We start from the raw sequence: 72089 nt of genomic DNA, 5'->3' as shown, positions 1-72089 counted from the left end.
TAGACAGTCCTGATGTACAGGAACTTTCAGAGCCCTCCAACAAAAGCCCTTGCACTCCTATTTTGTTTTCATGATTCACAGGGATGCAGGATTTTCCTGGTCTCTGACTTTTGAGCTGCAGCCTTGGGACCTCATCATTCATCATACTGCTACAGGGAGGTGGGGAGCAGGGACTGCCCTGCTCCTGCCTGGTGCAGTGGGGTGGAACAGCTCAGCAGGAGCACAGCTTTGTGCAGGAGAGATCCCCATTTCCTGTTTGTCCCCTTTTCTAAAGAAACCTAATCCAACAGCAAATAAAAAAAAAACTATTGCTAAAACCTTTAGATGTAGGACGGACTTAAAACTGTAGTAAAACTTATCTTCCCTTTCCAAATGTGTTCACCTGGATGATAGAAAGTGCTAGCGTTGCAATAGAGAAAACTGCCTGTGTCTTTTCTCTGTAAGCAATCAGAGGGCTTCAGACCTCAGACTTTAAGAGTGTGAGCCTATCCCCTGCTACAAAAGCTATTTCTATTAATAAATATGTAAAATTAAGAGGGAGTTCGGCGTCCCATCCTTCCACCTCAGCATGCAATAACAGTTGTCAGGAAGACCCATGTGAGAAATAAGTCCTCACAGCTGCTATCCTGTTAACTTTAGCTACTTTGTTATTTTGGCTAAGTTGTCAAAACGTTCATTTCCTGATGTCTGAGAAACTGGCTGAACAGCATATACAGCACTGGGCTCTGCTGCTTGCTCCTGAGATAGAGGGAGGCTGGGTATGAGACGCTGGCCTTTGGCAAATGGCAATGCAAAGAAAGGACTGCTCTTAGTTCCTCAGCAGCAATTTTATCTTATCTGGCACATTGCTCTTTCCAAACCAAGACCAGCCTTTTCATCATTATAAACACCAGAGAGTGGGAAAATATTCCCTGAGGCAAGAAGCAGCAATTGAAGTAAAGCACTGTGGCGGAAACTGCAGCATGCAGCAAAATTACTCACTCCTTAAGACATATTCCTGCTCTCACTGCAAAAGTTGCTTTTTTCCAAATGACACACAGCCTAGGGTCAGCTCCTCGACTCCAGTGAGACCATATTAAAGGACCATATAAAGCTGTTGAGTCACAGCTTTAAATCATGCAAGGCTTGATGTCAACGTGCTGCAGATGGGTGCCCAAACTGCAGTCCCATAGTGCATGTCAGCCTCAAAACACTCTTTCCGTTTGTGAAAGCCATGGGAGATACATACATGCTTAAAACTGAGTGTGCAACCTCTTCAGGAATAGCAAGGGCAGGACCTTGCAAGACTGAACTAAAACAAATCATAAGCAACTGGACCTATGTGAGGTCAAATCACAAGTGTAGTTATGTCCAAGTGATGTCCAAATCAAATTATCTTATTTAGTAAAGAAAGTTGCATATTGAAAAATAGGGTTTTGTCAATGAACCTTTTAAAATTTTATGATCCCTCCCACCTCTTCTCCTGAGCTGTGACGGTGTTGCTTTTATTAATTACTAAAATCCTCATTGTTATTACTCTTACTGTGGATCTGGTTGTTGCTCACTGCTATATGTCTTGCAGTGCTGGTGTACCCCACATTTTCTCCAGCAAAGTGACCCAGCCCACCTGTAATTGGGAGATGGTGTCTGGGAGAGTGTGGTCAAAGTGCACCGCACAGCACAGGATGACAGCTTCAAAGTCAGCCCTGCAGCTGTTGTGCTTCTTTGAAAAAGGCCTCAGTCAGCTCTTACAAATTTGCTGATGTTTTTTCATTTCCATGAAATGGGCCAGAGCCCCAGAGCTGTTTCTTTCCCCATCTGCTCTTGCCTTCCCTGCACACCTCGCTGAGAGCCTGCTGGAAAGGTTTCCTCTCCATTTGAAAGCCTGCTGGCATTCTGAACAAGGTCACGGCGGGCAAGATGCTTACAAGCAGTCAAAACTTGACATAGTCTTGAAATGTGATTGTATCAGGGCAGGACTTTCCTTTTTAGTAGGTATGAGCTTTTTTTTAATCAACAGCTTCCAAAAGGGAGAAAGGAAAGCAAAACTTGTATGAAGTTAAGGTTGGTGAAAACTCCAGGGCAATCCTCCAGACTCTGTGCCCTCAGGAAGGAAGAGGAGAATACAAAGAGGGAATCGAGAAAGTGATTCAGTCTGCAAAGGAAAGTGACACTGCTGCTTATGCCAGTTCTGAAGATGATTTTTTGGAAAACAGGAAGCTTTGCAGAGAACATGATCTACTAGACTCAGTTGAGGCAGCAGCATTCTGGTGCAATTTCATGATTTACCAAATTAGATCTGACTGCTTACTGCCAGCAAGGAGTTGATCTATGCTTCCCAGCTTTTATCATAAGTTCTCTACTCTCTAATAGTTGCATGATTGTGGGTTGTGTTGGTCTGTTGATCTGAGCTGATGGAAAGCTGTTTCTTGGAATTGAGTCTGTTTTCTGCCAGATGAACTCAACTGACAAACTCACCGTAACTGTATGATTATGTCAATAAAGAGAACTGACAACTTATGCCTGGAGGTGTAGCATGGGATCCCTTCCAGTGCCCCTGGATCAGGCTGGAAAAAGTAAAATATTCAGCTTCATTTTCAGATGCCACATCTGAGGCACCAGCTGGCCAGCAAGATTCAGATTAGCCCTAAAACCAATACTCTGTTGAGGGTTGGAAGGATCTGTGTTTCCTCTGGGACTGTTGCCCTAATGCTGGCCCTAAGAAAGCCACAGGGATATCTGGGGAAGTGGCTGGGACCATCTTTCTCAGAAGTAGGCTCAGCTCAGCCCAGATGTGAAGCACAACGTCAGGGCCTGAACGTGTTTATGGGTAATGCAAGTTAATTTTTCTGTCTCTGGTTGAGATGAATACACAACAGTAAGTAAAAACACAATTCCCAAACCAAAGTTTTTCACTACTCTCAGTACATGTGTGTCATGATGGATGATTCAAGCTCAAGATTTTGAAAGCTGACCATACAGCAGCTTTGGCTATTGCTACAACTATCAAAAATTTGGTCAAAAATCTGATTAGCTACCAGAAAAGAGAACTTCCTACTCATGCAGTTTCATTTACCACGGCAGGGAGCACAGTGACACTCACCACATGAAACAAAGATGAGGTATCAAGCCATGGCATCAACAGCACAGCTTGGAGTGAATGCAGAGGTCTTGTGCCCCTGTTGGCAGGGACAGATTGCTGTGGGCTTTTTTTTAGCAAATGGTAGGTATAAGAAAGTGGAAGAGGAAGCTCCAAAGCTATTTCTGTGTTCAGTGATGCTCCATCATCACCTTTCTTTAGAGGTGTCTGGATGCAATTAACATGGGACTGGCCAAGAATTACATCACCAGCTAAGTCCTTGTTGTGGAAGACCTCAGAAGCAGAATACATACCTAGGCAGATATGATGGAATGAGATGTCCAGGTCCCTGTCTTCAGTCTTCTTTCCTAAAGGATATTGCCCTTACTGAAACATTGCAGCTTATAATCTTTTCACAAAATAGGAACTCATTCTGAGATTTTGCTGGATTGTAAACCCATGGATTCACAGAGACCAATGAGACATCCTACAGCAAAAGTAACAGCTTCTGAGAAATGGGTGACAGAAATCACCATGATTTTTCCAGTTCATAAATTAGACCTTTTTCAGAGAAAAAACACAGTTTCTGTTTTCTTAACCATTTACATTTCTTTTAAAAAAAGGAACTATGCATGAAATTTGGGATCTGCAGACTTATTTCCCCCAAGTAAAGTTACTGATTCTTGGTAAAAAGGAATTAGATATTTAGACACAAACAGCTTCCTCTACTGTTGTGTTGTTTGGGGTTTTTTTTCTCAGACAGCAAGTACTTGGGCAGTAAACAAAATGAAGGAAGCAATGCATTCAAGATGTGTGGAAAAACACCAAAGATGGCATGATTTCTGCCCAGACTGGGCACTGGGAATTTATCAGAACCATTGAACTGAAATGCCTTATGCCTTACTAATTACTTACTCTCTCTGATGACTAGAAATGGAATAGACTGGCAACTCTTAAAAACCAGCTGAGGGAAAACTATATAAGCCTTTTGGTATTTTTCTTCTTTTGCTCTTTTTCTAAACTCGGATTTGATAGTACAGAAAATTCACCATGTATTATGTTTACAATTTTCCTTTACTTAATCTTTAGTCTTAAAAGCACAGTGTGATTTAGATGAAAATGGAAAAATGTGTAGTAAACTTCATTGGGCTGGGATATAGAACAGCCCCTGCTTTAAAATGCATTATAGGAACTGGGATGGGCACACAAAGTAAGTGCTCTGCTTCCTGACAGTTAATTTTCCATCATTTTATTTTATCTAGGTCTGGGTGTGCTTGCCACTTTCACTGGAAATCCATATTTGTCTCTGAGTTATAAGAAAAGATTCAAGGAGTAAAAATCATATGGAAATATCCCCCATAATGAAGGGAGCCTTTTGCTACAAGATTCCTTTTATGTGTGAAATATTTATTAGTCCTTGCCTGTTCATTATTTGAAGGGATATCTGAAGTAGTGCATCCTTAGGGAATTATAAGGGGAGCAGAGAGAATGTTTACAATGAAAATGGTGCTTAATCTCCATGAATGACAGGAAAAGATTAGGCAAACAACAGATAAACCATCTTATCATTTAGAAGTATACCCGCTGAATGTGTTGTAAAATAAATACACTGCTGGTCTTTAAATCCTTTGTGCATCAAAGGACCAGGAGCACAAAAAGGACTCATTCACCTCAAACAGGATTTACATGGATTCTCCATCCAAAGATTTAAAAATACTTCCATTGGTCAACCACTCCAGTCTAGCATCTGAGCTGACCTGGATGTCCCTGTTGGGCCCACAAATTGTATCTGCTTGCTGTGCTGCCGCCATAGCCAGAGTGATGCTGGCTGCAGCAGCTCCCTCTCCTCCACTGTGATTCAGAAACTAGGCAAAATGGGCTCTGCTGCTATGCTGGCTTCACTGGGCTATAATGTGACTATAGGGCCTTTATTTTAGGAAAGCCCACCATGGTAGCCCATTTTTTATACAACACTGTAGTCAACTTGCATAGCCAAGAACGGGTGGCTTGGGTTTTATGCCCTTTCTTGTTAATGGTAACTCAAAACTGCAATTGCTAACACTGGATTAAGACTGCCAGGCTCTAACAAAACCTAAGAAAAACCTAAACATTTCTAAACTGTGACCTCTGGATTGATAATGGTCATTTTGAGAAGTATTTCACAGAGGGAAAAATTTCTGTGCCTTTATCAATTAGGTGAGAGCTCTTGAGATACTTCTCCCATTTACATGTTCAGAAGATTGTCGCTTTAGACACTGTGTTATCGTCCCACCATAACATCCTGTCTCACAGCAAGAGCATTTTTCTACCACTAAACATACAAAGCCCAGACACTTCCAGCTTTCATAAAAATTCATTCTGCAGAGCCTTTCCTGGCATTTGACATCAAATGGAAGTTCTTCCTTATCCAGTCCATTACAAGTCCTCCAGGGTATAAAGGCTGCAATTCCAAAGTGCTATGCAGCTGTTACTGAAGTTGATCCAAAGATAAGGGGCAGTTTCATTCACCTCTGGAAGAGAACAATGTACAAACCTTTCAGTGTGATGGATAAACTGTGGAGAGCCTGATTTGTTGTTGTGTCATCTCCCAAAGTAAATCTCTTCCAGGTTAAGGCTGTCTCCAAATATCACCTCCAAAAATTTATGCAAGTTTTTCCCTGTATTGGAACTTCATTATCTATGACTATATGTTGATGTTCACTTTGAAGAAAATGATGTCTCTGTTCCTACTGCATAAAAAGCCCTACCACACTCACAGTAGAGGATTATATCATTCTCTATTACAGTTTTAAAAGTAATTACTTCAGGTAGATAACTGGTAAAATCCAACCCTTAAGAATTAAATCTAACCTGTACATACTGAAAACAATATAGATTAACTTTATTGGTGGAAATAGCCTTACCATTTTTGCAAACCAATTGTAGCTGAATTCCAAAGATGTGTTCCTGCCCTGAGCACATAGCTTTTGCAGTTCTGGGTTTTTTATAAAACCAACAGGTTTCTATAGGCTCTGCAAACACCTCCTGATGAATGAAAGTCAGTGTTCTTCTCTGTGTAGGTTCTTTCTTGCATGAAATACTGACCATTGTTTTTAAGAAAATATATCTGATATCAGCCCATAGGTAGAATTATTTTTTACTCACTGGTGGAAGTTATGGTCCTGTATGAAGACTCATTACTCTGCAATCAGATCATATTTCAGATGAAGAACTACTTGGCATTTCTTCACACAGAGCAGAAGTCATTATCAACTTCAGAGAAATTAAGGGTTACTGAATTTGGGTTGCTGTCAAAAGGATTATTAAGTTGAATAATTAGACAAATTGGGGATTTTTTTTCTCTTTTGGCATTCTCAGGGCGAGTTAGTTTTAAGTGGCATTTTAGATACCTTACATTAACCAGTGAAGGATGTTCATGCAGAATTTTCCAGTCTGCATCAGTGCACAGGAGGTCAGAACTGGACTTCCATTGGAAACACTGTGGTTTCTTTTTGGAAGGCACTGGCCTTTCATTTTTCTATGATTGGCAATGAATAAATCCAAGGCACTTTGGCATTTGGCACCCAAAGTACATTTGAACATATTAACACATTAACACACTGGATTTTGTTGTAGTCTCATTAGCATGTTCTGGGGTTCCATGGCTTTCCAAAGTCACCACACAGCCAGAGAATGTGGTGCTGTTCCTTGGCCTGCCTTGTCTTGGAGAACAGAGCACTGGGGACTCCTGTGGGAGGACCTGTTTCCACTGCTTAGTCACTGTCCTTTGATGATGCAACCTGATAACTGCAAGTGGGCAGTAATTTCATTTGCTGTCACACCAGAATAGCAGCCATCTGGGGAGGTGGATCAATAAAGGTAAGAAAAGGTCCATGCTGAACTCTAACTGGACTGAGGAGACTGAATGCCCATGGGGCACTCATCATCCCTCCCAAAGACGCGAACAACCTGATGCTACATGGTCTTCGGTTCCTTGTTTACTACTCAGCTCTCCCTGCTGCGCCCTGCAATGGAAACTGGTTTGTTTTCATTCACCAGGGTCGTTTGAACCCAAATACCTTCCCATCACACAGCTATCCTACGGGCCGATGAAAATACCGACCCCTGGCCACGGGAAGGTACAGGATGTGGTTGTGCTAGCAGAGCCGGCGTGCAGGTGGCAAGCCCTCGCAGCAGAGGAGCCAAGGGTCAGGAAACATGTGGAGCTAAAGGGGCGGAAGAGAAAGTAGGGAGCCCGGACTGAGCTTTCCTGATGACACGCATTGTCCAAGAGGAAGGCTGGAGGCTACGGAAAGTGACTTTCGCTGACTGCACCAGGCGAGTGTGGCAAAGCTGCCTACTTATGTGTGTTCTCCTGGCCAGCTGGGGCCATGCTTTGTAGGCCAACTGGATTAAGGAAGGGAAGCAGTATTCAAAGTCATTTAACATCTTTTAATCAGGATCTGTATTTTTCTTTTTTTTTTCCTACTAACTAGAAACCATATACTTATATTTTCCCACTTGCTTCCTTTAATAATGGGAAAATGTTATTATATACCAGTAGGTGTGTTATTCTCCTAGCATGTTTGGACATCCATACCTTGGATTTGCCTGAAATTCAACCAAAATATTTTCACAGGTTCACACACACACAAAAATCTAGTCACTGAAATGATAACAAGAGGATAGCAAATTTGCAGTTAAACTGTGTGAATACGGTAAATAATATTATAAATGAGGCAGAGGGAAAGGAAGGCAGAGACAGAGGCTTATTCAACATAGTGACTGTTCATGCATCTGTGGACACTGGACAGATTTGTTCTTCACTTTCACCTGCTGCTATTTTTTTTGGGTTAAAAACATTGTGATTTTTAAGAATTTAGAAATGATAATTTTATGCTTAGATTCTCACCGTTTATAAATCAAATATTCCTGTATTTCTAAGTCCGAAATAAAATAAGTCTTCTTGGCAGATATCAGTGACCCTGATCTCAATATCTTCCTTCCTTGAACTGCTCAGTTACCTTTTTCTTGGCACATGACAGTCTGCAGATGTCAAAGAATAAGAAGGTGCGTCGTGTGTGCTGCTAACAGTTCAGTGTTGGCATAGTATTTCCTGCAATAAAGGTCTAATTTCAGGCTTATGGAGAATTCTTGCTGACTCACATCCTGTGGCATTTTATGTATAAAAGTCCAAAACAGATAATCTGAGGTCCATGTCACTTTCATAAAGTTTTCACCCTTTTCACCCAAATGGTTGCTTTCACCACTCATTTCTAATGTTGATACTTGTGGCTTCAGGAAAAAAGTCCTTCCTACCAATTTAAGGCTGGAGATTTGACATCCCTATCTACATCTGCACCTGTGTAGTTTGCACTATGTCGTTCTTGGACTCTCAATTCCCACCTCACCTCGTCTCCGCTGCCTAGCGTTTCACTGCTGGTCTCAGCTGAAAATGAGAGTTATAACCTCTGCAGAGAAAGCAATGCCCCAGAGGATGGCCTGGCAGCCTCCACCACGCAGTCTCCTGTGGATCAGTTTTCCCAGTCTGTGGTGTTCTGTATCCAGGGCTTCCCTGGAAAATGTGATGTTGACTGTGGAAAAGAACACAGCTGGGCTCTTTCCCTGACTGCTCCCTCAGCTCCAGGATGGTTCTCTAGGAAACCCTCCAGCCCCTCCCAAGGTTCTGTGCTTTCCTTATTGTTTCCTTGGCATTGCTAGCCTTAATCAGCTCCTTCTGAGTCTGGGCAGGAGGAAAAATGTGTCCTCATTGCTTGCTGTGAGTGTTACAAGGAAGGGTCACCTTGGTGACTCCCACAACTGAAAGGGTGGGAATGGAAATGTATTACAAGCACTGGATCAGCAATTCAGTGACATGAAATGATTTCAAAATGTTTATCAGCTATGTTTACTGTATAGTTAATAAATGTTATACTAATAGAATTCCAGAAATATTCCTGACCTCTCACAAAGTACAGATAAATATAAATGTGTATAAATATAAATGTATATATTATAGCCCCCGTATATATGATTATACAGTTTGTATTTTTAGAATAATCTTGAGTGCTAAAGTTGCTATTATATATGATCCTAAAATCCTCCTGAATAACATGCAGGCTCTGAGCCCTTTGTCTGCTATTAATTGGCTAGCTCTAACTTCAGCCAGGCTCGAGCTTCTAGTAAATACTCCTCTTCTCTTCTAGTAGAATTTGTACTTCAATAATGAAGCACTGTGTCCCAGTGGGCTCCCTTTGCTGCCTGTGGTTTCCAGAGGTCAGACTACATGTCCTAATATTTCCTTTTGTCCTAAATGATTATTCTATGAATTTTGTGCATGTCTTGTTTGGGCGTCCCCCTCCAGAAAACAATGTGGAATGTATTTTTTAACCTTTGGCTGGTGACAACCTTTGGTGAGACAAACCCAGTGAAGAATACAGTCAGTGCCTGGTCACTTCCTTTCCTTTCCTGTTGATGCTTTTCTTCTGGTCCCACATTGCCACACATCAGCCCCTAAATGTTCAGCCACTACAGCCACAGCAGAAAGCAATGAGGAGGTGGTACAATATTTGCTATGATTTTTCTTCTTGGATGAGAGATGTGAGAAAATAGATGATCAAAAATAGTGTAATCAATCAGTCAGCTTGTTCACAAAGGTAAAATTCATAGAAAACAGAGCTTTGGGTTAGGGTTTCTGGCTTTGGGGTCAAGAATTTGATTGTGAGAATTGAGGTAGTCTGCTTCTCCAGACTGTTGAAACATGATTTGTACCCCTATAAAGAGAGCACTTTGATCAGCAAAGAAGCTGTCATATTCTCCCTGTTCCTTTTCAAACCTGACTGATCTGGGTCCTGGAAGGGAAGCCTGAACAGAAGCTGAACTTGCCCTTAGTGGAACAGTTCTTTTCTTTGGAACAAATGATGGCCATTATCTCAGGAAAATGGGTATGAAGTAAAGCAAAGAAAAACACTAACATGAAACGACATGATCAAATTGTGATTAACTTTTACACTTTGTAAGAAAAGGCTTTTGAGTTATAGGTGTTAAAAATCAACTCACGTATTACAATTTTAAAGGGTTTAATCACATTTAAGTTATCTGCTGTGCAAGTAAATTTTGAACATAAAAACAAGGGTTCCTCACTGTTGAGATAAAAATAGTTCTTCAGAGGGACTGTGAGAGCCAGGTGTGCTAGTACTCGAAAAAGCCTTTAGAAGAATGGTAGTGATGGAGCTCCCTCCTGTATCTGTAGGAGCCCTTGCTGTGTCTTTTGTGGCTCTCAAAATTCTTTGAGTTCTAAAGTCCCTACATTATGTCCCATAATACAGTTACTATTGAATTATCCTGGCTGTGAAAGTATTTGGGAAGAAAAATAATTACCTGGCAGGAACCAATTTGGAAGTTTTCCCAAATGCAGTTTAAGTGTACTAGCAAGCATTAGCTGGGAAAGAGATGTCACATGCTCTGTGCCATTGGGAAAGTCGTTTGATGTAATTTTGAATCATCACTATAAAACTCTGCTTGAACTTTGGCAACTGTTGATGCATTTCAGAAGTCCTCACCAATTTTTGCCCTCAGATGTCTCCCAGGAATTCTTAGCTGGAAGTAGAGTGATGTGAATAATGGTTTGGAGGTTAGGTGGTTTTGGATTTCTTTCAGTTGTGCTGCTGAACACACAAAAAATGACAGGGTTAGGGTTAGGGTTAGGGTTCAAGATAGCTTCCAAGAGAAAGGTGTAGAAAAGGTATCAGCTCAAACTGATCACATTAGTTCTTCTAGCTGAAAAGGAATGCTGAAATGTTGTTGCAGGCTGGATGAAATATTACACTTGACCCAATAAAGAAGTACTTAATTTTGGGCTGTTTATTAAAGAATGGGAAACCACAAATTGTATTCCTATTAAGTATGAATACATGTGACTTGAATAAACCTGAGAAGACACTCTAATACCCACTTCTATCATAAATTATAATAAAATTTCATCCCTTACAAAGATCTGACAGACCTGATCTGAAATACCTCAATTGATGTCAGTCCCACACCCTCCAGACAACATTATTCAGTGCTTAACTGCCCTGAAGATCAGAAAATGTACCCCATTATCTGAGATGGATCTCCTGTCCAGAAAATTAGACTGATTATTTCCTCTTTTACCTTTGGTGACTATAAGGATAATTGATCAGGGACCTCCAGCCTGTCCCCACTGGAAGGTTGTTATCACGCCTGTCTGTCTGGTCTCCTCCTCTTCAAGACTGAACAGTCTCAGATCTGTCAGCCTTTCCTTGTAGGCTGAGTTTTCATAATTCCTGACATCCTTTTGCTCTCCTTTGAGTTTCCTCCCGTTTCAACTCTTAATGCTGTCCTACGAAGTCCTGGTAGTTTTTTCCAGTTGTTGTTACCAGTAAATTTTAGGCTTGTTCCCTAGGGAAATAGGATTTGCTAATCACATTTGATGTCTGTCTTTTTACTTTTTCTATCTACTTGACTCATGATTTTTTAACTCTTCTGCCAGTTTCAAGCAAATGTGACAGTGGTTAAATGTATCTAAGATATTAGGTCCTTATTTATTTCATTTAAGAAGTGGCAAGGTGTAGGAGAGATCTGATTAGAGTGATCACCAGTGAAAGGTTGCTACATGACAAAATCCTTGGCAGACACTGAGGCACCTCCATAGCAGAAAAGTGCTACAAACAACACAAAACCCTTCAGATTTTTTCTTAGGCAGTATGGGACACACAAACACCCTGGGAGCTGGGGTGCATTGCTTCTACCCCCAACACAATGATGACTTTTAAGAATATGTTGGATTGGCTGGCTCCCTGTCAGATACATTCATAATTTTTCTTTATTTCATATAAAAACCAGAAACATATATCTGTGGCAGATTGTTTCCCAAAGTTTGACCCCTACTCCTATGGAAATTCAGCCGTGGGAGGCCTGGCTTCGTGTCACTAGAAAGCCTCAGACCCCATGCCATAACAGGTGGCCATTTTAGGTTTCCAGATGGTGCTGCTCCACATCAAACAAACTCCTTCCATATTTGCAGGCACATGGTCGAGAATCCAGGTCTTTGCTCCAGGACCTTCTCTGTGAGTAGTGTGATACTTGCTCCCTTGTTTTCCTTCAGTGAATATTAAGAGAATCCATAGTGAATATTAAGAGAATCCATGTAAAAACACAGCCATTTGGACAAAATACCTAAGGATGCTGCCTTCCATTCCTGCAGTATGGAGGTGAGGATATTCTTGTGAATGCAAATCCCTTCACAGGAGGGGATGCAGTGAAAATGTGCTGCACCAGGCAACTAATAGAAAAAAATATTTTGTCCTTCTCCATCAGTTCTTTCAACCTAGGCTTTGAGACTTTTATCAGAGACTTTCAACTTTGAGCCCCAAAAAGGAGAAAAAGTCAATGGGAAAAAAACCCCCAACAACAAGGAAAAAAAATATTGCATGCCACTTCTGCTTAAGAATCTGTAGCTTATCCCTGTCACCAGTTGCCCATCCATTAGCCAAACTGACCAGGGGCCCCAGACACCCTCTGCTTCCTGCTCAGAAAGTGATGCTTCAGAGTTGCTTCCTGCTGCAAGCAACAGGGAATCCATAGACTTCAGCCACATAAACAAAGGCATTTGTCCCTTCTCCACAAAGCCCTTGCCCCGCAAAGAGTTTGGTGGGAAAAAACAGCTAGATAGGGTAAAAAAAGGAATAGCTCCTTGAATGAAGGGTGTGTAGGACCCTGTTGTCCTGGCAGGAGTAATTATGCAGAGTTTTAGGACACAATAGGGACAAGTAAATAAACAATGATATAAAATGAGTTTTTCAAAGGTGTGTCCCTAAAATTCCGCATGCCTGGAACCATAATTACATGCCTAGAAGTGGAGAGACATATACAAGGTACTTTAGACTAGTCTGGGGCTTGACAGCAATGAACCTGCTCCTCCAGTTTTGTTACCATCAGCATCTAGCCAAGCTAGAATAGAGCTGCTTTGGGGATGTCCATGCACACTGAACTCACACCTCCTGTTTATAAATGGACAAATCCAAATACAATGCACATATCCCTAGATTCCAGCAAAGGTATCAATGTTTTTGGCGTACTCTGAAAATAGAAGCATTCGCACCTCTACCTTTAGGCAACTCTGTCTAAAAGTTAGTGGGTTTATGCCATCTCATTCCTATTTCCACATCTGTTCTCACCTGAGACAATTATTATCTCATTTCCAGCTGGATGGTTCGATTTTGTCCTTTGCAATGTCCCTTGCAAACCAACAGGTTTTGTGGGGTCTACACACAAAGTATATGTTGTGGTAAACATAGTTCTGATCTTGCACACCATTTACATGAATGCCATCTCCTTTTCTTGAAGTGGCATCTTGTATGTACTTTGTGTCTGCCTCATCAAAGTTTATCAGTGTGCTGGGGATGTGTGCCTGCTGAAGGCCACACTAGGGCCGAGGCTGCTGCAGTGGTGCAGTCTGCAATGTAGACAGAGCTGAAGGGAGCATCCAGTCCTGCGTTAGATGCTGAGGTGCTTGCAGCCGCCTCTGCGGCACAGAGGTGTGACTGGGAGGCGGTACAGCTGCTGGCTGCCGCGTTCCAGATGTATTCTGCATGGGATGCTGACCCCTGGTAAACTTGTTGAGCTACAGGAGCAGGAAAGCACATAATCGGTGTTGCCAGGGCTAGCCCTTATCTCCCCCCAGGTTGTTACTTGAATAATTAAGCAAACAAAGGGCCGCTTGGCTGCTGCTGCTCTGGCCTCTAGTCGGACTCCTCGGCAGGGCTGCCCGGGAAGCCTGACAGAGCCAGAGAGTCTGGGGGAGTCGTGACAGGTCGGGGAGGAGACGGGAGGGGGCTTGTCCGGTTCCTCTGCTGCTTCTTTGTGTCCTGTTTTTAATGAGCTATGGCGATCAGAGGAGCAGATGCACAAGAGCTCGCCGGCCCCGCTTGGCCAAGGCAAGGCTTGGTGCCCCCTCGCATTGCTCAGACCATTCATTCCCAGGGACCGTTCGTGGACACGGAGCTTCCCCTGCGTGCAGGCTGCAGCAGAAAGAGGCTGATGAGCCCAGAGACTGGGAGCACACTGATTTCAGAATGGAAGCTGCTCTCCCAGGGGCTCTGGGAGATACTGTGTGAACGGGGAGTCAACCTGATGAAGCACAGAGTGATGCACAGGGTTTGATTGCATTCTGTCTGTCAGCCACCAGTTCTTCCACAGCTCAGTCTCATGCTGAGCTGAGATCTGCTCAGTGTGGCAGGACGGCTGAAGTTTCATGGAGTTCCTTCTAGCTGCATGCTTCTTTGCTGTTATTGTCTGGCCAAGCCAGAGGCACTTTTTTGAAGCAAGACAAATTTAAAACATCTTGATGGGTTTTCCTGTTATTTGAGGCAGGTGAGAATGCTGAGACAGAGTGCCTTGAGAAGCCATTGCAGGCTGGATTTAGATCCCAGGAAATTTTTCACATTAACACTGTCTCTGGAGAGGGAGGAAATCCCATCCTGTACTCAATGAACTACATTAATATGTTTGGCTTTTCTCACTAGATCCCTGTGGTTCAGCTCTGACAGTCTCTGGTGCAGTCTGGACTATGCTAGATACTCTACAAGTCTAAAGGATGACACAAAGGCTGTGCAGAGATCACAGCCTAAAAGGCTGGATGAGAAAGCTGCCATCCCTTAAACCACTGGGGTTTTGTACCCAGCCATCTGTGTCCCATAGTTATCACAGCAACAATATATTTACACGACTCTGTCACTTGGATTTCTTGGATTTCAGGTGATTGTCTTTCTTCTGTGCTTTGGTTGATTTTTCTCTCAGAGGTTCCCAATGGCATCTTCCAGTGAAAATACACTTGCAAAAGCCCCATTGAAGCTCAAAATAAAAAAATCAGTTTAGCAAAGTACATATGACATCATACATCATGTATTGGTAAAGTCACCTCACATCTTTTCCAATTCTCAACTTCTACCATTTTCAATGATACTTGGCTTTAGTTTTTATTTGATGTTCCTAGAGGATTAGTCTCACCAGAGAAAAGTCCTGCATCTGTTGAATGACTCTTTGGAAGAAAGTTACTTTTGTGCTTAAATGTTTACAGGGTTAGAGCCCCATTCAAAGAAGTCACCTTCTTGTTCTCATTGGTACCACAAATCTCCCAGGTACTACAAGGATGGCAATTCATGCATTGAAGCAGCAGTTCCAGCAGAATTATTCTAGTTACTAAGATTATACTGACAGCCAGGCAAAGTGCTGAAGGATTGTGTCCCATTTAGGAAGTACAGTGTAAAAACTGAGATTTCACTGGGATCACTCAGGGAGATAAAAACAATTTGTGCTTTTGAAATGTGGAGTTCCCTGTGGATGAGCTACAGTCACAATGTGCAAGCTCCTTGCTGCCAGTTGCTCAGTGCGATGTGTGCACTCAGCAGGTTTGTGTGTTTGAAGGGTCAGCCCCTCTTTACTTCCCTTCTTCAGGATGCTGCAGGGCAGAAGGAGGCAGGGGAACATGGTAAATGCCAAAGGGCCTGTAGAGGGCTAACATTCATCTATCTTGGCTTAGATGTGCTTAGGGCAAACAGTAGGTATTTGTTTCCATAAAGCTCAGGCACCACAATAATTTTCATAAATGAAAGCAGCCCCCCCTTTCAAACCACTCGCTTAATAGCAATGACTGTGCATGAAAACAGAGCCCAAGTGGTATTGCAGTAAGCTGTAGTTGCACATATTTTCTACAGCTGCATTTTGGAAGCTCTCATAGGAATGCAGAAAGCATTAAAGTGAGCTGCCAGCGACTTTAGTGTTTTCTATGGATCCTGTAACAATTTCATGTAAACAGTTTTTAACTTACCCCTATAATTTAATTTTCTTTGTTGACTGCCTAAACTGCTTTTGAGGCAAACACTTCTTGCAGGTCATCCAACCCTTATAAATTTTTTTTTCTCTTTGTAGTCAAAACCAACAAAACCAGCATCACCACAAATAAAGTTACTAAAACTGGCTTTTTTAGCAGTAGGTACCTCTGGTTTTCACTAAGTATCTGTCACTAGCACACTAGCACTTACATGCAGCCTAGTTTCAGCAAGGTCAGTAGTTGAACTCACTGCCGGAGTTCCCCAAATCACTCAGCAATACCAATGACCTCACCTGCAGTATGATGCAGATGGGGGCATTAATGAAGGCTGCCAATATTCTGGTTTAAGAGCTTATAAGAATAGCAAGTGCAGTTTTTATTTGCATGGTGCTGACTTGCTGCCACTTGAATCACATGAGTCTTATTTGACTTTTCATGGATTTTATTTGATCTCTAGGAAAACTTTGGCTTCTCCCATTCCCTGTATCTTTCTGTGAGCATCAGGGATGTAATTTTAAAGGAAATTACACTCTTTCTCCAATACAGTAAAATAGCTGGAATTACATTGCATGCAAAATAAAATCGCTGCTTCATTAACTTAGTCATGGGAGTGGACAAGCTCCCATGCAGATTTGCAGGGAAAGAGGAAAAGGTGGCATGTAGAGGTACACATAAGTATATGCGTGCATGTATTTCTATCTACCTGATTATTTACCTCTTTATCTATATACCTCTCTTTACTGATCTATTTCCCCCATTGGACTTGTATTGTGTGTATAGATAACACATTAATGACCACCGTGTTTATTTTTCCCAAAGGACTACCTCACAAACTTCTCTTTAACAGTCACTAGTTAATAATTCTGATTAAAAGGCATAGTTCCGGTTGGGGGATTCATTTAAAAAAAAAAAATAATCCAACACTTGGTGTGAGAGGGCAATGGCTATTGCCATGGGGAGCATCTCACAGAGAGCAGGATGTGAATGCTGACTGGTGGCAAGGGCAGCTGTGGCAGGCACTTGTTGGATCCCCTTAGCTGGGATGTGGCCAGTTGGGGTGGTTGGGTACATGCTACATGGTTAGGGGACTCCACGTTGTGATCGCAGCACTGACACTGACAGACACTTCAAACCCGGGGGTACAGTCGCTGCCAGCAGGAACATGGCTGTGTCTTACTGACAGTACCTCATATGGCTGGCCTTTGGGATCTTTTCTGTTGGGGGGATTTTAAGAAACCCCCAAAAAAGCACGGTGAAGCGCCAGACGACGCTGAATTTTACTGCTGAGGCCCTCCTGCTGCCGAGCAGGGAAGAGGGAGAGCTCCCGCTGCCCGTCCGAAGGGGCGCATCCCGGCGGGATGCGCAGGGGGGCCCTGGGGCCGGGAAGAGGGGCGGGATCGTGCGGGGGAGGGCGGGGGCTCGGCCCCGGGCCCCGCCCCGGGCACAAGAGGGGCGGCACCGTTCGGCGGGGTCCCGCATCCCCGCCGGGCGGTGCGGAGCGTGCGGAGCGGCTTGGCTCGGCTCGGTTCAGCTTGACTCGGCTCGGCTCGGCTCGGCTCGGCTCGGTTCAGCTTGACTCGGCTCGGCTGGACGAGGCGCGGCTGCCGTCGGGCAGAGGGTTCGCTCCGCGCCCCGCAGCCCCGGCGGCCGCGGGATGGAGCTCGGCGCGGCGCGGCTGCTGGCGGTCCTGCTGTGCCTGGCTCCAGGTAAGCCCTGGGGGAGCCCCGCGTTGCCCGGGTCCGGTCTGTCGGGGAGCCGCCGCGGTCCGGCAGCTCCGCGGGACCCCGAGGAGAGGGGGCGTGGGGATGCGCGGGTGCCGCGGAGGGCGCGGGTGCGGCTTTTCCTATGGGCTTGTCGGGGCTGCTTGAGCGGGTGAGGCAGTGCGAGTCCCCGGCTGGGACGGAACGCCCGTGGCTGCGGGCTTGCTGGCCGCTCCTGTCCTGTCCTCTTGGCCTCCTGTCCGGCCGGCTGGTGCCGGCCCGTCGGAGAGGGCTGCCTGCCACGGCACAGTGTCCTGCCCTCTTGGCTCCAGCATCAGCTGTCGTTTCCGAGAGCAAAATGTCCCCGGAGCCAAACGCGGGAAACCTGTCATCAGAAGAACCTGCTCGGAATGCAAGTGATTAAAGCACGGGGAAATGCTAGCGGAATGGGGAATGTCCCGGTCTGGCCACGCTTTCTTGTTGCCCGTTGAAGCCGGCCAAGCTGTCACGGTTGGGGCTGCGGCTCGGCCCGGTGAGGCAGGATTCCTGAAAGCGATGGCAGCAGCTAGGGCGGAGTGAAATTTTTTCCCCGTGGTACTCCCAGATGTCGCACAAGTTGGGCTGGTGCCTCAGAGCAAGCACAGGCACCCAGACCACAGTCCTCACAAGCGCCAGTGGCTCCGGGTGGATGCGATGCAAGCCACTGTGCTGATAGTCCGGTAGTAATACAGTTTTGCCTAACTTCTTAGGAGGAAAGAGATCAACTTAGAAAATCATGGCATAAAATAAATTAATGGGATCTCAGATTTGTGACAAACTGTAAAATAGTTTCTTTGCATAATTAATTGATCAGTAGTCTCAAAGAAGTATATTCAATTTATTATAAGAAAAGTTGGTAATCCCCAAGGGGGTGAGATCATCAGATGAAGGTTCACTTCGTTTCAATGTCCCACATCCTCTTGTTAGACCTTGAAGTTGGCAATGCAAGAAAACAGGAACTCCACCCTGGCTGGCTGAATTGTAGTGCTCTGCAGCTAGCTCCTGACCATCTGCCTTTGCTTCCTGTTATGACAGAATTTTTGAACTTTTTGGGATGTGTGAAAAATCATGATTTACCCTTCACTGCTAAATAGGTGATGTGAAAATGTCCACTTAAAACCTGATGAATATTCCTGTATATAATGCTTTTCTGATTGAGTAGTATTTACTTGTTTATTTGGTTTATTAGAGAGGTTTCATACATGTTTTTGCAGGTTTATTTCATTCTCTGGATCAGCCAACCCTTAGCATCCAAAAAGATGTCCTCACAATAATGGCAAACAACACACTAAATATTACTTGCAGGTAAGGACAAGTCTGTTCAGCATGATTTTGATGGTTGGTTATTTCTGTAGTGAGCTTTTGTACAGAATCACACATGATGTGATCTCTCTCCTGTCAGGCCTCCTGTTTTCTCTCCACTCTCTTTGGGCCTTCTGCCTCACTTTTCCCTGACAAGCTTTAGAAATTATGTGGCAGGGCTGCAGCAAGAGAGAGCTGGGGAGTGTAGGGTGGCTGGGGGAGGAGGCATCTGCTGTGTCCTTGTGGATCCTGCTGGTGAGCCATACTCTCAGCATTCTCTTTTGGTGCTTTGTCACTTAGATTCAGCAGAATGTAAATCTCAAGTAGCTTCCTTGTAGCTGTTAGCAGTAGGTTGTCTGCGTGAATTTGTCCTACATGGTTTGACGCTCTCTCTGTGTGATGGGGTGAAGGCCATCCCTCTCCATAGCCACAGAGACTGCTGGGGCTGGGGTTCAGACCAGAAGTGTCTGCTGCTCTAACATTTGCTTTCCCAGTGGTCAGAGGCCACTGGAGTGGTCGTGGCCAGGCAAGCAGAGCAATGCTGAGAGGCGTATCTCCGTGACAGACTGCAGTGATGGCCCCTACTGCAAGACGCTTACTCTGAGCAAAGTCATTGGCAATGACACAGGGGACTACAAGTGCCTTTACAGGGACAACCAGGCAGCTACAACCATTTATGTTTATGTTCAAGGTAAGTGCTTACACAGCTCTCAGGTGTCTCTTTCCCTAGTGCCAAGAGAAAAAAGGAACATAGTGTCTCAAAACCGTTTTAATGCTAAAATTTATTAATCCTAGAATATTTGATCCTATGAAACATTTTTCTTGTTTTCATGGTGATTAATTAAATACAGGTATTCTAGTTGCCATCAGCACAAAAGCCTTTGTGCATATAATTCTGAACTGACCTGCCATACGCAGTACATGGTCTGCTGTTCTCCACCCAGAATTTAGCATACATATCTCTGCTGCACTCTGATCCTGTCCTCATAAATGCAGAGCTACCTCTGACCTCAGCAGGAGTTTCATATGAGAGGGGATTACAGAGGTTTTATATTTGTTAAAAATTACGGATCCGACTCTGTGTATGATTTGTACTGATACCATTAAAAAACCCAAAAACCACCCAAACCCCAAAGCATAAACTTTCATACATTTGCTGACTCTGGTGGTAAAACCTATTTAGGCTGTAAGAACTCAGTTTTCAGCTGAGTGTTGCAGACGCTGCAAAGCCTCCAGTTATACACTCAGCTTCAATAAGTGCATTCATTGAGGCATCTGCCTTTTTGCACTGATGGCTTCACCCTCGTTTCCATATGCATCCTGTTTCCTCTTTATTGTTAACTTATAGTTACCATTTTGAGAAATGAGATGTAATTAAGTACATGACTTAGCTTGTTTTATAATACCATGGAGCTATTTTTTTGGTGTTTTGGTCTGACTTTGAAAAGGATGCTGCCATCAGGGGAGTCAGTGTAACATGTCACAACTTTTAACTGATATTTCCTGTAATACTTATGCAAGGAAAGTCACACTAGGGTAAATCAGTTTTTTGTCGACAAAAGGACTGCTGTAGCAGGAAGCCATTCTCCAAAGTGCACTCTGCTGCTGATAACTGTTTTGAGAATAATGATATTCTAAATCTGGGGGGTAGTTTCTATAAAAACATGTACCTCCCCTATTTAGTCTCATTATTTCAGTGCTTTATAACATGGAAAATAATCCAACTGACTTGTGAAAAAAATAGACAGGGAAATAAGAAAACTGGAAAGTTTTTCTCCATAATCGTGTGATGAATAATACCCACTTACCAATTAAATATTATTCTAGATTACAGATCACCATTTGTGACTTCAGTCAGTGATCAGCTTGGCATTGTATACATCACTAAGAATAAAACTGTGGTAGTGCCGTGCCTTGGAACTGTATCAAATCTCAATGTATCTCTACATGCGGTAAGGAAAAAGCCTGTTATTTTTTCAAGAGTTAGTTGAAGTCGCTGTGGCATAAATATGTTGTTTGAAGTAAAAATACATTTCTTAAAACTTCTTTCCATCACTGTGAGTTTTATAGCCTGTGATCATAAGATGAGTGCTGTACTTGCACTCTCAAAGCATGTACTGATTCCCTGAGCTAGAATGTTAAAATGGGGGCCCTGCAGTTGTGGAAAATGCTGGAGGTGAGAATTCAGGATTGTTCAATTTTTGAATTCTGACTATGTATTTTATCAATATTCCAAACAGAAATATCCAGAAAAGATATTTGTTCCTGATGGTAAATCCATTTCATGGAATAATAAAAAAGGCTTCACTATACCCAGTCATTTAATCAACTATGCAGGCATGGTCTTCTGCGAAGCTAAAATAGATGATGAAAGCTACCAGTCTATGATATACATCGTTGCAGTTGTAGGTAAGCCAAAGGTTTTTATTTCTCTATAACCAATGTTCTTTTGCTTTCTACAGCATACTGAACCAATTACATTTGGTTGGACACTAGATTATTCAATACTGACAATGCAGCTAATGCAAAATGGATGTTGAGATTTATATCACTTTTCTTTTAAATGCAAAGTGTTGTGTTTTTTCTGGTTGATCGTTGGGATAAGTGCTTCTATTTTTAGTGTTTTACATTGATGCCAGGGATTTTAATTTTTTTTTCTGACAATGCAAACCTTTTTCCTAAAATCACTTATCCACATTCTCAGTCACAGTGGAAGGAAATGAGAGGCAAGCAACCATCAGCAGCAGATGAAAAGAAATTGCTCTGAGTGGGTACCAAGGGAAGGGTGGATCTGAAGGTCTCACTGTGAGCTGGGTTGTCTTGTTTCCCTAAAGACCTGTGTCTCGACTCTCACAGGGTTTTATGCTTTCCTGGTACATTTTGTCAGTTGTTCATCATACCCCAGAAATAATGTGATAATTCTGTGGAGGTTTAAGCCTGAACTGAAACTCAGCAGCTCTTTATCTTTCAGCTGAGGACATAGTGACCATTTCAAATACCCAAATGGTACCAAGGCAGTCTCTCCTGGCTGGTCAGGAAGTCATCGCCTTCCCTCTTGACTCTGTGCAGAAGGCTTTTACTTCTCTACCAAATCCACAAATCCTCATTCTGATTTGGAGGAATTTCAGAATATCTGTAGAATTTCTGCATTCAGAATATTCTGTTTTGAAATATTTTACTGCACAAAGTAAACTTTGGATAATTTTGCTACTACCCCACTGTTATTCTCTATAAAGTTCCTGCTTACTGCTGGGAATGGGTATATAATCTCCCTTAGTTTTAGGTCTCACAAGGATAAGAAGAAGGTGTTTAAGGCAGAGGAACTGTGTGAGTCACTGTCTCTTGCTTGCTTCCACCACTGGCGGGGCTCTGATCAAATGCACACATCCTGCTGTGTCACTGTCTGACACGGGTCTCAGCTGGGAAGTGCTCAGGGCAGGCACATCACTTCACTCCTTTGTGCACCCATTATTGTGCTGCACTGGGGCATCAAGGGACTTTTTTGTAGCTGGGGTTTTGGTGGGAATTTTGGTGAATTCACCTGGGAAATTTGCTGCTGAGTACTGCAAAGAAACCTCTTCTTACCCCCTTGTTTTGTGTGTGCCTTTGTCTTTCTCTAGGGTACCGAATTTATGACCTGACAATGAACCCACATGACGAAGTAGAGCTGGCAGTGGGAGAAAAACTTGTTCTCAATTGCACTGTAAGGACAGAGCTGAATGTGGGAATCGATTTTAAGTGGGACTACCCTTCCATCAAGGTAAAGTTGTACTAACTTACAGGTGCCTTCATCACAAAGCAATTTGACTTATTTAGGTATAATACCACTTCCCCCTTTAAAACATTGAGAAAGAAGATGATAATGCACAACAAAATTTCTGGTATATAGGAATGTGCAAAGGGTGACAGAAGGAATAGCTATGACATTTCCAAACATCTCTGTCTTTTGTCTATTACAGGAAAAACGTGCCACTATTAGGGACGTAAAGACCACTGCAGGAGAAATAAAGAAGTTTGTGAGCACCCTTACCATTGACAGTGTGTCCTTAAGCGACAATGGTCGATATACTTGTGCAGCGTCCAGTGGTCGTATGAACATGAAAAACAGCAGTTACTTCGTTATCCATGGTAGGACATTTTCCACTTCAGTTTTGTTGGTTGTTTCAGATTTGGAATTAATTACTGGGATGCAGAAGGCATCTCAATGATGACTCAAATGACAGAAATGAACCAAACTGCAGTTACAGTATTTCTCTTGCAACTAGTATGGGATTATTTTTATACCACAGCCTTAGTTAATAATAAGATTTTAAAGGATGCTGTATTTTACTGAGAGCTGTAGAATCCCACCGGAAAGTGGGCAGTAAAATAAACTTATGTAAGCCTCTGACCCTCTTCTGCATTGACCTCCTTAAGGTCCTGTAAAACTCAATTTGTGTAGGTGGCTTTGTACAAGGGCTGCCTGTTCTCACTCTTGGTGAACTTAGGCTAGATCTTGGTGGCTCTGTGACACAAAAGTCTGGGTCAGCATGAATGAAGCTAAGAAAATAAAACTTTCAGCTTTTGCATTATGAATAGATGAATCAAATGGAGTTTTGGTGGTACGGAAATGATGCAAGGGAAACAGCTTTGGCTAAGTGAATAGATAAGTACGAGGCCATATCCTACAGCCTTTTCTCAACCCCCTCTTGGGCACAGCCCCAGCTCCTAACTTATAGAAAAAAATTACCAGCATGAGAATGGCTCATTTTTAATTACTGAGTCAGACAAAGAGGTTTATATTTTGAAGGAGACTGATTTTCCTGAGGTCTGATTTCAGGGGCCTGAATATTCATGGCACTTTTAGAACGAAACAAAAGACTTTCAAACTTATTGTGGGCATAGTGATTCAAGATATACTGAATTTTCTCCTGGGTTCTTTCTGTTCTGCTCTTCAAGAGCCAAAATGAGATCATGTGCTACACTAAGTATACCAGATACTAAGTCTAAACCATCCTAAATCTTAGTCAAAAGGCTAATCACTGTCTTCTGTCCAAATGCAAGTTTATAACTTATAACAAGTAATGTAAATAATTTCAAGGTATTCTGTGACTGCAGTGGTTGAAATACATACTTGAGTATTTAATTTTCAAAACTGCAGTTTTGAATAGTCTAATTTCCTGGAATGAGTATATTGAGAAAGTTTTATGATATGTATATATATGTATGTATATACAGGTCTGACAGTTGGCACACTGTCCTGAGAGCTGAGTCTTGTCTCTGCTTTCCAGAGCTCCTCAGTGAGGGGACTGGTCTGTTCCCCTGTGAGAAGGAAAGGACTAGGTCTTCATGGTGGCATCTCTCCAGAGCCCAGTTTGGAGCCATCTGTGCTTTACCAATGACCCATAGTCCTGTCATTAACTTATATTTGTCATCTTGTTAGGTGCTAAGCCAAATGGAAAACACTTTTGCTTTGGTCCATGAGAAAAGACCATTTAGTTTACTTCCTTTTTTCCCATCCCAGAAAGTCCTTTTATTCACCTGGAGAAAATGGAGAATGTTGTTGAGACAAGGCTGGGCGACGCAGTCAAAATTCCTGTCAAGTTTAAAGGATATCCTCCACCAGAAGCTAAATGGTAAGAACTGGGATATAATGTGTTTGAAAAAATGAGCTATTCTTAGTTAAAGAAAATAATTAAAAATTCAAAGTACTCTGTATTTTCTTCAGGTATAAAAATGGAAGAGCCATCAATGCAAATCACACAGTTAAACTTGGCTATGCATTAGTGATCACTGAAGCAACTGAAAAGGATGCAGGGAATTACACGGTTGTCCTTACAAATCCCATTAACAAGATGCAGAAAAGACATACATTTACCCTGCTGGTAAATGGTAAGTGGGGTAACAGAGGTGCCTTTCTTTCATGCGTGGATTTGGTATATTACCATCCTTAGGCTTAATTCATGCCATACCTGTGAAGATTTAAGTACTGAAGAAGAACCTCAGGCCTGGGAAAGCAGAGTTGACCAATCTCTCCTCGCTCCAGGATGTGTCAGTCAAGAGGCTGCAGACTCTGGGTGTTGGTGTTGTGATGATACTTTGTGTGGAGTGGGTTTTTTTTGTTTGTTTTGTTTTGGGTTTTTTCTGTATATTATTCTTTGCCTCTGTGTCCTGCTCTTTTCCTGCCCTTTTTGCTGGCTATACTGCTGGAGTCCTCCTCCACCCCACTCCATCCCTGTCCCGCCTCACCCATCCTTCCTGCCCCACACAGGCTATCCCTCCTCTTCTGCCCTGCCCTCTACAACCCTTTTCCTCCTCCCCTACCTCCTCCTTTCTGCTCCCCAGGAAACAGCCTATGCTTTGAAGACAGCAGGTCTTGGAAAGGGCAGCAAGGCTACGTGCAGTGGGATTAGGCCTGGAGAATAACGTGCATTTAGTGGCTGGGAATGGTGGTGAGAGTCCAGGAACTGCATTTTAAACCATGGCGTACTGAAGGGGGATTTTGTAAGAGATCCTAAGTATCCTGATCCTCAAAGTGTTGGGCAGGTTCATTGCTTTCCCTCATGTCCTTGGAGATGCTGTGTTGCACTCGTATTGGGGCACGGTGTGAATTGGTCACTGTGGGTATAATGCATGCACACTGCAGCCTTCAGCAGTTCGTGTGACCTGCTGCTCTCTCCTGCAGTGCCCCCCCAGATCGGTGAGAATGCTCTGATGGCCCCTGTGGACTCCTACAAGTATGGCTCGACACAAGTGCTCACCTGCACCGTCTACGCCGTGCCACCACCCACCACCGTGCTCTGGCACTGGCAGCTGGAGGAGGAGTGCACTTTCAGCCCCCAGTGAGTGCCAAGTCCTTGCTGTCTTCTGCAGCTTATGTAGATCTTGAGGGATATTTGTGTTGGGTTGGGGTTTGTCCAGTTCCTCCCTCATCCAGACTCGTTACTGAGTGCAAACCCAATGGCCAATGAAGAAAAAGATTGTTGTTCTTAATTTGCAGATTGCTGCAGGCAGGCCCTGCCAAGGTCATTGTTGTTGGCAGAGGCGAGGGCCACCCGCAGAGAGGATCCAGCAGTGCTGGCATGTTGCTGTTGTGCTCTCTTGAAGGGCATCTCGACTTGCATGGGGTCTCAAATGCAGCTGTTTGCATGCCCTTCCCTCAGATCCCCCTGTGGGCTTCAGGCCCAAAACTCCATCCTAAACAGAGGAAATTTGCTGTTTATGCTAATGATGCGTCCTTGTGGTGTTTTTTTTCCCTTGTGCTCAAGCGCTGAGTGTGATGGGGCTCTTTATCTGTGTGAAAGTGTATCTCAGAGGAAGTGCACTGATTGATGTTGGGGAATGATAGAGAGAGTGCCTGACTGAGATTCACGCAGCTTCCCTTATCTGGACTTGCCATAAGCCCAGATTTCCTTTAACAAAAAAAAAGTCCAGGGTAAAAAAAAAAAAAAGGCATTCTTCTTTCCTGTTGTTGTTTTTAAAATGATTCCACTAGTTTCTTCCTTTGGTGCCTGGTTGCTTCCTACACAATGGCTACTGTCCTCAAGAAATTCTTGTAGGGAGTTCAGCGATTTTTATGTCTCTCTGTCTTCCTTTGAACTAAATCAACTTGAATCATCCACTTATGAATGGAGGTTTGTTCCCAGAATAGCTGCTTTGCTCCAGCCATCCCAACTGAGCTGACACAGGCAGATTAATTAGGAAATTCACCTTTAGGCTTGGGGGTCCTTTACTTTAAAGAGCATGAAGGTCTCAGGAGGTTATAGGGTGAATAATAAAAATATTTCCAGAACCATACGCTTCCCTCATAGATGCAAGCTGCGTCTGACTTATAAATACATGCATATTATAAGGAGAACCCAAAATACCTCTCCAGAAGGACAAATATTCCTCTTATCTAATGCATGTGTCTCTACTTACATTTCAGAAAAGTTCGCTCAGGAGCCAATCCGTATGCATGCAAGAAATGGAAAGTGATCTCGGAGAGAAAGGGTGGGAATCAGGTTGAAATTAAGCACCGGGTCGTTACTATTGCTGGAAAAACAAAGGTGAGCACATTTTCTTTTCTCTTGGCTGGGGATGATTAACCCTGTTCAGCAGTCTACATGTTTGGAAATACATCACTAGAGATAAGACTCTTTTCACCTGTTGTTAAATTTGGGGATCTACTCTCAGCTAAATGGGCAAGCTCCTGCTGAAGCCAAGAGATAGAGATACATATTTTCTGGTCTTTTGAACACTGATCTGAAGTGAATCTCCACTGAGGAATATAACTGACTTAGATTTCAATAACTACCTTTTAGTGGTCTAAAGTTAGATAAGTTAATATTGCAAATTAATTGTAATATAAGTTGGAGAGACTGAAAAGCAGAAAAAAAATGTGGGTGCAGCATTTTTTAACACATATGCCTAAGTCCACCTTCTGCTTCTTCCCGTTTCCTTTTACCTGATTTTTACAGACTTAGGGACAAAAATGTAAACTTCAAAAGGGGACTGTGCTTCTGCCATGCCATGGATTTGTTCTTTGGAGGGATTTTTGGTTGTGCAGGTATCTGCAGAGCCCTTTGCTGAGCTGTTGAGGTGGTTAGGCAATACTTTAGCACTGATGTGATATGAAATTGCTTGATTGCTCTTTTGTAGACTGTGAGCACCCTCATGATTCAAGCAGCAAATGTATCCGCTTTGTACAGATGTATGGCCACAAACAGGGCTGGGTCAAGTGAGAGAGTGATCTCCTTCCATGTGACCAGTAAGTGCCCCCTGCCAAGGACAGCCATGTTAAATGAATGTTATTTTGTCTGTTTGCTAATGAAAGGCACTTCAGTGATGTTACTTGATTCCTGAGCTTTATGAAATCCTTTAATTCTTTTGGATTTTAGGTTTACTTAAGGCTTTCTTTAGGCAGCCTTTAAATTTGCCACTAATTTCAGCCAGGTGATTAGTTCTACCAGTGTCAGTGGAGCAGCAGGCCGGTGAAAGTGATGCAAGATGGGCACTGTTGTCTCAGGAGTGACTACTGTTGAGCTTTAGCAGTCACTTAAAAGAGCAACAGAGAAATTATGGTAGTGTCACAAAATGAGTAAAGGTTTCCTGTAAGAACTAAGGTTAAAATTTTCCAAACCAGTGGCAAAGAGCTTCTATCTCCTTAACAATCAGTCCCCATATTCATGTGCCAAAATTTTATTTTAATCCTAATCTAAAAATTAACTATAAGATAATGCTGGGAATCATCTTAGGTTGCTGTAAGTTTCTACAGCAAGAGTGACTGAATTTGTTACACAGTCCTTCATTTGATCCATTTGAAATGTATTGCTTTTAATGAGATTGTACTCCATAGATAATTGATTAGTTGACTGATTTGACTGATCTTTTTCAGTCTTTGTTTCTTTTACTTGTTTTCTATCAGATAGGATGACAAAATCTGTATTTTCAAAATGACTTTTCCAAGTTAATGTTAGCCACAAAATGCACAGTCAACTAGGAATTTAATTTACTTTTTTAACTTGCAGGGGGTCTTGAAATTAATGTCCAGCCTCAGAATCAACTGACGGAGAAGGATAACATGTCCTTGCGATGCACAGCAGACAAGTTCACCTTTGAGAAGCTATCATGGTACAAGCTCAGTGCTCACATTTCGCAGACTCCCTTCGGAGGGCTGCCCATGCCTGTTTGCAAGAACCTCAATGCTCTCCAGAAGCTGAATGAGACAGTTGCAAATACCAATGGTGAAAACGTCACCTTAGAGCTCATCCTTCGTAACATCTCCCTCCAAGATGGAGGGGACTATGTTTGCATTGCTCAGGACAAAAAGGCTAAAACACAGCACTGCCTGGTGAAGCATCTCACTGTTCAAGGTATGGATCTCTTACTCTGAAGCAAAAAGAGTGGTTGTGTATGAAAACAATTGCAGTAGTGGCAGTTTTTGGCATGGTCAGGCTTTGCATGTGTTTGGTTAATGGTGTGCTCAGTTTGCTAAATAGATTTAAACCAGTTGTTGTAACACGCTCTTCTGGGGTTTGTCCAGGCACCAGGCACTGTTTCATTAATACCAGTGAGGAAACACTGACTGAGACACTGTACTGTGCAAGGAGATGTGTTTGGCTTCTGCTGAAGTAGCATGTTTAGCTCAGTAACTTCTCAACTTCACTTTTCAGAACACATTTTTCTCTGTAGCTGTATATGCACGTTTGTACTCATAGCATTACTGCCATTGCTTTGTGTGACTGACTCTCGAGTTTGGAGTAGTGCCTGTAACTTAAAACTGTCATGAGTGATACTGGTTTTCAGGCACAAGCATTGCAAGCTGATAATCAGTCAGCTTTTCACACAAATAGTGATGACTTTGCTTTGGGACTTAAATGTCTAGGTCGATTAGGCAGATTCAGAAAAATATTAATGTATGTTCATGGCCTGTTCTGAATGGACATTGAATGGACCAAGAGTGTCAAACCTCTCTCTCATAAGGACTCTGGACACAGAAAAGGGAGAGAAGCAATTTCTCAACTACTCCCTCTTCTCTCAGCAGGCTGAGCAGTTACAAATTAAATCAGCTAAAGAAGGTTATATCAACACCGTTGAAATTTTCTTGACCATTATAATATTTTCATGTCATGTGGAAGTTGAACTGTGATCTTAACATGAACACTGTGGCTCTTGATGTAATAAAAGGATTTGAGACTTTGTTACTGGGACATGAACTGCTACTACTGAAAAAAATGGATCTTTTTCTTAATAAACAGTAATTTTACTGTATTTTCAAACCAACAGAGCCTATGGCACCCACACTTGTTGGAAATCTGGAAAATCAAACAACAAATATTGGTGAAACTATAGAAGTATCATGTGAAGTGAATGGCATTCCTCCTCCAAGCATCATGTGGTTTAAAAATAATGAGACACTTGTGGAAGATTCAGGTGAGGATTGCTTATTTACAATTATCACTAAAAGGTTTTCTTTCATGGGACTGACTGCTGATTTTCACCATGAAAAGTTTTATTTTGAATTCTTAACAAAAAGTGGCATAAAAGTAGCAAAACTAAGAATAATATTTTTTCCCAGGTATTGTTTTGAAAGACGGGAACAAAACGCTAACCATCCGTCGAGTGAGGAAAGAAGATGGAGGGCTGTACACCTGCCTTGCATGCAATGTCCTTGGATGCAGCAAAGCAGTGGCTTTTTTTTCAGTGGAAGGTTGGTGTTAGCTTCTTTCCAGATTGTGCAGAAAATATTTAGAATAACTAGAAAGAAAATCAGCTGCCTATCCTGATGGGAGATCTGAAAATATATTAGAAATTTGTGAAAATTTCTCTGCCAATCTGTATTACATGCAAACCCATACAACAGAGCTACAAAAATATGCAGATATCTTGGGGCATCTCTGTTGTCTAGGTAACATAATTGTCATACTATGTTTTTTGCATAGTATGTTGTACCTTTTAAAATTATGTCATTGCTTTCACAGCATCTAAGGAAAACATAGTGAGTACTTTTTGCAGTCTGTTGTGCATCTCAGTCTGCCCCATCTCAGTGAAACAGGTAGTGATTTTGAGTTGGGGGACTCCAGCCTTGGTCCATCACACTCTTAAAGCAGCATTTGTGAGACCCATCTCTCACTTGTTCCAGTCCTGTTGTGGCACACCAGAATACAAGTTGCAAGAACAAACAATAAATGGTAGCAAGACTTAGTCTGCAGTGTGGGTAGCTGGGACCACGATGGAGTTTCCACTTAGAGTTGCAACAAGAAGCCTCAAACTAAAAGCTCCTTGCTCTTGATATTAGTTCATTCATTCATTCATTAGTACATTTGCATAGTTTAGTCACTGAGCCCTTCACAAACCTCTGTCTTTAAAGTCAGGGTGGTTGTCTGATCCGTACCATTAAGGTAATTAAAGCAATATCATGTTAATCTTATAGGTCCCTTTAGGATATTCAGGGCAGAATGGTTGGAGTGGAAATTATCTGAGATGATGTTGATGTAGATTTCAGCTGATGTGGTAAATATGGCTGGGGCACATCTGTAGAAGTTTGAAATTTGTGTAGGACATACTGTTTCACTCAAAAAAAAATTATAGTGCAGCTCGTGGTGGTCATGCAATGGAGTGTGCTGCTGTGTAGGAAAATCTAAGTGGTGCAAGGGATGAAATACAGGAGCATGATGTGGCAAACACGGGCTGAAGAGGAGACCTGTATCTGTGCACTAAAAGGTGTTCAAATGGTATCTGCTGGCCACTATTTTATGGGAAAAGGAACATTGTAGATAAGACCTTATTATCATGTGTTCTTGTAGAACCATAGTTTTCATGCCCCAGCTGAATGATGTCAGGAGACAAGAGAGACATTGTTCTCTAGGTCATTCTCACAGCTCTTTATTTTCTATATGAGGGTGTTTATTTGGTTTCTAAAGAAAGAGTAATTACTTTTTGGTATTCTAAACCAATTTTTTCTTTACAAAATGTGAATTTTACTTTTTTATATTTGCCAAAAGTCCAGACACTGTTCTTGGAACAAAGCTGATGCTGAGAAATGTGATGGCGTGTAAAACAGCATGAAACTGTAATATTCCGACATAAACCCCCAAGCTTTTTGTTTTGTTTTGCTTTCGTTTCCTTGCTTCATGTTGCACTTTTAAAACGAACCTTCAGAACAAGGACCTCCATTCTTTACTTTAATGAATGAACAAAACAAATATGCTTCCAACTATCACTCAAATATTCATTTATTTCTTCCCAGGCGCTGAAGAGAAAACAAATCTGGAGCTCATTATCCTCGTTGGCACTGCAGTGATTGCCATGTTCTTCTGGTTGCTTCTTGTAATCATCCTCCGGACCGTTAAGCGGGTAATGAAAAAATTCTCATACCGTCCTATCAGCACTGGTCTTGCATGACAAATGAGAGCTGACTTGAAGCCTTTGTGTTGCTTCTTTCCATTGTTCTTAAATCAACAGACACATTTTTTCTCTCCATGCCATAACATTCTTGCCTGGAACCGGGGGCGCAGAAATTTGTTTTTAATTGAACAGGCCCTTGCAAGAGAAAAATGTTTCATCTGGTTCTTTTTATTAAAAAAAAAAAAAAAAAAAAAAAAAAAAAGAGAGAGAGACAGAAAAAAAAGTGCAAGTAATTAACAATGATCACACTCATGATGACATGGTGTAGCAAAATGGTAGCCTGGCATTTCTGGGAACTAATGAAATACTCTAAAGTGAGAAAATGGCATTTTGTCTGCACATTGCCAGCAAAAAACCGTGCAACTGCAACTAATACCATTTTCCAGGCCAACGGAGGGGACATGAAGACTGGCTACTTGTCAATCATTATGGATCCTGATGAAGTCCCTATAGACGAGCACTGTGAGCGGCTCCCATATGATGCCAGCAGGTGGGAGTTTCCCAGAGACCGGCTAAAGCTAGGTGAGTTTTCGTTGCATGAGCCATTTAGTGATACTGCAGCCAGCACTGTGCTGGGCGGTGTTTTGGGTGCTGGCTCGCCACGGGACTGCTCTGCTGCATGATCCTTGGGTGGGCTCTGTGTTCCCATTGGATATGATGCATCCCATCTACATTTTAAGTCCTTTTGTTAATTTCTGCTTCATGACCTCATTTTGGAGTAGCTTTTTTATTTTACAACTTTTTCCTGCTGTGTCAAGCAAATACGTTTGTGTTCTCACTTCAAGGTAAACCTCTCGGACGTGGAGCTTTTGGCCAGGTCATAGAAGCAGATGCATTTGGGATTGACAAAACTGCTACCTGCAAAACAGTGGCAGTGAAAATGCTTAAAGGTAAAAATAATGACTAGAACTTCAACTTGAATATACAATATAGGGATATTTGTCAACACTATAACCATTGTACCCATCATTGTAGAAGTTAAGCTTCATGGCTGTTATCATGAAGCAATGATATGCAAAAGTGTATGCCTTTCCCTCACAGATAACTGGAGCAATGCAGCTGTGCTTTCCTAGCCGCTGCTTTATAATTCTACTTAGGTTCAGAACGTAAAGTTGCTCCTGCAATCAATTTGCATGTGTCCCTTATGCATCCTTGTTGGAAGCTTTCTGCAAGTCTCAACACAATGGCTTAGGCACGCTCCAAACTGAGTTTAGTTTGGAATAGCTTTCTCCTCACTTTAAATCATATTATACCGCCTCACACTTGCCACAGGAAAAATGAAATATGTGGTTCCCAGACACATTGTTCCTAAAGAAGACATAATGGGGCAGCAAAATGGGGCTGCCAGCAGCTGGGGGCTGTATTCCACCCCGTGCTGTACTGGCATAGCTAACACAGCCTACCAGCCAACAAGGCTCCTCACTTGATGGGCTGGTTAAATACCAGAAGAGAATGGGGAGGAGGGCAAAACCTTTCTGTCTGTGATGCTCCTGACCTGTGTTGCTTTACCTCTGCAGAAGGGGCAACCCATAGTGAGCACAGAGCACTTATGTCAGAGCTGAAGATACTCATTCATATTGGCCATCATCTCAATGTTGTCAACTTACTTGGAGCCTGCACTAAGCCAGGAGGTGAGTAACTTCTTGGTGGGTGAGAAGATGCTAATGAAAACCCTATTTCTTCCATTTCTGCTGCATGGACAATTGAAATTCAAAATCAAGGGATGGAAAGAGTAGTTCTTTCTAACACACACACAAAGTCTGATAAGAGTGAGCAGATCCAGAGGTGGAATAAAGGTGAAGTAAGGGTGAAATAAGGGCCATGCAGCTCCATCCCTTAGTTGTTCCATCACTTTGCTTTCCTGTACTTGAGATCCATGTTTATAGTGGGCAGCCCGTGTCTCGCAGAATTCCAAGCTGAGTCCAATACCAGATTTAACAAGTTACTCTTGTCACCAGCTACGGGGTGACTGCAAGCTGGGGCTTCCCCTCCCTGTCTTTGGATGGGCTGTTGGTGCCTGTGTGTGTGTGCATGTAGGAGGGGATATTGCAATTTGGAGTCTAGCTCTGGGTAGATGAATCTATTTCACTTTATAATCAGAGACAGATGTTTTGTTTAGCAAATCCAGTACTACAAACTAATTTGGAAGAAATTCAATGTAAAGTAACTCAGTAATAATTTTTCAGGGAAGCTGACTTGTTGGCTTACTGTGGGATGAAAATTTAATTTGTAAAGTTCCATGACAGAAGTCAGTAGTTGAAGGAAACATAATCCATAAATATTTATTTCCTTGTTTATTCCATAATAAAATAGAGATGGCCAGTATGTGGAACCTAGGATGAAAATTTATCACCATAGCATATGCCTATATGGAGTAAATTTGAATGTGAAATACCATGTTTTGATTGTACATTAAGGCATCTATGTCTGAAACCAAGTTTCCTGTTTTAAATCTTTACTACTTTAACCACCTGTAGAAAATGCATGGATAATCACATGTGTATTCTATTGCAAAGGTTAATTGCACCGAAGCTCTTTCAAATATTTATATTGCGTCCTTACAGTGTCAATTAATTTGGCTGTTATTGGCACTTCAAATATAAGCACACCACTATACTTTTTGACATTTGAAATTAAGCCAGTGTTTTTCAAAATAATTAGTTTTCTTCTTTAAACAGCATAAAAAATAAATATTTTTGGTGCTTTGATTAGATTTTTTTTTAACTGCTACTTTTAAAAACCTTTGGCTATTGGAATGCTCTTTGAACTGTATGTATTTCTAGCCAGAATTTATGCTGTGAGATTAGGTGGGATATAAATGGTCCAATGAATTGCTGTATGTGTGGTACAGGGCCACTCATGGTGATTGTGGAATATTGCAAGTTTGGAAATCTGTCTGCTTACCTACGGAGCAAGAGGAGTGAATTTATCCCGTACAAGGTAAGGAGTCAAGGTTAACAGTGAAATGTTTGGTTTGGTGGGTTTTTTCCACACACAATTTTTCTTTTTCTAGTGCAGACTGAAGAGACAATCCTTGGGGACACTGAATGTCTTAGTACTTCTCATGGGAATGAGAGATGGCAAAGACATCAGAGGTCATTTAGTCTTTCCCCTGGCCCCTGCAATGTAGCTGTTTTGTTATTGTTAGCTTAAAATGTGCAAAGGAACTGGGCTTCCACTATTTCCTTTGGCAGAGTATTCTACACTTGGCTGTACCTTTCAGGAAGTTTTTTTCTGATTATCAGCCTGAATTTTTTCCTTTCTTAGTTAAACTCCAGACCACCTTAAATAAGTGCATTCCTTGCTTAGTGTATATATCCATCAGCTATCCATAGGTATCTGCTCTCACATGATTATCTGTTCTACTGTCCCCTTGGCTCATTGCTGAATGAGGCTACACATTTCTTCTGCTGTTAATAGCTTTATATTATAGATGTAGCTCATAAGTTTACATTCAGCTTTTCACTTCCTGAGTCCTTTGCAAAAACGAGCTCCATTACAGCACCCTTTCTACACCCTGATTTGAAAGAAGTGGGAAGATGGAGACTGGCATTTTCAAATTCATTTCTGGGCACCTCTGAGAGGAGTCTTATTTACAGAGAGCATCCATCCAGAGGATCCATGCTCTCTGAGGGTCAGATTGCTTTATGAAGAACTTGGCTCTGTGTACCCAGCACTCAGGGTCACCCTGGGGACCCTACCCTTTTCCACCCACAGCCAAGAGGGAGGCCCCTGGGCTGTACTCTGCCATGTTGGTAGACTTGAGTTTTCCTGCAGCTGCTGTGTTTAGATCAGCACTTCTTCCCACTGCTTGTTGGTTCCCCAGGGGGTTATTTTTCTTTATCCTTGGAGACATTGTTTACTATTTTATATTGGCAAAGGCAACTCGCTGCATCTTCTTGTGAGGTAAAAAGATAAACAAGTATCTGAGAGGCCTTGAAGTAAGAGACAGGGTTTCATGAGAGTGCTGACCCTTGCTTACACAGGCAGTGGGAATGGGATTTGGCAGTGGTAAAAAACAGCCCTGCCAGGGAAAACATCACCAAACCAAAGCAGGAGAAAATGGAAATGTTTTAGAGGATACCTTCTGGGGCTGGATTCCTCCCTAGAGGCATGCATTGGCTATGGGGAAGAGGGAAATAAGTCAGATTTTGATGGCTGTTAGGGTTTTGGCCAAGGTAGAGGTTTAGCAGAAGGGCCTTTGCAGCAGCAGGAGGTAAAGCCATAGCAGTACAGAGAGGCTGGAGTGTGCGAGAGGGTTTGGCAGCATCCATCCACATGTGTTTCACAAGTGGGGGGCTCCAGGGGCTGAGTTCACCAGCTCCTCAGTGTGCATTTAGTCGCCTGCATGTGGAGATGCTGCTGGGGTTTGGCTGGGAGGTTGTGAAAGCAGGAGAAAGTTGTGCTGTGGAGTGGCAGAGGGTGCTACAGCTGGTGAACCTGCATGGCCATGGGTTGGGTTTCGCTGGTACTGTCAGTGCACCAGCCCAGTGCCCCAGCCAGAGCTGGCTTGGAGCAGAGCAGCTGGTCATGCCTTCACTGGGTTGCTCTCCCTGCCTTACCTTGTGACCTTGACACAGACCATAGGTGCATCACTGCCTCTCCAGCATGCTTTCAGCTTCTGATTTTTCTCACCCTCCCCTCATTTTTCTAGACCAAATGTACCAGATTTAGGCAGGGGAAGGAGAACTACATTGGTGATGTCTCTTCTGACCTGAAGCAACGGTTGGACAGCATCACGAGCAGCCAGAGTTCAGCAAGCTCTGGTTTTGTGGAGGAGAGGTCCCTGAGTGACGTGGAAGAGGAGGATGGTAGGATACATCTTCTCCTGGTGTTGGAGCATGTGTCATTGCATGTGTCATCATGGGGCTGATGAGGGACATTGGGGACTGTGTGATTTCCAAAGCTCCCTCAAAACCGTGTGCGGGGTATTCTCTGGATGACCAAAGTTCCTGAGTATGGATTATCTAGATCAGCATCCCAAACCCCTCAGCCCAGTGCCAGATAATGTCCTGTATGAAAAGGGTCTGCTTTTAGTGTGAAGCTTTTTGGAGATACGTCTATTTAATACCCCAATATTTTTAGGAAAAATTGCAGAGTACAAACTCCAAAGGCAGTGCAGAGAGGGATGCACCAGCATGCCAGCTGAATTTCCTTAATGTCTACCCAAAAGTTAAATACTGTGAAATGCTATTTCATTCACTGCTTATTAGCAGAGAGCTTGCTTTGCCTTCCCTCTGCCCAGGTGGTCTTTCAGGAACAGGAAGCCTGAATTATCTACTCATACAAAGCATCCCCAGGATGCACGTATCCTCTGCAGTGGTTTCACTGATGCATTTGCCATGTTCTCCTTTGGCAGATGCAGCATGAAATGCTCAGTGCTGCTATTTCAGAGGTTGCTAATTTCACCTAGGGGTGAGATCAGATTAGTTGGGAGGAAAGCCATAGCTCTACTTCCTGTACCTCTACTGCTACTAAAAATCTTTCAGTGCAAAGAGTACATCAGTTATGTGAACAGGGAGAATGATCTTGCACTTTCAATCCAATCTAATAGATAGTGTCAGGCATGCACTTCATACATTTCCACAATGTCTTGTTGCCTTTCCAGTACTGGAATCAATCTAATGGATTGATTTCAATCCAATCTAATAGATAGTGTCAGGCATGCACTTCATGCATTTCCACAATGTCTTGTTGCCTTTCCAGTACTCCCTGGTGTACACGTTGACCCTCTGAGCTGGAATGTAACATGAAGTATGTAGAGCTGAAGGAGCCCTTATGGTGAAGGTTTTAGCCACCAGTGTTGTAGTTCTTGGTAGATGTCTGCTTAAAATCAAAAGCTGAACAAAGTCACAGAGTTGTTTATTTCAGCAGGAACTAAATGCCTAGGTATCTTTGGATATTTGAGTACATTATTCCTCCAGGTTACGAGATTATGATGTTAGGGTTCTTCTACATTAAATTAACAGGGCTTTTTACCAAATCAAAGTCTTTCTCCCTATGGCATATTCTTTCCTCCTAAAGACAAGGTGGGGCCTCCCTCTCCTTGGTTTCTGAATTCATCTGCTGAAACCAGAGAAAACTTTACTGTCCTAGGAATTTGAGAGCTGAATTTTTGGTTGTTTTTCTTTTGGAATTGTTTTGCAAATCTTTCCTCTGGAAATAAGCAAGGAGGCCAGGGTATAACCCGTTGTCTCAAAAGTTTATTTTGTACGAGACTAGTTTGATGTAAAATGGGCTGTTAGTGATAATTATATAGCTAAAAAAACTGCTTGATTTGCTCTTCCAATCCAGCGTGGCATAAGGTTCAGATGGACTTTTACCTAACAAGCAGTTATTGGTGGAATCAGTGACAAAGGGCATGTTTGACTGTCATCTGATTCTTTGCAGCTGGTCCTGAAGACCTTTGCAAGAACCCTTTGACCATGGAGGACCTCATCTGTTATAGCTTCCAGGTGGCAAGGGGAATGGAGTTCTTGGCTTCACGCAAAGTAAGGAACTTCTCAGGAAGAGTGGCATGTTATTTATTTGACTGCAGGAAGTAATGCTGTAGGTCTACAGAAGGAAACAGCATGTTCATCTTTGGACTGGCAGTCATCTGCAGTATTTTCTTTTTGCTCTAAGACATACCCAAATCATTAATACTACAGAGAGAAACAGCCCATGCATTTATTGACACAAATGTTAGTGATCTGTATAAGGTTTATGGGCCACCAGTTCACAGAGGAATGGTTAAGTGGTTGGAGGAGGGGAACTGACTTATAAGGACAATTAAAGGAATTAGGGACAAATCCCTGGTAAGAGGAGCTAAACAAGAGTAAAGGATTTTGCTCTGAGGAGGTTGCTTGTAACTTGTGCACTGGGATTGGAACGGCAATGTGAGGAGAGACAATACCCAACTATGAAACTTCATGGATGACTCCTTGGAGAATCTCTTGCCAAGGACACCCTGGCAGTCAACAGCACCTCACCTGCATTTTGGCATTCTAGAAGTATTCTTCTGTGGTTTGAGCCTAGATATGTAGAACACATGTTTCAAAGGATGACAGTTCCAGCAGGAGTGAGGAATTGCCTGCAGCTGTATAGAAAAAAAAAAAAAAAAAACACTTAGAAATGGGAAAAGAAAATAGAAGCAGGAAATACAACACTGTTCTAGAGGGCAGGCTAGGTGTTCAAGAGCAGACTTCAGAGTCTTTTTCTAAAAACATACTTTTGTCTGCCTCTCATATACATCCCAATTGATGAGCAAATGCAAAAATACCTGCTTCCAGAATCTGAGTTTCAATCCATAGTAGAAGCAAATCTGAAGCCACTTTCAGAGCCCAATTTTTTTACTTCAGGCGATTGAGGCTTGGATTTTGAAGTGTTTGGGTTGTTAACTAAGCTGCTGTTCTGCATAGGTAGAGATGTGCACTCCTTTCTCTGTAGTAAAGATTAGTTTGTGTTGGAATCAAGTCAGCATTTTAGTGTGGAGTTTTTCAGAGAAATAGTGGAGTACAGAGATTTGAGTGAACCTAAGTAAATCTAAAGGTAATCAGATCTGAACCTGTTTTGTGTTAGCTTCTTAGGATAATTAATTACCTAACTTCAAAGGCCCTCTCTGCACAGTGGATAAACAGATGTATGTTTGGACTTGGGAACACAAGTCTCCCTGTGCCAAATCAGTTGTGACCATCAAAAAAGCACTTAAAATCAGCAACTGTTGATGCTGAGGTTTCTTTTTCTTAAAAGGTTTTAAGAATTATCTGGCCTTTGAGGGTAGGAGAGCACATATGCGAAAGAAATCAGCCCTGTGGACAGAGCTGTGACGACAGGCAGCACATGAAGTTGTTTACTTCTCTTTGCAGTGCATCCACAGGGACCTGGCTGCTCGTAATATCCTCTTGTCAGACAATAACGTGGTCAAAATCTGTGATTTTGGTTTGGCTCGAGACATCTACAAAGACCCAGATTACGTCAGGAAAGGAGATGTAAGTTTCAGATTACCTGTTTGGTAGAGAATGAATATGAAATGAGGACTTCTTTCTTTTTTTTCCTCTTAAATAGGTTTTTGGAAACTCAGTGTTTTGCTAAACTGTGATACCATTTTGTTTATGAAAATGCTTTTAGGCCAGACTACCCCTAAAATGGATGGCACCGGAAACCATTTTTGATAGAGTATATACCATTCAGAGTGATGTATGGTCCTTTGGAGTTCTGCTGTGGGAAATATTTTCATTAGGTGAGTCACTGAGCCATCTCTAAACAAAAGAGTCTGAAGAAAACAGTCAAAGTGTTCTTGGAATCTCTGTAGCATTTTCTTTTTACTTCTTGAAAAATTCCTGTATATTTTCTCCATCAAAAGAAAATACTCAAATTTTCTTTAAAATGCAAATGTAGGAACATGGGCTTGAAATGCTTCTTCATACAATTTCAGTATGTGATGATGTGCCTCATTTACTCAGTCAGTTGCTGTTTCCATCATGAATATAAATTGTTTACATATCCAAATACACCAAATTTCTTATTAACACAAACCATAGCAAGTCTAATGCATTAAAATTACTGTTGCTTTCATTTTAGGTGCATCACCGTACCCTGGCGTGAAAATTGATGAGGAATTTTGCAGAAGACTGAAAGAAGGAACGAGAATGAGAGCACCGGACTATACAACACCAGAAATGTGAGAAACTCTTCTTCCATCTGCCCACATTTACCCCACACTACTAGCAGGTGCAGGAGCAAGCAATAGGTGCTGTTTTCTTCACGCTGGTATTTTAATTGGTTTTGTCATTCCAGGTACCAAACAATGTTGGATTGCTGGCATGGAGATCCTAAGCAGAGACCAACTTTTTCAGAGCTGGTAGAGCACCTGGGGAATTTACTGCAAGCCAACGTCCGTCAGGTACATGAACTGTATTCTCTGGTTGCTAAAACCACTGGCTGAATCTGTCCTGCCCTGCCAGCCATCACAGCATTCCATGGTTGGGCACTGTCTGCTGGAGCTGTCAGGGATCCTAGGCTTCTTCTACTGCTCCCATTACTGACCAGCAGTTGGGTCTCTGACGAGCAGAGAGTGACTTGTGGGGTAAAGATCCCAGAGGTTGTGTTGTGGTAACCAAAAGCCACTCTGCCCTGCCAGCAAAGCTTCCCATGACACTACTGCTGTCTTTGCTGGGGAGTTGTTGGCACAGGCTCAGTTCCCTGCTCTGCTGCTGATTTCTCTGCAGGCTGCAGACGCATTTCAGCAGGTAGCTCCTGTTGATCTTACTGTGCCAAAGATGGTTATCTTTGTGTATGTCAGGCTGCAATGCTTTTGACGGCTATCCTGGAAAACAAGGATACAAGAACTTCATTGCCTGTGAGCAGCTGCATGCAAATTAATGTATTAAGGCACGACCTGTGTGCAGGCATTGCAGTAAGAGAGCCCACTGCGACCAGGTGGGGACATGGGCCTCCCTTCCAAGCTCTCCATCTTGTGGCTTCCTCTTCAGTTAGTACGGAAGTGGACAAGGCCAGGGCCATAGAAGTGAGCCCACTGAATGAAGGAGGATAGATTTGGCTGTGTGCTCCCTATTAGACAGACTCTCCCTTTCTAACCTCTTGGTGATAATGGGAATTACACTGCCCTTCTAAACTGTCATGTTCATTTTCTTTGTGGCATTGGGATTCAAACATTAATGAGATCTACTTTTATTTTTTCAAAGGCATCAATAAAAAGTCCAGTTTATACATTATGTTACAGTATATATAATAGAAAAATCTATTTTTTTAAAAAAATAAAACTACTTGGAAGTGGTTCTTACTAATCTTCCTTCTTTTAATGTAGCTGCTCCTGCAAAGGTGGTATACTGTTCATAGTTTAATAAAGCACCCACACTGTTGGTCTGATGTGTTCTCCATGTACGTGCATGTAGCTGTCTATGTCTGGGTGTCTCTGTAGCCTATTTAATTTTTGTGTTTTTTCACTGCAATCTACAGGATGGTAAAGACTACGTTGTCCTTCCTTTGTCAGTATCATTGAATATGGAAGAGGATTCAGGTCTCTCTCTCCCAACTTCACCTGCTTCCTGTAGGGAGGAAGAGGAAGTCTGTGATCCTAAATTCCATTATGACAACACAGCAGGAATTAGGTATTTTATATGGTGGACATCCTACTGGGGCCTCTGGGAAGGTTTTGTTCATGCTGGGGGAAGGGAAAATAAAAGGAAGAGGCTTCAGCTGCCTGGTCCATATTTAACCTTTTCCATAGGGATAAGAAGGAATTTGTAAAGCTTTTGTAGGCAAAAGCTAGTTTCTTACCTTCCCACTTAGTGATTTTCTTATTTATTTTTATTGATGCTACCCTTTCAAGACTTGGTATTCTCATTCAAAAACAAACAAAAAAGCAAAACCTGTGAAAACATCTGTTTGTTTTTTAAGAACCAGAACATATAGAAGGTTTTACTGGTCCAATTCAGTTGCGTTCACAGTGTTCTTCTGTTGCAGCTGCCAAGAACATTAATGATGATAGATCTATCATTAATAACCTCTCTGGCATTTCTCCTCCTAAAGTGAAACACTGCAAAACAGCTCATGAATTGATAGCCAAGAGGAATGTGACATAAATAATGTTGTCACTGTTTTTTGTCCACTTCTTCCTTCTAGTGGGCTCTTAGGGCATCCACAATGGTAGATACTGTTGGGTATCATGGCAGAGATGACTTTCCAGTACGGAGTTTGTACTAATGCACTTCAGGGGCTTATGTTGGACCCTTTGAGGACCTCTGGCATGGGATGTAAGAGAGAAAGGCATTGTCTCATCCAATGCAGCCACTGAGATGCTGGGAGCCCTGGATTGTTCAGTGCTATCTCAGAAGAAGGAGAGTAGAAAGAGCGATGCAACCACCAGGGTGGAGACGGACTCTGTTCGCAGGTTTCATGTGGTTTCCATGAAGCAGAGCCCTCTGCCACACTGCTTGTATCATAACCACCACAGATGGAGTTCCCAATGATTTGGGGTAGAGCAGGATAACATTTTTATGTGGCCCTAGAAAAGACTACATAGGCACAATGCATTTCACACTTCACTTGAACTTACAGTCCTGCAGCTGACCTCTCAACCCCATGTTTTAGTAGTGGGGTAGTTCAAATTATACATGTTTAAAAGACAAAAAGCTTGATTTAGCACTGAAAACATCACATGTATTTTCAAATTTTAATACTTCCTATATGGCTTTTCTTGGTCCCCATTTCCTGTTATGAACAGAAGTAAATGTACTCTGTAGACATTTTAAGGAGACTTTGAGTCTCTTTCTCTAGTCTTAAATTGTGACAGGATTTTGAAAGCACTTGCAGCAACCATGCTAGGAGAGGCAAAGTGAGGAGGTTAAGTCATGCTTAGGGGATTTATTCTTATGTTCTGGTATCTGAAAATGATTTTGAAGGCATGGTTCTTGCTATACAGGTAGTGGAAAAGATTGGTCTGTTCAGAGATGTCTTTTTCAATCTTCACAAAAGTACTAACTATGAAAAAAATATAATCTCTAAATCAAAGCTGGAGGAGGATAGCAAACATAGGGAAAACATGGAGAATATTAAAGAATGTTTAGATTGTTGATATAAATTAAAGTCAACAAGACCTCCTAACATCTTCCATATTTGGCTTAGGAAATAGATGTATGGTTTCTGCACCTTGAAAGATTGGCATTAAAAACAGTCAGGTGAGTTAGTGTAAAGTTGAAAGATAATGCCTACTATTAGAAAGTAGAAAAAGTGTAATTCTGCAATCTGTTTAATTTGAATTCTAGGAACAATCCTGGAATAAATGTTCAGATAAATAATGGTAAATGCCTACAGGAAAACAAATTAACTACAAATGGCCGGCATAAAATTGTCAAGAAAAAATCAAGTGAAAATAATCTAAGTTTCATTTTTAGGGAGAGTAATTGACCTGAATGGTAGCAGAGAAGATGCATTTTCATGCATCTACAACAACCCTTGTAGGCTGGCTCTTGTCTGGTCTGAGCAGAGGTGGGTCTCACATACTTGGGAGGTCATTCAGATCAAGAGGCTGGGCTTCTCAGCCCTCACCACCCTGGAAAACTGGCCATGCAGTTCAATGTGTATGCTTAATGCAGGCACACAGGGAGATTCCAAACAAAGAAGACAAGTTGTGGAATGAACTTCTAGTTGTACAAGATCAGGTTGTCCAGGAGGGTGCATGGACTACATTGTCCATTTGATGGTTTGGTCCTGGAAGTGTTGGATGGGAAATAGATTAGATACCACTGCAAAGGAGCAGAAGATATGGCCAGTGCAGAGAGCTTGAAAAAACTGGTTTTAAGTTTAGGAAGAGAAAATGGAGATAGTAACCATTTTCAATATATGAAAATTTGCCCCAAAGAGGGTGTTAAATAATTGTTCTGTGTCCCCAGCATTAGGACAAATTTTATTTGAGCAAATACTTTGGTTTAATATTTGAAAAACATTCTGAAGTGTGATTGAGTACCTGAGCAGGCTACTCAAGGAACTTGTAAAACCCCCACCAATTTAAATAAATGTCTATTGGAGATAAGCAGGATTCAGCATAGCTAGACTCAAAGCTGGGAAAAGGGCAGAATGCTGCTCTTAATTGTCTCCAGCTTTGCACTTCAAGTGGATTCAGGTTACTCTACTAACGCCATGGCTTTTCCTTCATTAGCTGTTCAGAACGTAAATTTGCCCCATTTAACTGGAAAACCATCCATTTCATTCCATTTTCACTTAGGCAGAAAGGCGAAGGTACTGTTTTCTTCGCTGTATTAGTATCTCCATGAAAGTAAATTTTTCTTTGTCCAATATTTTTTATGGATGTCATCCTGAACCAGAGGGCTTCTTTTGGAGAAGAGCCTTCAAGAGAGATTTAGCACTCCCTGTCCTGATCCCCATGGCTTAAGAGCAGCAGTGTGCTGAGTCTGCTGTTGTTGTCCTAGGTCCAGCCAGGGGTCTCAGAAGTGCAGTCCAAAGAAAGAGATGCACGTCTGTGCTCCAGGCTTCTCTGTTTATTATAGTTCTAAGCAAAGCTTGCAGGGAGTTAAGCCCTCCAGTGTAAATGAGGAAACAAGCTGTTTTCTCAAAGCCATTTCTTAGAATTTGCTCAGAGACCAATATTGTCAGGAGCAAAAGGTCAGAAATATGCCACTTTCTAGGCTGTTCATCCCTTTCAATAAATAGATATTTTGAAGTTTGCATAATATGTTTTGACAAAGGGATGAACTTCTCTGAAGAGAGATAAAAGGATTCTGATATCATTGTGCTGTTTGCAGCCAAGTTGTGGATAGTGGACACAAATTTTTTTTGCTTTGTTTTCTTTGCAGTCAGTACCGACAAGGTAGCAAGAGAAAAAGCCGCCCCGTGAGCGTGAAAACATTCGAAGATGTCCCATTGGTAACCACTGTAAAAGTTGTTCAGGAGGTGAGTTTGTCTATTTATACATACTTTCCTTCTGTTGATACATTTTATTTTTGGTGGTTTTGATCTTTTTCCATTTAATGCATTTCCAACACCTTTGCAGGAAAATCAGACAGATAGTGGGATGGTTCTTGCATCTGAAGAGCTGAAGGCACTGGAAGAGAGTGAAAAACAAGTGAAAATACCCTTTAGGTAAGGCTTGGACTGCACATAGGATTGAATATGACCTTTTACTGCAGTATGTCAGAAGACTGATTATTGGTTTCTAAAATTGTTTGGAAGAAAAAATCTTTTCTTAAAGTATTTTCAAAAACAGAAAGCAAAATTGTGCCCAATATGCCTGGTCATCTGCATTTAGTATTAGGAGAGGGGAGGTAATGCAGCTTTGGGAAGCCTCAGTCAGCATCCAGAAAGGACTTGTATTTATCAGCTGCAATAGCATCAACCACCCCTCAAAGATACTGAGCAGGTGCACACAATTGAACACATGAGGACCTGTCTGAACTGATGAACAGCTCTTGGGTTTTTTCTTGCTTTGCTTTTTTTTTTTTTTTTCCCTAATAGCTGTCACTCAAGTTTCAGGATGTACCCAGGTGTATTTTCAGAGCATTGTACAGGGGTTTCATTGTGCAGTTCACAGGAAGCACAGTGGCACTCATATAGCTGAAGCTCATGTATGCTCTCTGAGAGCTTCTCAGGAATTATTTTTTTCCTGGACAACTTCAGTGCAGATGCAGATATACTGCAATTACAATTGCACCATAGCTGAAGTAAAGCCTCTAAAAGCTTTTTCTCCATTTCATCTGCAGTCGCAATCTAACTCCTTGTATCATCATAAAATTAAACATCTTTTTCATGCATTAGTGAAGTTAGGGCATATGAAAAGGTCTTGCCTTATAATCAAGTGTATGTTTAAAAAGGCTTGAAGCCAGGTTTAAGAATAGCCTTTTGCTTTGGTTGTTGCTGTGATGGAAAGCAGCTGCCATCTGGAGTCGCCCACCTGCCCTCCAGAAGACAGTCTCCACAGCTCTCTCAGCCCTGTTTCTGATTGGTTTTTTGCAGCACGCTGGTGCCCAGCAAGAGTAATGAATCCGTCATGTCCGAAGCCTCCAACCAGACAAGTGGGTACCAGTCGGGATACCACTCGGATGACATGGACACCACTGTGTACTCCAGCGAGGAAACCGAACTCTTGTGTGCCCAGGAGGCTTCGCCCCCGCTCTGCCGCGCTCATGGGCTCCCCTACGAGAACCCCGCACCACTCTAGGTTGAAGCTGGCAGCTCCAGCTCCCCCTGGGATGTGCCTTCATTGCCTGGGCTGGTGGTATTCAGGTTTGATGTATTGAAAGATGGCATCCATGGGACTAAGAAAAGACATTTATTTTTCCTGAAGATGATGCAGAAACATCTGGCAGCAAAACTGCGCTGTGCCCGGCTGGGGCTCTTTCCTCAAGAGACGCTGGTGGCTGAGGGTGCAGAGCCCTGGCCATGGTGTGTGGGCTGTGCCAACCCCACGGCAGAGGCTGAGCCTGGTGATGTCGAGCATCTGCCTGATGCAGGCAGCATCACGGCATTCGACTTAACTGTTCCTACTTGTACGAAATAATGGCACATCCCTGCTTTTGTGGGGTTTTTTTTGTTTGTTTTCCCCCTTGTGGCTGGACTCCAGGAAGGAAACAGCACGGCACTGGCTTCTTGTTTCTCAGAGTTATTCCTTGCTTGTACCTTCACAAACAAAAAAAGGAACCTCCAGCTCAAGGCTCTGGCACTCTGATGGCCTGAGACTAAACATAGGCTGGGCTAAATATAGGTGGGGGTGATGGTCTCTGTCCTTGGCAGAGGAAAAAGGCTGCTGTACAAGTCCTCGTGAGTTGCGTTTTCTCAGTGAAGTTGGTTAGTAGGGGGAAGGCAGAGCACTGAGCCAAGTGATGGGACTTAAATAGCAGGGCCGTGCCTGACCTCTGAGGATGGCTCTGCTCCCCTTTCATCCCCAGCACCCTCACTCATGCCAGATGCCTACCTGCCTCTGAGCTGCCTAAAACTGCTGCAGAAAATACTCCCCTCCCCCCAGATCACCACCTGGGCAGCCTCTGCAACAGGTAGAAAAGGCAATGCCATTTACCCTAAGACCGCAGGACCTGTGGTTCTGGTGGGGCATCCTGAGGGTACCCTACCTTCTCATCTCATTCCCCCTCCCTCAGATTTAGGTCTGACTCTTTCAGTTTGAAAACTGAAAAGTCTGTTTGCAGTGGCAGAGATCTCAGTTTATGTAGCCTTGGGAATCCGTGACTGGTTTCATGGCAGCTCTGATTTTCTCCGAGTGCTGAAATTGTGCCTAATAGTTGGACAAGTTCTTAACTGTGCTCTTGTAGTCCCAGAACTCTATTGATAGACACAATGAGGACTACAAGATTTTAAAATGTAAAGCTATTTCTACTGAGTTCTTTTTGTATTTTTATAAGTATTTTTTTGTTTGTACTTACTATAATGTCAAATGCTGGGAACCATGAATATAAGGCATATACAGTATTTATAGCCTCTTTATGTAGAAATAAATGTAATATATTAAAATATAAATATATATTATATAACAGATATTTTACTATTCACATTTTGTATTGGTGTTCTGTAGCATTGCAAAGGTCACAAATTTTTTTCATAGCTAAAGCTTTTCACTTTATTAAAAGGGACTGGAAATTTAAAGCTGGGGGCTACAAGTAGGTTTGTTTTCTTTTGTTATATCTGTTGACAGGGAAGATTCTAAAGTACTACTTGTTTCAAATCCACAAACAAGTAGTAGGCATGTGTAGTAAAGAAACTTCAGTGATGTTTAGCAGTTGGCAACAAATACCTTTAGAGAAATGGCCAGAGGAAGAGACTGCTTGTACGAGCTGAATCTCCTCTGAAAGAGTTTATTATGTTCCTTTGGGGATGGTTGATCTAATTGTATTGTGGCTTTTGCCTGGGGAGTGGCATTTTCCCTTATAGCCTTATTCATCTTTTCCCACTTTTGTTTCTCCTAGCTCAATTCTCACAGACTAAATGTTGTCCCTGCTCTTGTGCAGTGAAGCCTTCCTTTATTTTAAATCTGTACTTAAAGCTCCTGCCTTTTCACTTCCTTGCCAATTTTTGACTTTCTCTTCTGCACTGTGTAGGCCTTTTTTCTGAGGGCAAGGCTGTCCCCTGCTAGGGACATAACAGCTTATGCTAAAAAACAGTGCAAGGGAAGTTAAGCCACAAATTGCAGACTTTAATTCAGCTTCTCTTTATTGCAGTTTGAAATGAGACAGGCTACTGCAAAGTGAGAACATTTGTCTAGGAAATTAGAGATCTCACTGCAAAGTTCTTCTCAGGCTGAACATGGGACTAATGCTTTCTACACATTACCTGCATTACCCAAATACAAGGCTATGAGATGTCAAGCTGTAAATGTTTCTCCATTGCTCCCCCTAAATGTAAAGCATTTTATAGCCAGGAAATCAGGAGCAGGGAGGTCAGATAGAAAAAAAGGGAGAGGCTTCCTAGATCATGCGTAAGGGCTTCTAGGAAGGATTTCACATATATATTTGACATTTGCCTTGCTTCCCAGGCAAGAGTCTAGCCAGCAGAGTATGCTCAACAGACAATGACAATGCTACATCCTTTAACATCCCCCCTATGCAATATTTTTCAATGTCTTTAATGAAAGTGCTCTTCTATGTATTATTACACAATGGACATAAAATACTGACACTGGCAGGACTTTGATGAGCCATATGTTGAAGAGTTCTGACACTGAAGTGGAGATTGAGATATGTCATCAATATCCATCTGCCTTAGACCTGCATTCCTCAAGGTTTGGGATGTTCAATTTAGACATCTAAATTGATGTCTAAATTGATGTGTGTACCGTGTCCACGGTACCTCTGAAACATCCTCCCACCACAATGCAGACTAATGAAGTTTCAAGACATAGCCATGTCAGTTATTAAGTTCACACTTACAATCCTTGTCAGCCAATTAAACTCTCTTTTGGGTCCAAATAGTTTTAAATATGCCTGGAAAATGTGGCAACTAGCACACCTGCTTTAGGAAAGGAAATTAGTTTCTAAAAAAAAAAAAAAAATCAACCCAAACCATATATTCACTGTCAGAAGCAAGCAAAGGTTCTATAAATGTGTTCATATCTTTGGCATCCAGTAACACAATTCTTTTCTTAAACCATGGCCATTGCATCCTTTAAAACACCTGGACTTTTTGTTGTGTTTTGAATACAGCACATTCAGCTAAACCCTAGTCATTCTACATCTGTCGTTGAGATGCTTTAAATTCCAAAAAGGGTATTTTCAATGAAACAACAGACATATAAAGCACACATTTGCAATGCCTTGCAAACCAGTCCCAGCTTTATCTCTATCCTGCAGCCATGCAGCAAAGTGTCAACATTTGGATCAGCATCCTTATCCATGAAATTCAGCCTGGATCTGAGCCCAATGAGCTACAATAAATAGAAGGGACACTTACGAAATTATGTATCCAAACATATCACCGTGAGCAGCTGGGTTGGAGTGAGGAGAAGCAGTGATGGGATTGATTTGTCTTGCTCAGAGGAACTGCCAGAATGAACAGTAATTGCTGGTGGGTTAGGATGTGGGGAATCAAGCACAGCCATGCCAGAAATAGGCAGTTTCACAGCTTGGAGATGGTTCATGTCAGCTCTTATCAATGTAAACACAGCTCACCTGAAGAATGCAGTGGTGTTCAAGAGTAGTAGGTAGGTCCTTCTTCCTGCAAGAGATACTGTAAAATGAATCTCATTGTTTGCATGGAAATGTCTTGGCAAATCCAGTCCTTGCCTAAGCTTTTCTTATTAATGTGTCTCCAATTGCAAACAAGTGCATTTAACATGAGAAAAAAGGTGTTAGGATGATACTCCATGTCTTCTGATGTGGTCATCCTGAAAGACCATGCCTGGATACTCTTGGGACAGAGTGCTTATTAATTCTAAAAGCAATGTGTGACTAAAATCGCTACAATCAGAGCTGCTGACATTGGGGACAAAAATTTCCTCTTCATGGCATCTCTTTTTATGGTTCCAAGGCTGGAAAACATAACTGGGTAGCATGGATAGCCTGCAGATATAAAGCTGGAATTTGCTATTTTTATGCAGAACATTCCCAATGAATCATCTGAGGTTTCCCCTCGTCACTGATACTTGAGTACACACCCTGTGTTACCTCGCAGTATGGGACCTCACAGAGCAACAGCAAGGGCAAGGAAAACAAAGTTAACGTTTGCTCTTTCTAATTGACAAATTTATTAGGGACAGAACTTAACTAACAAAGACCTTTTCTTTGGACTTCAGCCCTGTATTTTTATTCTGCCTGGCTGAGTGTTGCATTCTGTGGTGTAATATATGTCCTCAGCTCCTCAACCCCTGACATTCAGGCTGATTAAGTCCCAGAAGGTCATTGGGAAACATAGCAGGAGCTTGTAACATATGGTGCTGATAAGCATCTCGGCATCAGAGATAAGGAGCTGCTCAGTGTAATCTTAGGAAGCTCAGGTTTTGTTGCCATAAAACTGTACAATGTAAAGCCTAATCCCTACACAGGTTTAATTAGCTGTTAAACATATCAGATTCATGATGAAGGGTGTTCTGGTTACCTAGTTATTTTTCACTGGCTGCCACTAGTTGGTTCAAATGTGGAGTATCTTTGTCCTGCAGCTTGTTAGGATGACATGTTATGGTGAATGATGGCTGCTCTGTAAGTTTTGGAGAGGAGTGGGGGGGAAATTAATTCAATTTCCAGACCCAGCTGCAATGTCAGACACAGCCTCTGGTGCCACAAAAAATGGCAGCGCCATGTGGCTTCCTAAGTCCTGGTCAAAAAAAAAGACTTCCTCAAAAGGTGGAACGTATGAAATGAAGTTCAGTTATCTTTTCCAAGGAGAGCTGAATCTGTTCACCATCCTACAAAGCTGTTTCCTTGGGCTCCATGCTGCTCTCTCTTCCAGTATAGTCATGCTAAGTGGTATGCTTAGCAATGGTTTCACAAAGACTGTTTAGTTTAATTTCTCTTGGTCTGTTTTCACACTACAGTCAGAAGCATGATTTCCACTCATTGTAGATAGACATAAGGCAGTTTTCATCCTGCCCAGCTAAGCAGCAGTACCAGTGAGGGTTTGGCATTGCCAATTATAGGGATCGCCCCATGATAGTGGGGCACAACAAAGTCTGTGCTGCTGCCACCACCACCAAGCTCACTAGCAGGATGTCAGCCACAGGGTAACCTCTGTATGTGCTGAAGTCACACCTTCAGCTGCAGCATCTCCCCATTTGGGAATAACCAGACGAATGCAAGTCATGTCTGGTTTCTGGAGTTTCTTGCACTTCTTGGTATATTCCATTCCCCTGTTGTGTCACGTACTGCAGCAGCAAAGGTTATCTGTCATGTTTCACCTCTATCAAACTCATTTGAAGCTGAAGATGGCAGGTTGTTTTCCACCACTTACTCCCAGTGTACTGGACCCTGGTTAACTGCAGCTGATGGGGGCCAGCAGGCAGCAGTGGCCTTGGTTTAGGACTGACGCTCTGCCTGGGCTTGGCAGTGCTGCATTGCATGGAGCAGGGGAGAGGAGGCAATGACTGAAAGAAAATTTTAATAATTGTGTATATCCTTTTCAAATATGCATAGGTCCTGGAGAGCTGTGCTTCAGCACCAGGAACCAAGAAAGAACAACGGGGTTTTGCTTGTTAGAGGCCTTCAGGTTGCACTGTTGGATTGGATGACCAGCACTGCTTTCTGCTTGTTATGTAGACGCTGCTTTATAGTGCATATTTCATGCAGAAATATGACCCTTTATTCCTAGAAAGGATAATTCCTGAAGATTTCCAGGTTTTCACTTGTAGACTTCTCCATTTGTTTCTCTGTTCACCATGTTCAGGCTATGGTTTAAGAGCTGATCAGTTGGGCAAGGCATCTGAACCAGCAATGGACCCTTATGTTTAATATCCTTTGATGGATTTTCCACTTTTTGAACTTGTGTGTAACCCTTAACATTTGTAACATCCCACATCAAGAGCTGCTTGCATGCAGATTTTCACTAGATGGCCCAAGCTGTATTCCAGCACATTGATCAAGTTTTCCCTACTCACTTTCATCGTGATATTCAGGATTTTATGGACATCTATCCCCCAGTCTTTCCCTTTGAAGTCAGAGCATTCCTGTAAAATCTGTTTGCATCTCCCCAAATCTGTAAATAGGGCCCCTTGGTGAGAAGGTGACATCTGTCTGGCATGATTCCCAAGCAGGTCTCCACAAGATACCCGGCTTCCGTCGGGAGGAAGGAGGATGTGGGACAGTCAGCAGAGGACCGTGTTTTGTCAAGGCATTCGCGTGACGGATGGACCACGGCATTGGCGAGCATCAGTCAATGTCAAGACCCGACTTTGCCAGCATCTTCTCAGCGCTGCTATTTTTGGCTGGTGAAAGGTTTCCAGGGGCTGGGCTGGACTTGTCTCCCATGTGCAGCGTCGCCCTGTTCCCAGGCTGTTTGTGCTGGCTCCTGGCTGGCTGCAGGGAGGGATAAGAGGCAGAAGGCAGGGGCTGGATAACTGAAATGCAGCACAAACAGCAGCACATTTACCACCATGAACCAGCCAAAGAGAGAGAAAGCCAGGCCTATCTTATCAGTTACTTACTGAGTTAAGACTCAGGGGTATAAAAGCTCTCTTTAAACTCTGGGTAATACCCATAAACGGAGCTCTTAGGAGATAACTTCACCAGCAGAACTTTTTTGATGCACTTATGTGTAGTTTTGTATTACAATTACAAAAACATCTTTATATTGTCTGATAAACTTCTTAAACTGGCAATAACTATTTAACATTTCAGTATAGTCAAGTACTAAAACAGCAGGGAGTGTGTAGCTAAAGCAATACAATTATAATGTATGTTTGCTAATGCTATCAGAACAATGGCTTTAGTAATTCCAAGCCTGCTCCCAGGCTAATATTGCTAATTTTTCAGGAGGATTATTGAGTTTTATTAGCAATTTTCTTCTCAGTATAATTATATAGCTATTAGAGAAATCAATATTGTATCATGTAGAGTCCCTTAATAGCTACAGTTCGTAGAGTCTGTAATGGGGCCAGCTTTGAAATCAAATAATTAGGAATCTTTATAATTCTGCTGAAACTGGGCTTTGCATGATGAGATAGATGTCTTAGACATTGAAGAAAAGGTTGAAAATCTGTCCACAGTCTTAAATCTTTGCATTCAATTAACAGTTTTACAAGTAGACTGTAGAAATACATCGCTGTATGTTTAAAAATTCCCCCCCCCCCTTCTGGCTCCTAGATATCATTAAAATTTCTGACCTCTACATAGCTTTCAAGAAAATCTATATATTCATCTAAATATGCATATTCAAATCACTATGCCATAAACAAATTTGCTAATTACTCAAAAAATTCACTAGCCTAATGAAGAACAGTTTGCCGCAGAAGTGTCTGTGATAGATTTCTCATCTGAATTGATGAAGTGTTTTTTATTTTTCATTATATGGTGCTTTTTTTTTTTTAAGAGAATATTCCTAGGTTTGGGTATATTAGAGTTCATCAGGGCTTAAATATCATGGTAAAAAATGCAAGGTATATCTCAGGCAGCTCTTGTTTCACAAGCTGTACTTGCAGTATATATACTTTCAGTATAGCTCAACCCAGCATTTCTCTGACACTTTGACATTAAGTGTCAGAGTTGGGCAGGTTCTTCCCCAGAAGAAATTCCCTAACTTTGGCTTAGGACTCTTGGGCTTAACCCTTACCCCATGTTCTGTGGGGATTTTTGTGCCAGCAAAGGGTAGAGCTGACTGAAAAACAAATTGGGGTGGGGTTATTTGGATGGTTGATTGGTTTTCTCAGGTTATTTTGAATTCAGCTGCCAGGATATGGTTTACTGAGCATCACAGCTATAAAATGGGATGTGGGAGTTGCAGGAGGGAAAGCTGTGGATGCTGGCAGTAGTGGAGTGGCACAGTTTCAGTCCTTCCTCCAGCTAATACTGCTTATGAAACTAAAACCACTCAACTTTTTTCAGATGTAGCACAGTGTGTCTATGTGGCTATGAGCTGCAAATGGGGGACAGTCACTCACTGCTTCCATCTGGGGCATTGTCTGAGATGGTAAGAAAGACCTTTTCCTCTGTCCACTCTGTTCTTGTGTTTTCTTCAGTAGCTGAAGGAACTTCAAGTAAACCTGAAGATATTCCTTCAGATGTGTAAAAGTCTTCATCAAAAGAGTTCTCTGCATTCCTTTTACTTGTGTTACAGAGAATAAGATAATACAGAGAACAGATAATACTTTGCTCATACCTCACATAGGTTGTGTCTTACAGAAATAGAGTTGTAGCGGAAAACTGTTTTTCTGTCTCTTCCAGCATAAGAACTAGTGAGCATCAGCTGCAAATACATTAATATAGCTTTCATCTGTGCTCAGTAAACTTGTGAAATTCTTTTCCACAGGTTGTAAAAATTTACATCAGTTGAGCAAACTGTTAAGCAAATTAATGGAAGAAGAAATCATTCAGAAGCAATAAATATATAAAACACATCACAAGTTCAGGAAATCTCTGACTTGCAAATCATGGGAAACTGAGACAGGGTGTTTGGGAAAAATTTTCTATGTGCTTTTCCTGCTGATTTACTGTTACTTTGGCTTCCACTATCAATTGCAAAAGTTCCTAGAGGTGTGCTTTGGGTACTGCAATATGACCCCCTGAAGCTTTTATAAGTGAACTTGTAAGCTCTTGTTGTTAACTGAAACATTGTCTTGACACTAATTCTCTGCAAGAGTTACAGTTTTTGGGCTGCATGTAAAAGATGATAAATGTGTGTTTTCCAACACACGCTTAAAGTGCTCTGCAAAGAGCGCCGTATACATTGGTAAAACAAATTCTGCTAAAATTGCTCTAAGTGCTTCCAAGCCCTTGGAAAATGAGTGTGTCTCCAAAGAGAGGGTGAAGGGCAGTGGACCAGACAGTGTCACAGACACCTCACACAGGTGGCTTCATCACCACCAAGTACCAGCTGCACAGCTTGTATCTCTCTCAGCAGCTTGTTGAAGAGTCATGTAACCTCTGGGTGAGAGACTTTAGGCCCTGATTTTCAGCCTTTTTGCTGCAAATAAACACTGCATTCCTGACATTTCAAGTACACAGGCAGAATATCCTCAGCTTCATCAGGCTGCTGACATGTTGTGCAGAGGAAATCTATTACTGCCTCAGGAACTGATGGGTTTCCTACTCATTCTGAACAGATTGACTGGTGCTAAATATATATATCCTGTATTTCCACACAGTCTTGGTGAAGAAGTCAACCTGTTTACCATTTTTTTAAGATGGAAAAAAAACAAAAGGTGAATGTAAATTGGTAATTCATAAAGGAAAAACTAAATAACATTTTTCTTATCACTCCATGTTTCTAGCTCAAAGTTCACTGAACACAGCACGAGACCATGCTTAGCAATGCACAGAGAGGGAAAGCTCATTGACACCACTGGGATGCCTGTGTAGTTAGTAATTTTACAGGGAAAAATTTCCTTGAGGCTAAAGCATGGAAATTCTAAACTGCTAAAAGTCCATGACATGTAAAGGCTGTTTGCTTTGGTGTCTTTGGATGTTGCCCTGTGGCATCCACCTTTCAGAGACAGCCAATATTTGCAAAAATCCCCAGTGACAAAACATAGCTAGATACACTGAGTCCCACAGCTGGTGGGACTTGTGCATCCACAGCCTCTCTGCAAACAAATGAATAACTGCCCTGAATATGAGCCAGAAAAAACCTGTCAGATTTGCAGCTTGGTATTTAGTGCAGACAAGCACCAAATATCTGGCAGTGCTGCTACAGCTCTGTCAGCCCGTGCACAGCAGGTATGTGAGAGATCTGGAGCCAGGGGCTGTACATACCATGTCATGCAGTACAGGTAAGACATTTTCACAAGATTCTAAGACAGCAGTTAACCTGTCTGACTTCTTCCAAGCCTTTCCCATAAGACTGAAGAAGGGGAGACAGGGAAGTGAAGAAACAGACAGCCTGATAAAGCTGCCCTCTGGGAAACCCAGCTCCCTGTTTCAGCTGACACCTCACTACTATCTGTGTCCTTTTCCAGCAAGTGACTGGCTCACTTTAAGTCTTCTCCCATGTGAGAGGTATGATATGAGCTGGTAAACAAGTTTCTTCTGCAAATATCACTGTAAATCTGGTGTGAGACCACAGGAAATTTCAGAGACAACTTTAATCTCCCTTAAAAATACTCTACCTTAAAACTTTAAGATTAGACCATAGATGTTAACTATCCAAATAGGTTTTTTCTTCCTTATTCCCCTGTTTTGCATACACTCTTAACACTTTAACATTTCAGTCATCCTCCCAGCTATCTTTAAAGCAAGACTCTAGAAACCTGATATAGCTTTCCTTAGTTATTGCCGGGAATAGGTGAAGATGCAAGCAAGGCTGTGATTGGCATTGTCAAAGCAGGAACTAATCAGCCCCTGGGAACAAACATTTGTTGTTCTGTTTGGAAAGCAGTAGGGAAAACTCCAGTTACATCTGATTTTCTCTCAACTCAGCTCTTTGCAGACAAGGACATGTTAAAATAAAACTCATTAGAAGAAGAATATGTTAATATTACCTGAGACTGAAATAAAAGGGAAAAGCAGACAGGTCAGCCCTCTAAGCCTAGAATCAGTGAAGCTGAACTAGCTGTGGCTCCTGCTCTTGCCATCAGATTTCATAGTGCCTATTAAGTTACAAACTCCATCTGAAGTCCTTCCCCAGCACTAGACTATATATAAAATTATAAAATGGAAAATTAATAGATTCCAGTAATTAGTTGACTAAAAGGTTACTGCAGGGGGCAGGAAGGGAGAACAGGCAGACAGTGTGATCATATTAGAATGATTTCCAGCCCAGGGTCTGCAAGAACCATCAGAGTGATGTTATGCGAAAAGTTAATTGCCATACATACTATACCAAAATGACTGAATACATTTTTTAGAGAGTCCAGGGAACCAGTTTTCTCTGAAGTTCACAGGATTTTTGCCCTCATATAAACCTCCTCCTTTTGAGGAACATCATCCTGCAGAAAGGACTGTGTGAAAATTTGTCCTCATTGAAACCCGAGAGTGTTTCACCTTGGATTTTAAACCAGCCAATATTTTAAGTGTTGCTGTCTTGGCAAGAACTGTACATAGAAAAATCACCTTTCACTGGCCTCACAGTTTCTGAAGCTCATGGGACAGTATCTGTGGAAAAAAACAAGGCCAATTGCACAACAATAACCCAGGCTTCTCCCTACAAAACAGCAGTCCCCTCCCAATGCAGCTAAAGGAAGCAACAAGCCAGATGAGGAAGGTAAACTTGGGATCTGAAAGGAAAGAGTCTCTGGTATTTATAAAAGTCAGAGGTTCACACGGAAACTTGGTTACAGCACTGATCCTCTCCAATCTATTTCAGGACACACAGCCCTTTTTCAGCTATAGTATTTGACTCATTGGTGCTGGAATACTGCTTCTCTTTTTAACTCTTTAAATGAAAAACCTTGTACTTTGATTTGAGACCATAGTGACAGCTAGAATATATGAAGTGAGAGCTGAGTGCTGAAATTCATTGCATGAGTAAAATCAGAGAGAAAACCAAACCACAGCTTCAGCATGTGAACTGTAAGCAAAAAAGCCATTTGACCCATCATGGTTTTCTGTGATGGACATACCCATGACATGGAAAAACAGAACAGGAAACTGCCTGCAGCAGGCACTGTGATGAATGGCAAAGAATGCTGATGCATGCTACATTTCAAATGTTAATACTCTCTGAAAGAACAGCATGAATTGCATTTAATGTCTTCTCACAGGATCTTGGGGTAACTGAGGTTTGAAGGGACTACAGAAGGTCTCTCCTCTAGCCTCCTGCTGAAGCATGGCCAGCTCTGAGATCAGATGAAAGTGGACTTCACCATCCTCTTTGAAATACTGATAAAAATTTTAAATACAACAAGAGTTTACAAGAAGGACACCTGTGATACCTGATTTGTTACCAGCTTCTAGGTGGAGGATGACCCATTAACCCTCAAAGCCTGATTATCCGACCAATTTTTCAGCCCTCTAGTTATCCATTCATCCAGACTGTAGAGCTCTAACATGGGATACAAGATCGTTGTGAGTGGCAGCCTGAAAGGCCTCACCAAAGGCATCTGCAAAGCCAGTTATTTTATCACAGGAGACAATCACGTTGATCAGGCATGACCTAACACTCTTAAGTCCATGCTAACTGATGCCAATCACCTTCATTCCTTTATATGCCAAAAAATTCTTCCAAGAGTACTTGCTTCAAAATTTTCCCAGGGATCGAAGTGAGACTGACTGTGTGCACTGGATTGTCCTTTTTGGTCTTTTTTGACCATGTGTGTGTAGTATTTGCTTTTCTCCAGTCACTAGAGAGGCCTCTCCCAGTTTCACTGACTTTTCAAAGATCATACAGAGGGAACCTTGCATCTCAGTGGACTGTAGCTACAACTTCTCAAGGGACCAGAGTCATTTCAATCCTTTAACCCTGAAAGCCAAGAAAATATTTTGAGGAAGTTGGTCCTCAGCCCTGTGACGTCTTCTGGGGTCTAATCTCTTACATTTTTTATTTAATATGTCTATATTATACTAGATGAGAAATAAAGGCTCTAGCTATGATGATTAATAGATGTCAAACAGCAAGCTTAAAGGATCAAACTATAGATGACACCTGACTCTTAAGTTTCTGTTGCTCCTGTCCAGGTGATATGTTGACTCAAAGGAGATGATCCTTTCATTTAGAGAGGATTCAATACTAAAACTTAAAAAAGAGCTAGATACCCCAATCCCCACAACAGGAAATACACTTACATATGCCTGAATATCTACAGTAGGAATAACTGGGAAACAAGTGGGATGTCCTAAGGAAGGAAGTGTATAGCTATTCACAACCCAATTATAAAATGTCTCTATCAGAATCACAGAATATGCTGAGTTGGAAGGGACCCCCAAGGATCGTCGAGTTCAAATTCTGCCCATGTGCACCTAAGAGTCACACCATGTGCCTGGGGGTAAACTCCTCTTTCCATCCATAGGTGACTGTAACATTTTAGCAATTAATTCTGGATTATTCATCACTCACTCATAATAACAATGCTTCATTCTTGGATTTTCTGCCTTTGGATTCTGTTTGGACTCTGCACTGACCTTTGTGAGCTTTCTGCTGCAGTCAATGTAGAAACCAGCCAGCAGCCAGCCAGCAGCCAGCCCAGCCAGAGTCACAGTTACATCCATTATCCCATTACACCTATTACCCTATTGCCTTTCAGGTACTGGGAGGAGACCAGTACAATTTCATATGTAGCTCCTTGGAAAGCTCAGAAAAAGTGCCTGGATCCCCAGAAGTGCTAGGGCTTCTCCATGCAGTTATGATCCATAGAAAAGGCATGCCTGGCTTTATTTGGCTCAAGATTTTTCTGAGAGCCTTTTTGCAGAGATATTATCCTAGGAAGGACAGGCTGTGTTGGGAAAAATTCTACTGTGTGGGGACGATCCTCCTTTGCAAATGCCGATGAAGCATTAAGGAAAGATGCAGGCTAAAACTGAATCTATTGGAAGGTGGGTAAGCCTTTTGTCATCCTAGAGAATATCTCTTGCTTTTTTGCCATTGTACCTGGGTAACTTCTTGTAAATAAGTACTCTTGGATTTGTCGACCGACAGGAACTGTCTATAAAACTATGTCAGCATTAGCACCAATGCAACTCTGTAGCATGATTCATGAGCTGATGCCAAGGACTTGGTGACCAAACTGTATGTGGGGAGAGGAGGTTGCTTTGAACCATTTCTAATCTGACTCGGAGCCTGAATGCCCTTAAGTGGCTGGGGCATGTCCACTGTGTTTCTCAATCTCACCCTTTTGTCTGGGTGATCCCTTCATCATCTGAAGGGATCCTGGTTTACACACGCTATAATGGTATCAAAGAACTCAGCCATGGGCAGGAGTGGAAGATTCGCTTTCAAAATGTTTCTTTAAAAAAAGAACAAAATGCTAAGGTCAATACACCCTAAATACTGGTCTTGATCGTAGGAGTTTCCATATCACTGTTAGTCCAGGTTCCTCTCCTTGTCCAGACCTTTTCTACAACTTGTTAATATAAGCCTTCAGCTTTTCTCAACAAATTGGTTTGAACTTTCTAACCTCAAAGGTTAAGCCTGCTGCTCAGCAAGTATCTCATATTATCTGCCTTTATAAACTAGAAGAATGCCTGTGTCATCCCAGCCGTAGATGTTTGCTCCACTCCTGGCAGGATTTTAAAATTGCAGGTTACACCTGTTTATCATCTGGAATGAGAAAAGCAATGTGACTCTCTCTGTAGCAGTACTGTGTTTATCTGACAGCTCAAGCTCAGGATTATGAGATCCTCAGGAGACCACGTTTCAACTTGGTATCCTGATTTGTGGCCTCTAATTGTTTGTTTTGAAAACAGAACTGTCACCAGCATCCCTTGAAAACATAGCTCTGGGTTTTAACTATTTTGTAGCAGTCACTTGATATTACTGCTAAAATGAGAGAGCATGTTGGTGTTAATTGAGGTCAGCATCAGATGTGTATTATTGGCTTCTGATTGCTACCATTACAACCATTATTCCTACTGCTTACTTTTCTATAACCTCCTGCTCATCCATTAGGTAGTATATCAGTTAAGCAGGTTTCTTCCCATCATAATAATAGCAAACTAGGATAATAAGAAAGTCAGCTTCTCCTCCTTGAAAGTAATGTGGAAGTGTTGTCATTTCACCAGCATCATATCAAGCTAATTGTGCTGAAAGACATATTATAGCATTTCCCTTCTTCAAAAAAAAAAAAAAGAAAAAAAAAGAAGAAATTAAAAGTTAGGATTATGCACTTAAATCAGTCCTAAAACTTAAAAGCTACAATTCCAAAAAGGAATAAGAAAGTGACAGGCACCTGTCAGCACCATCACCTTGAGTAATGATGGCCTCAGTTCTAATAATAAGTACTTGTCTCTGCTTTGTCTTTGGGTAGACATCCATGCCTGAAAATAATCACAGGGCACATAATTCACAAGTACATTCAAATGTAGATGTGTCACAGGGAATTTGAGATATAATAGAGAGATGTGTTGGACAGAAGTGCTGGGGAAGGTCATACCATTCCAGCCCATCTCAGGCAAGATGATGGAGGAAAGAGCTAGTATGGGCTAGCAGGAACCTTCCACAAAGACCTACAAAGAACCGAGGTGTCCTGTGTCTTTTTCTTTATTTTAGAGGTTATGCCCCTTTTCAAAGCATTTGGTGAGTTTCTCCAAAAAGTAGGATCTTATTTTTGCATCAGGTGTTGATGTTCTATGAATCCATCCTTAAAAGGAATTATGTGCTTTGTAAGCAGTTTAAGATATTTCCAAACACTGCATTACTCACTAAGTAAACACAATTTCTTCTCCTTCTGCTCCTATTAGCTTGCATTTATCTGATCATCTAAGTCAAGTTCCTGTGGTGTTTTTACTCTTAGTGGTAATTTTGATTTATTTTGATTAAGGTTTCAAGATTTTACAAGGGAGCATAAGAGAAGTTTTGCAATAACCCAACTCACATTTGCGGGGAGTTAATGGAGTTTGAATTCATGCTTGAACAATCCCTTTTCTCTCCCTGGTGAGTAAGGTGAGAAGTCACCACTCAGGGATGGGCTCAGGGATGAAGACAACTGGCCCGGGAAAATGATGCTTATCACCTCCTGAATGAAGTGAGAACAGGTAAAGATGACTAGGCAGGGTAGCAGATATGTTTCTATCAAACTGGCCCTGCTACCCAGAGACACTGGAGGAGTGCAGTAAAAAGGAGTGAAAAATAAGTGCTGTGAAGGATGACTTTTTGAGTTGGCCAAGCTGCACGTTAAAGTCAGATTTTGGGAAGAGATCAGGCTTGGGAAGAGATAAAAATTATAAGAGAGTGTCTCACTCTCTGTCGTCCAGCCGGTTTGGGTAGTTGGAAGCCTCGATTTCTTTTGCCTTTATTATCTATTTCCACACAGCACTTGTGGCAAATTACCTTATAAGTGTGACCAGGATGGAGCTCACTCTGGCTGGTCAGGGCTTCACATCCTAACCCAGGGACAAGCCCCAGGGGCCAACAGAGGTGAAGTGGGATGTGTTTGGAGGGACAAGGTTTTAACACCAAGCTATGCCCAAGCACTTATAGGATAAGGGTCGCACATGGACAAACTAATTTTACTATCATTGTTTGGATGCCATCAACACTCATCTGTCCTGGAATTAAGCTGAATACTTTTAAAATAAGGCACTGTGTTTATCCAGTTAGCAAGATGACTGGCAATGACCTAATCTTGAGGTGTAATATTTACATAGTAAAAGTAAGGATCTTTGATGAATAAAAGATAGTAATTAATGGTAAGAAACCGGGGATTCATTCACAATAAACCTGAGCCTGACTGAAGAAAGGTACCCTAAACAAGGGTTGAAAGAACCTTGGGAGAAGAAAATCATCATTCATCTTTGCACGTCTTTTGATTGAAGTTGTTTTAGGAATCACCTTTCAGAAGGAAAACACCCAGAGCATATAAACCACTTTGGCCATTGTTTATCCAAGGCAAAACACAGGGACACAACTTAAGTGTGTATAAACAGTTAATTTCATGGGGAATTAGCCTGTATTTCAGGGATCAACAGGGCAGCAAGGTACAATGTGCTTCAAGTTGCCACTGAAACTCAGAATGCATGTGACAAGGGTTTTAGTAGAATTTTTAATGTTATTCAGAATATTTATCTTTGTAACAATTTTTCTGCTCTGATATTTAGTTTTTACCCACAACAACACCTACCAAAATTGAGGTAACAGTCCAGAATATTTATCCAACTTACTTATGACATTTAAGGTGAGGATGCTTCTCTGGGGGCTCTGAAGTCAGTCTTTCACATCACGGTCTATAATAATATATTTTAAATAAAAAATTATAGCATAAAAATCAATATAAAAATTCAAAACAAAGTTCTAAATTTACCATACAAATTTTGTATTTCAGGCAAATTTGAAATAAAAATAGGAGCTGACTGGCTCTGCTTCTGTATGTGGCATTTAACATGAAAAAAAGTCAACAAGAACATCATGGTTGTTACTTCCAGGAAGCAATCTATTTTTAATATTACAAATGATTTCCTGTTTTCTTTTATCTGAGATTTCTTAAGAGCATATGAAATTCAAGGGTTTGAACATTTTTTTTCTCTTTGGCTGTGGTATGCAATCACAGAGAGATATCAACATTTGTTATTTATTTTAAGAAAGCCTCTGCACTATATCAACTGGGCAGGGTAACATTGATAGGCTTTATGGTTCACAAATGTCACCCTTGTCCTAGGTGAAAAGCTACTGCTGCTAGAAAGCTCATGCACTGTGTGTGCATCCAGTGTACGTGGGATACATGTTCTGAGACTGAGAGCAGCCAGGACATCTACTGATCTGGAATTAGATTATCCATGTTATTATTTTTAGTTCTTATTGAATTGGAAGCAAAGTGAGCTCAAAAAGAAACCGTCAAATGGCTCCAACTGAGATCAGTGATAAACAATGTTTTTTTCACACAGCAAAAAGCAGAGTAAACACAGCCCAGGTTTGCTCTGGTGGTGAAACTTGAAACAGCAAGAAAATCCTTTTCAAATTCTTGTCCAGACTGCTGCAACAGGCAGAGAGTGATGTGTTAGAGAGACTTCTGCAGGCTTTACACAATCTCTGTGGCACCTGCAGCACAGTCTGGAGGTACCAGGGGAGCAAAGAGAAGTAAGTATACACATATCTGCATGTACAGCAGGTACTCATGTAGAGGGCCAGACAACGTGTGGGGCCCTGCAAATTAGGAGGAAAATCTAGTGATGGAGCTGATTGCCTTTGCTGGATAGTGAATATCTATGAGAAAATCACATTTCTTGTTTTAATTTGACAAGAACTTCAGTCAGTAAAGCCAGTCAAGATGCTGGTGTCAGAATGCAGCTTGATAGTTCCCTAATTTTGCTTTGTAAGGTACCTTTCTCAGTGAGAGGATCCTATAACTTCCTGAAAGCTGTTAACTGCTTTTGCTGAAAAATGCCCAAACTTAGCATAAACCACTTTTAAAAACAAGCATGTTTGGATTTGTCCGTGTGTTATACTACTCCAGTTCTTCACTGCAAATTCAGAAGCTGTAATGATGCCCAAATGGATGTTTGAGTTTACCTCTTCACTGAGGAATGAGATGTCTGGTTTTTAGCTCCAGTTAGAATCCCTGTCTCCAGAAAATCATTGAAGTTTTGTCTTGTGACTACACTGCTAATCTTATGCAATGTGTATTCAATATTGAAAAGCCTACAATTGTTATTTGTGCACCCAGACTTAACCATAAAACTGATTTTCATACACTCAGATGCTTCCTCAGACTTAACCATAAAACTGATTTTCATACACTCAGATGCTTCCTCAGTGTCCACTTCAGAGTGATCTGTGTTTGTGTTGCTCCATCCTCTTCTCTCTGACCATTTCATTAGCTTTGAAACAGAATTGTTGCCATTGCAAACTGAGTTAAATTATTTTTTGGTCCTTCATGCTTTGTCATGAGTCACACCAGCACTGCTGACTTTCCTCAAGACACAGAGCTGGAGTCATTAGGCTCATAATGATCTGCAGCCATCTTCCTTGCTAGCACCTGCTTCCTTTCCTGATGCACTACAACAAAAAATGTAAGCAATATGGCAAATTCCAGAGCCATTCACAGTCATCTGGCATCCCTCCACTGACCTTGGTCCACAAACTGAAGACCAGCTGAAAGACCTGTGAGTTGGTTCATTGCCAGTTTATCCTGGAAATCCTTGGTAGCTTTTTTATCCGCTTTGAATACGTGACTTTGGTGGTCCTCCAGCAGCTCAGGTGGAGTCATCCATTTCCCTCCCAGCCCTAAGCCCCCACGCCTTTGTCTTCACTCTCAGCTGTTCCCCTGGGCTGTTCATACTGCTGGCTGTCTCCAAGCCACCACTGATGGTCTGTCCACAATCCAGGTGGCTCAGACTGTTCTGTGACACGGTGAGGGAAGCACCATTCATGCAAGGGCATTGACAGGCACCCATGCTTCTGTTCATCTCCCAAAACCCACAATGAATAGAGAACAGCAGGTTTAACAACTTCAGTAATGACCTAGATCATGGGGCAGAGCACACACTCAGCAAGTTTGAAGGCAGTACTATATCAGGAGGAGTGGTTGATATACCAGATCATTGTGCTGCCATGCAGTGGGACCTGGACAGGCCAGAAGAATGGACTGGCAGGATCTTCATAATGTTCAACAAGGGGAAATGCAGAGTCCTTCACTTTATGAGGTGTAACCCCAGACATGAGTACAGGCTGGGGAGTTAAGGTCTGGAAATCAGGCAGAGGTGGCCTTGAGGGTCCTGGTGGCACCAAGTTGAACATGAGATAGGCATGAGCTCTTGCAGTCTAGAAGTTCAACAACTTCCTCGACTTACTAGGAAGACTGTCTTCAGCAGGTTGAAGAGGGAATCTCACCTCTCTACTCATCATTAGTGAGACAGATCTGGAATGCTGGGTCTAGTTCTGGGCTCACCAGTTCAAAAAGCACATGGACATACTGGAGTGAGTCTGCCAAACAGCTACAAAGACAATTAAAGAACTGGAACATCTCTCAAATGAGGAAAGGCTGAGAGAGCTGAGACTCTTCATTCAGCCCAGAGAAGTCTTGGGGAAATCTTAGCTGTGTGTGTACATACCTGGGGGGAAGAAGTAAAGAAGATGGAGTCAGACATTTCTCAGTGGTACCTAGTGGGGAGAGAACACAAACTGAAACACTGGAAACACTTTTTTATTGTGAGGGTGACTGCACACTTGCACAGGTTGCCCACAGAAGCTGTGGACTCTCCATCTTTGGAGATATTCAAAATCTGACTGGGCATGGCTGTGAACAAAATAGCCTGAGCAGAAGAGTTAGACTGGGTGATCTCCAGAGGTTCCTGCCAGCCTTGCCCATCCTGTGATTCTCTGATCTTTGCAGTATCTGGAACTGGATGATTCAGTCTCTCCCCTTTCCATGGTTAGAAACCAGTCATAATAATAAAAAAACTGATCTGACCCTTTATTGTTGTGGATGACTTCTACAATATCCTGCAGTGTCTGGTTTCTTTTGGGAAATATCTGTGTTTGTTTCTTGAGTCCTTGTAGGAGCTCCTTTCTGCTAGCAAGAGACAAATTGGGCAGAGGCTTCCTAGTGCCTCTAAATTTCTACTCCATGTCAGGCAGGCTGCTGTCCTTTTTTTTCCAAGCTGTGAGTGTTGCAAGGTGCAACACTGTGAATACTGCAAGGTTCCCATTTCTTTGGGAGTTGGTTGATTTTATTCAAAAAATGTTTTAAAAAAATGCATCCCAGGCAAAATACCTTCAATATGCTATTTTTGTGAAGTCTTAAAGTTCTGTTTGAAACTGTGCTAAACAAATTATTTAAATTCATCCATCATGGACCAGCTTTAAGGTATGTGAGAACCTCTACTATCTGTTTGTTCATGTTGCAGGAGTTCTCTTTCCACATTAAATCAGTCACAGTTCTTGACACTAGCTCATGCTATTTGAAGATCAGATCTTCCCAATAAGATAAAATCAGGAGATAGAATCAGGGATCGGATATAATCTTGGATTCTCTCAGAGATGCATTGCCTATTTTTCCTGGATTTTCCTGAATTCAAATAGAAAAGAGATCAGATTTTGTACCCAAAAGTCCTTTCACAAGTATATGACTCTTCCAGTCAACTTAACTCCTTCTGAGGGCAGTGACACTTCATTGTCTACTGCTAGTGTATCTTTATTAGTTAGTACCTAATTAATAGTGTAGCATATCAGTATTAATTAGTACCTTTTGCCTTTCTGCTCCTTTTCTCCCAGTGGCCCTTGGCATTGCTAGGACACTTCCTAGGACAAACATAGAATATAGGATGTGAGCCATAGAAATACATGAATGCTTTGGTTAAAGCCTTCTTTGCACTCCCGTTTTGGCAGCAGCTGCTTTGACCTGACTGACAAGAGGAGCTCAATGGATTCTTGATGTTTTTCTTCAGTAAAAATAGACCAAATTTAGGGAGGCAATCCAACACATAATAAGGTTTACTTCATTATCATGGACCTGGTTTTGGCAGACTCTGGACTTGGTGATCCAAGAATGATGCCACAAGTAAATCTCTATTCCTCAGACCTCACCTACTGGAATAATACCTGACAATCTCTAGAGAGACTGCACGTTCAAAGAAAAGTTACTGATGACTAGAGATAATAAAATGGACTTTTTGTTTTTCTTTTCACCACTCAGAGACTTACACTGTAGAAGTAACCCAAGGCACTAGCAGATTTCAAACTACTGACTGTCTAACAGCAAGCATGTGGACATTTACCAAGCTATTTAATACAAAATATGGGTCTGCACTGGCATTTGCAAATGGGTTTCTGTGGCTGATGTTCTCTGCTATATGTCTTAATTTTTAATTCCTTCACTTTCGTTACCTGCAAGTAGTGATTTTTTTCCATTATATTTGTAAAGATACAGCCAGAAAAAAAAAAAAAAAAAAAAGAAAAGAAAAAAAAAAAAAGCATAAAACGACAAGTGGCCACTAGGCAGGAAATGAATCACTCTGACTCGAGTGTGCTAACTACAGATATTGCAAATATACAGAACCACTTTGAAAACTTTCCAAGGACAGTGCTCTGTTAAAACTATAACATGTATTCTGAGGATATGAATGTATTATTACACAACTTTTTAAAAACAATAAACCAAATGAAGAACTCAGTAAAAAAAACACAGGGATGTGTTTGGATGGGAACATTTGTTTCAAATGGACTGATATCTACTACTTTCAAACCAGGTCTCTGTTCTCCTTTCTAGGAAGGACTCAGGAGACTACTGACTGAGTTACATTAATTCTTGCCAGATAATTTGTCTTTTTTTCCTGCACATCAGTATCAAACCCAAAGGATATTGCCATAACCTGTTGACATGTTTTGTTAGAGAATATATGATTTTTTTTTTTTTTCAAAAGGAGAAGTAAGGGCTTTTTCTATGCCCTCCTGTGACATTTCGCATTTTTCAGAAGATAACCTTGGCCATTTGCCAACATATTAATATTTTACATGGTATTTCCAGTTTGATTTGCTTCATTGTATCCCATTTGCTTAAGAGGGCAGAAGATATACAGTTAAGCTCTAAGGTTTCTCAGAAACTTTTCAATCTCCTCTACTCCCATGTTGTAATCAGAGGAGAATATATAAAGAAAAGCTGCAAGTTATAGACAAAATTTAATCCTCGTTGATTCAATTTAAGTGATGGGAAACACCAGCAGTTGTAATAGGATTCACTGTTCTCAACATTTTACACCATGTCATTAGTAGAAATAATGTTTATTTCATTATGTTTTTAGGTATGTGCAGAGGATTATCTAAAAATCAAATAAAATATTGACTTTCTTTCAGAGACTTCTTCATTGAGACTCCTGTTTGATCTGCCCAGATGTGGCCTGGATAATAGGTGACTCAGCCAGGGATAAAAAAACTCAGCAAAATAAAACATCTGTGGTTCATTTTGGAAAACATCGTAACAAATAGTATAAAGTGTGAAAGCTCATGCAGCTTCATTTGAACAGCCTGACTCAGAACAAACCTGCTGTGTGTCTTTTCCCTCAACTCTCCACACAGAATGAGGTTTGTCCTGGCCATTTGGCCTTCAGCTGGTCCTGCAGCTGGCTCAGCTCTTGTCGGAACCCAAGGTGTCCCTCAGACACTCTTGGATGTTCTGGGCCCAGGGCAGAAGCCTCTGAGACCCTGGCAGGCGGCCAGGGACCCCTGTGGTCTTGAGTTTGACCCATGGAACAATTTACCAACCTTGCAGGAAGAACAAGAAATCACAAAAGTTTAGATATTATAATAGAAGTAGTCACAAAGTGAAAGGTAGGATTTTTGAGTGCTGTACAGGGGGGTTTTAGGCCTTGTACAGGGGGGTCTAAGGTTTGTACATGGGGGTCAGAGGTTCTAAGATGGAGGGATCTGGGCGTGCCCTGTCCTCCTTCTTTCTTCTTCCTATTCTCCATGTTCTTGGTGATGTTGGCACTCACAGATTGGTTTAGAGTAGAAAGTCACTGTTCAATATAGGTAGTAGGCATTGGGGAAAAACTATAAACACCTAATACGTAATGTGTGATATAAAAGATGGCACCAGCCCCTCGGGGAGGGGAGAGAGGAGACAGCCAGAGACGGGGACAGACAGAGTCAGGGACAATGTCAGGGAGTCTGTGTGCCTTGAGATAACATGCAATAAACTGCCTTGAGACCGGACGACTGAAGACTACTGAGTCTTTCTTTGAAGGCACGGGTTGGAGGAGAGACTTTACCACCATCCGGAGTCTCCCCAAGCCGGGGAAGGCTCCGGCATCTGGCGTCCCTGGGTGGGCACCGACAAGAGACTACTTTACCAGACGACCTCCAACTTCCACCTGAGAAACAGGCACACTCTGAAGACTCCGAAGAGAGAGAGAGCGGACAGCTCCAGACGAAACATCCTGACCTTCACCAAAACAAATCATCCCAAGGACAGCCCGGAGAGGAGAAAAACCAGAAGCGCGCCTGGAATTTCTCGCCTGTGAGCTGCTGGACAGTAATCAGGATCATCTCCGGACCGACCTTGCGCTGACTCGGCTTTTGGTGAGATCGGTTGAGATTAAGAACATGGGGGGGCGATACTCCCAAGAGCAGATCCAAGTTTTGTCAGCCCTGCAGAGGGTGGCATCCACACATCCTGTGGAGATGGCTCCAAAAGAGCTAAAAGCTTTGTTGTTGTGGGTGCGGTGTAATTACCCTCACACAGAGACACATCTCTTGTTCGAACCAAATTTCTGGCAAGAGATCGATAGGCATTTGCATTATCTGGCCACAAAAAGAGATAAGAATGCCGCAAAACTTTTACCTTCCGCGAGAATAATGTTAGAGTCGTTTTCACAACGCGGCAAGGGGTCTCTCGTTTTACACCAAATAGCTCAGGCTCCTGGAGGAGCACCGGGAGAATTGCCCAGCCAGCAGCATGGGGCAGCTCTCTTCACCACAGATCAAGAGGAAGCAGAATCGCTTCCCGTGGAAAAGCAAGGGGACGATTTTCCAGCACGCCCAGGATCCCCGGATTCCCACAGGTCCTCAGATTCCCCTGAACCCCCAGAATCTCTAGGGTCCTCCGATGCAGAAACCCCTCAGTCGGTTGCAGATCAGCCGGGGATAGTTGTCACCCTCGGTGAGGGAGGAGATCGGGAATACCCCGAGTCTACTCTCACAGGGGGGGGGGCTGTAGCAGCACAGGCTGGGGAAGGTGCAGATGGGAGTGTAGAACCCAGAGAGGGGGGGGAGCCGTCTCTCGCAGCAGCGGCGGCGGGCAGTTTGCAACAGCCCGCGGCGCCAGGGAGAGCGGGGGGAACTGTGAGGGCAAAGGGGACCAGTGAGAAGGCGGGGGATGCGGGCGCGGCGGTCGTGCGTCATGAGGGTCCCGTGACGCGTGCCATGGCGAGAGCCCGCGCTGCCGTAGCGGCAGCCGCCCGGCAGGCACAGGGTGAAGGCTCCCAAACCACAGCAGCGGCGTTGGCCAGGCAGCAGGCTGAGACAGAGCGAAAAGCTATGGCAAATGCTCGTCTCGCGGCAGCGGCAACGCGCATGCGTCTGGTGGAGAAGCGAAACCCAGAAGCCGGGGCGGGGGAGGGCACCTCGCGTGCGGCGGGCGCGACACGGGCACAGACGGGACGGAAGGGACGCGCACGGGTTGTGGGCGTTGGCACAGAGTCAGGAGAGGCATGTCCCAGTGATGGGCAGTATGGGGTGGATACATCAGAGCCGGAGTGGGATCGGGAAGGTGGCGACGTCAGTCTCGGGGAGGATGAGAGCGCTCCCGAGATCGCGGCTGCGCTGGAGAGAGCAAGGAGGCGCGGCCAGGGTCGGGGCGGGAGCGTCCACACCCCCGTGGTGACACAGGCAGAGATGGGGCGTGTCCAGGGTGCAAACGTTTGCCAGGGCACCGCCTCCACACCGTTCCCACGGCAATCGACTCATGCGCACTCAGCCTGTGCCCACAGCCAATCCCAGCCAGTCTCAGACATTGTAAAGCTGAAACAGTTGATACAGCAAGAGTCGACATCCCAGACTGCGGGATTTGCAAGTGTAAATCAATTGTTACAAGAATTGCACAGGGATTTATCAGAGATACAGATAGGGGAACAAACGTCCGAGTCTTTTGCAGTGCCGACCTCAGCCGGTCAGACGACAGCGCCACCTAGTGGCGGGACTGCAATATTGCAGGAGGTTTTGCCGGAGCCGGTTGCCCAAGCCATCGCGCCACCCAGTGGTGGGTCTGTAACATTGCAACACTTTTTTCCAATTTCATATAAGAAAAAGTCTAAGGCGAGGAAGACTACACCTGCACGACAGCAGGAACCTCCGCTGATTCCAGAACGGCATGAGACTCAGGACACTCCTGCTGAGGCGCAGCAACAGGATGATACTGTATGTATTACTGCTTCGGAGGGTATCCCAGTCTGGACAATTCCAACATTAAGGTCTGCTGATTCCTCACGTCAGGGAGAGTCAATTATAATATCAAAAGGAGTTGTTGAGTTTCTTTTACAGTATCTGACCTCAGCCTTGGAGTCACATTCGGAGCTGCTGACTCATCTTTCGAAGATTTCTCAAACAATACAGGGCAGTCGTGTGTTTTCCTCTGCAACAGATGTTCCATTCTCATCCACAATCGCCCAAC

At 42.5% G+C, this 72089-nt stretch overlaps 1 protein-coding gene across 1 annotated transcript; it reads left to right on the top strand.

Moving 5' to 3' along the window:
* The first annotated feature begins 17527 nt into the window (after window positions 1-17527).
* On the top strand, window positions 17528-47896 carry KDR (kinase insert domain receptor). The gene is made up of 30 exons (XM_053941474.1): window positions 17528-17596; window positions 18844-18934; window positions 19426-19622; window positions 20759-20883; window positions 21172-21340; window positions 22552-22691; window positions 22891-23059; window positions 24435-24546; window positions 24639-24802; window positions 25596-25752; window positions 26838-26958; window positions 27551-27659; window positions 28420-28764; window positions 29678-29824; window positions 29970-30101; window positions 31641-31747; window positions 32185-32320; window positions 32584-32688; window positions 33316-33429; window positions 34650-34738; window positions 36453-36609; window positions 38189-38289; window positions 39646-39768; window positions 39908-40019; window positions 40361-40460; window positions 40577-40682; window positions 41759-41910; window positions 45115-45211; window positions 45312-45400; window positions 46271-47896. The coding sequence occupies exons 1-30, from the start codon at window positions 17545-17547 to the stop codon at window positions 46473-46475; spliced, it is 4023 nt and encodes a 1340-aa protein (XP_053797449.1). The 5' UTR covers window positions 17528-17544; the 3' UTR covers window positions 46476-47896.
* The last annotated feature ends 24193 nt before the right edge of the window (window positions 47897-72089 follow it).

Source organism: Vidua chalybeata, chromosome 4, assembly GCF_026979565.1.
Source record: "Vidua chalybeata isolate OUT-0048 chromosome 4, bVidCha1 merged haplotype, whole genome shotgun sequence".
Taxonomy (NCBI): domain Eukaryota; kingdom Metazoa; phylum Chordata; class Aves; order Passeriformes; family Viduidae; genus Vidua; species Vidua chalybeata.
The sequence above is the reverse complement of the archived record's forward strand: the minus strand, read 5'-3'. Positions and strand labels throughout refer to the sequence as shown.

Excerpts from the sequence above, each read along its gene's own strand:
- KDR (XM_053941474.1), top strand. The coding sequence starts at position 17,545 with ATGGAGCTCGGCGCGGCGCGGCTGCTGGCGGTCCTGCTGTGCCTGGCT. Across the intron at positions 31,748-32,184 it reads TCCTCCGGACCGTTAAGCGG|GCCAACGGAGGGGACATGAA; the intron begins GTAATGAAAAAA and ends ACCATTTTCCAG. Across the intron at positions 40,461-40,576 it reads GACTATACAACACCAGAAAT|GTACCAAACAATGTTGGATT; the intron begins GTGAGAAACTCT and ends TTGTCATTCCAG.